General features: G+C 39.0%; 3 protein-coding genes across 3 annotated transcripts; 1 reads left to right on the top strand and 2 right to left on the bottom strand.

Moving 5' to 3' along the window:
• Positions 1-657: 657 nt before the first annotated feature.
• On the bottom strand, positions 658-32,386 carry LOC142177243 (uncharacterized). Its single transcript, XM_075245714.1, has 6 exons — positions 32,185-32,386; positions 13,979-14,094; positions 11,506-13,069; positions 10,472-11,001; positions 1,206-1,290; positions 658-845 (listed from the first exon to the last, which is right to left on the bottom strand). Exons 1-6 carry the CDS (start codon positions 32,384-32,386, stop codon positions 658-660), a joined length of 2,685 nt encoding a protein of 894 aa, XP_075101815.1.
• Positions 32,387-40,136: 7,750 nt separating this feature from the next.
• Positions 40,137-45,723, top strand: LOC107759499 (uncharacterized). The gene is made up of 2 exons (XM_016577458.2): positions 40,137-40,339; positions 44,316-45,723. The coding sequence occupies exon 2, from the start codon at positions 44,345-44,347 to the stop codon at positions 45,554-45,556; it is 1,212 nt and encodes a 403-aa protein (XP_016432944.1). The 5' UTR covers positions 40,137-40,339; positions 44,316-44,344; the 3' UTR covers positions 45,557-45,723.
• An 805-nt stretch (positions 45,724-46,528) lies between these two features.
• LOC107759498 (pentatricopeptide repeat-containing protein At5g10690) lies at positions 46,529-59,516 on the bottom strand. The gene is made up of 12 exons (XM_016577456.2): positions 59,136-59,516; positions 58,663-58,845; positions 58,401-58,533; positions 57,771-57,868; positions 57,499-57,660; positions 57,322-57,390; positions 56,824-56,959; positions 54,133-54,365; positions 51,628-51,705; positions 50,495-50,563; positions 49,934-50,110; positions 46,529-47,013 (listed from the first exon to the last, which is right to left on the bottom strand). Exons 1-12 carry the CDS (start codon positions 59,421-59,423, stop codon positions 46,738-46,740), a joined length of 1,902 nt encoding a protein of 633 aa, XP_016432942.1. The 5' UTR covers positions 59,424-59,516; the 3' UTR covers positions 46,529-46,737.
• Positions 59,517-72,089: the final 12,573 nt, after the last annotated feature.

Below are 72,089 nucleotides of genomic sequence, written 5' to 3' on the forward strand. Positions count from 1 at the left end.
TTGCTTTCGTCCTTCCTTCTTGGTATTCTTGGCTTGTGCTTTTGCTGAATCTTCTGGGATTTAATTTCCTTTTTGATAGCTTCTTGTCCTAGCATCTCCTCCTTTGATTTAGTATCACCAACTTTTCTTGGATCTCATTTCCTTCTGTTGGTGCCTTGATTCCTACAATCAAAGTAGATAGAAATTAATTTTGCACAATTGTCATCATTGAAATTTAGATGTAACATATCTTCTATTTTATCATTTTTTTTTTCTGTTTTGAAATTATTCCTTTCTTTCTTAATGCTTCTCCTTGTGCCAATGTTCTAGGTATTCTTCTTCTTGTTTGGCATGATGAGCCTTCATCTTTACTTTTTGGCAAAGTGACAACCATAAACGGATTTGATGAGTCTTTACCGGCTATTGTTTGAATCAGACTAGTTGTATCTCTATCCGATACAGTGGATTTCATTGCATTCATTGGAGAATGCACACCCTTCCCATCCATTTTATTTTGAGATTGAGATGGAGAACTCAATAAATGTGAATAATACCTTAGTTGAGAGACCACTTGAGTCTGAGATTGTGCTAACTCAAACTTTACTGCTTGGAGTCTTTGTTCTAATACATTAACCTGCTCCATTAGTCTTGCCTTTTCCTGTACTAAAGACTCATTTTTTAATCGAGTCTCTTGAAGGCTTCAGTCATTGAGGAGCAATGATCGCAGAAAATTATCTTATCTGTATCTTTTTGGATATTATATTGAGGAGTTTTTTCTGGGTTTTGTATGAGTTCTGGAGAAATATAATAATTTGGTCCTAATATACCTCTTGCATAGTCTAATGCTTCAGTGAAATCATTAAAACCTTTAAAAAAAAGTTTTTCTAAATCTTTTATGGAGTCTAAAACTTCTATCCAAGTCTGGAAAATAACATTGGTCTTACCATGTATTACTACATAATATTTGAAAAACATTTCTTGAATTTTGTCTGTAAAATATTGGCATAAAGCATTTAAAACTGCTATAAAATATTTAGTATCTTTTTAATTATATGCTATCCATAAATTGTTTACCAGGCATCTCTGTGGTCTATTTATTATACATTCTGCTAAAACTCTAAATGACATATTTGACGGTGGAAAGAATATTAAATTATATTTTCCAAAATATATTCTATCCATACTAGTCTGTTCTACTAATATTTTTGGCTTAAATAAAAGATTACCTAACATTGTCTGGGAATACGTGTCTGAGGGTGAGGCTTTGATGTCTTTTCCCTTGTCTTCAGTCTTGGGGTTGTTGGTCTCATGCTGTCAATGCAAAATATGTCTATTAGCTAACAGTAATTTTTAACCTACTTAACTGGTCTGCTAAGTTATTATCTTTTCCTTTAATATGTTCAAATATTATGTTATAGATTGATATAGTATCAACGAAATTTAACCATCTTCTTCTACTGCTATTCTTTTCATTTATCTTTTGGTAGAACTTTACTATAGTTTCACAGTCAGTTCTAATTAATATTTCTGGTTTGTTTAATATATAGAGTTTGAAACTATTTAGTCCATATATTACAACTAAAATTTCTGCATCTATACTGCTCATTAGGGGTGTTCATAAAAATTCGAAAAACCGAACCAAACCGAAAACCAAACCAAACTGACAAAAAAAAAAACCAATATTTTTAGGTTTGGTTTGGTTTTGGTTTTAAATTTTAAAAATCGATCAAATTTGGTTTGGTTTTGGTTTTAATAAAAAAAAACCGAACCAAACCGACTATAAAAGTAGCTATTTAAATTTATTATTACACCTATATATATGTATATTTTTATATAAAGTTTCTAAAATTTTATGGTACATATTAGTCATTTGTATTTTTAGTCTAGTTCTTTGCTATTGTAATAATCTAATTCTTTGCCTTCTAGTTTGATTGGTAGTTTTCTTTTATTAAGTACAAGAATTTATTTCATGTTAAAAATAATCGATTTTTACTTAAATTATTCATCACTATTTGAGTCAATTATCATCAATATATCTTGGTAAATGATAGATTTCTCAAAGAGCAATTGGTTTGATAGTGTTATATTGAAAATGTACTCGTCGGAATACGTGTTTGGTAGTGTAAGTCTCATATTTAAGAAAAAGCCGACAAAAAACCGAAAAAATCGAAAAACCGACAAAAATCGAATCGATAAAAAATCGAGTAAATTGGTTTGGTTTGGTTCCAATATTTAAAAAATCGACTTACTTAGTTTGGTTTCTTTTTAGGAAAAAACCGACCCAAACCGAACCATGAACACCCCTACTTTCTTTTTTTTTTTTTTTTTTATATTTACCGCTTTGATAAGCACATATTTTCTCTTCACTTTTATCACTGTATTTATTGGGTTGTGCTTTTAGTACTGCTCCCCATCTTTCAAAACTTCCATATGATTCTATAATTAGATAGTCTGTTTCTAAGGGCATGTTTAAATTAAGAATATTTTTTATTTTATCTTTAATTTTCTGAACTAATTTTATATCTTATGTATTAAAATATTTTTGTCCCGTAGAACCTGTCTTAGCATATAAAGGCTGTAATGAACCGACCGGTCGTTTCGATCTCTAGTACGTCGTTCGGCAGTTTGAGGCCTTGAGTAGCTTCACTTCAGGTATTATGACTTGTACGTGTGGTCGGAATTGAATTTCGGGAAGTTCATAGTTGATTCGGATGGAAAAATTCTAATTTCGGAAGCTTTAAGTTGGAAGAATTGACTAAGATTTGAATTTTGAGTAAACGGCCTCGGAATAGGGTTTTAAAAGTTTCAATATATTTGTATGATAATTTTGGACTTGGGCGTATGTTCGGGTTGAGTATCGGGTGGCCCGAGAGTATTTTGACGCTTGTTACGGAAGGTTGGCATTTTGAAGGTTTAAGAATTTCCTAAGTTTGGATTGAAGTGGATTTTGATGTTATCGATGTCCATTTGGTATTTCAAGCCTGGGAATAGTTCCGCATGGTGATTTTGGTCTTAGGAGCATGTACGGACATTGATTTGGAAGTTCGTAGCTCGTTTCGGCGTCTATTGGAGAAAGTTGGAAATTGGATGACTTTTTGGGAAGTTTGACCGGAAGTGAACTTTTTGATATCAAGATTGGATTCCGATTCCAGAAGTGGGATTTGGTCCGTAATGTCAATTATAACTTGTGTGCAAAATTTGAGGTCAATCGAACTTGATTTGGTAGGTTTCGCCATCGAAAGTAGAAGTTTAAAGTTCTAAAGTTCACTAAGCATGAATTGGGGTGAGATTCATGGTTTTAGCATTGTTTGATGTGATTCGAGGCCTCGATCAGGTTCGTGTTAGGTATTGGGACCGGTTGGTGTGATTGGACGAGGTCCCGGGGGCCTCGGGTGTTATTCGGACCAAGTTTGGATGTTTTGTTGCTGCTGTTGCTGGTTCTAGTGTTGTTCATCGTGAACGTGTAGGGGTAATCGCGTTCACGAGGAAGGATTTTTGGCTGCTGGATATTTGTGCTTCACGTTAGCGACTGAGGGCACACGTTCGCAAAGGTTCGACAGGCAAAGATACGCGTTCGCGATTGGGGCATTGCGTTCGCGAAAGGAAAAGTTGGCCTGGGGGAGATTGGTCTTCGTGTCTGCGATGAAGCAGACGCGCTCGCGATAGAGCAACTTGGTGAAGCATCGCGTTCGCGAGTCCAACCTCGCGTTCACGGAGAAGAGTTTGAGTCCTGAGTTTGTTGAGCTTCGCGAACGTGAGGGCAGTGCTGCGTTCGCGATGAAGGTCGCCTGGGCAGTGTATAAATTTGCCAAAACGGGTTTTGGCTTATTTTATCTCAAATCTTCCATAGGAGCCGAGCTTGGGGCGATTTTTGGATGAGCTTCTTCGTCACCCATCAATAGGTAAGTGATTCCTTCATATTGTGAGTTAAAATACATTAATTATTCATGGATAGGAACATGAAAATTGGTGGAAATTATAGGATTTTGAAGAAAACCTAAAATTTTGATATTTTTAGATTTTGACCACGAAATTGGACATGGAATTTGGAATAAGTTATATATTTTAGTTTATGGTGTTATGGGTAAAGTTTATCTTCGAAAATATTAGGAATCCGGGCACGTAGGCCCGAGGGTTGTCTTTATCGACTTTTCGAGCAGAGTTGGAAATTATTTAAATTGATTAATTATGGGTATTTGAATATATTTTGATTGGTTTGCACATTGTTTGAATAGTTTCGGATCGACGGGCATTGGTTTGATGTGTTAGAGAGGCTTTGGAGCCGGTTATGGAACTTCGGAGCGAGGTAAGCCTCCTGTCTAATCTTGTGAGGGGGAAACTAGCCCCTAGCTGATATTTATTATTATGTGCAACTAGTTGTGGGTGCTACGTGTGCACGAGATGACGAGAATCCGTACGTAGCTAAAGCATACTTATGTCCGGGTAGACTTAGGAACATATTTTGTAATATTTGAATTATTTGAACTCATGTTGCTGTCTTAATTAAATGAAGTTATAAATGAAATTGATTTAGAAATAAATATATGAATACTGTTGCGACCAAACACACTCACGCAAGTATACGCGGTCGTCAAGTAATAAAGTGACTAAAAGTCGGATGTCGAACCCACGAGGACTTATGATTAACTATTAACTAAATTAGACTATCCTAATTATCTAAACAAGAATTAAATCTAAAAATATTTTATTCTAAACTAATTAAATAAGAAAAATATAAATAATAAACTTTGAACAGAGAAAGAGCAGATTTTTAATGATATCAATGTAATGAAAACGATCTAGGGTTATGGGCTATCTAACAATCCTATTGTATTCTTCAATTGAATTGACCGACTAATTTATCTAGCTTATTGGTTGACAGGGTTAATGCTCATAAGAATCTGTCGAGTTCTTACTCGCCTATTCAAGCTAACCTAATGCCTATATGTCTATGGAGTTAGAATCAACAAGAACGCATTTATAATTCCTGTAAATCAACCAAGCAAGGCAATTAGGTATATGTCTATCCTAACTACGAATCTGTTCCCCGATTCCCGAGTTCAAGAACTTGCCCTACTCAATCCTATATGCAATATAGAATTCCCACTTTCGAGTTCAATTCTAGATTCGTAGATAATATTCAATTGGTGATCAAGCAATTAAATAATTAAGTGCAAGATTGAATAAATAACTAATATGATAAATCAAGAAGTCAAAATCAATATCCGAATAACAATAGTCATGAAAGAACCACAACCCTAGAACGTGAAGTTTAGCTCCACATAGACATGGTAGCCAAACAACAAATCATATAAAGAAACATAAAAATTACTAAGTTTGGTGGGAGAAAGATGAAACTCGATGAATTCCGGCCTCCACAACTTTTTCGTGCCTTTTTCCCCCTTCCCAATATGTTAGATAACCTAAAAGAGGCGCTTTTAGCTTATATATTGCGTACAAAAGTCGTGGGCCAAAGCTCTCCTATTCCTAGTCCAATTCGGCTTCAGGGATTGATGCTAAGGTAGATGCGACGCATCCACCTTGTCCTCCATTTCAATTTTTTTTCTGCGAAGGTGGATGCGACGCATCCACCTTGTCCTCTATTTCTCAGCTTTGCACGCGATGGTGGACGCGACGCATCCAGCCTTCTCTTCTACTTCCCAGTTTCGCACGCGATGGCGGACGCTATGGCCCAACTTCACTGCTAAGGTTGCATGCAGGATGATGTTTTCCTAGGTTGGATGCGACGCATCCAACCCTTCTTCCTCTGGCTAAACCACCTTTTCTTCATATTTTGCACTCCGAACACCTTAAATCGTCACACATAACTTAATTAGTCATCAAACCAATAATTACACCATGTTGGGTGTTTTAAAGATTAAATAACATCAAAAAGTGGTTAAAACATGGGCAAAGTAACATCAACACATATCGAAATATGCCAAACATCACTACCCCACACTTAAACCTTTGTTCGTCCTCGAACAAACCATCCTATAGTAGACGAAACAAAATTAAGCTCTTATCATTCAAAGCACACTGCACCTCTGACCGTGGTTATTTGCTACAATTAGGCTCTAGACTATGCATCACATACACTTCCCTTTACTTATGCCCTTCTTTAAACATATTCGAACAAAGACAACGTGCTCACAACAACCCTAACCTCAAAAACCGACTCAATGTCACAATGCACTCATGGCTTGAACAACCAACATCATAGAGAAGTCTAATAACGTTACCTATCCCTCGTGAAACCATGTGCCCTCACAACAAAAGCAGAGAGAGTAGAATCAATCCACACATTCGAATCTCATGCTCACAAAGAAAATCGCTCACTCTCACAAAAGAAGTCACATGCATGTAGTTGGTACCATAGGCTTGCCCTTAATGTAAATCTCTACTAATGTAAGCTCGCTCGATCTAAAATCAATTAGGACTTTTTCATGGTTGTAATGTGGGCTAAGGGACGGGTAGGATATATTTTAGGAATAGTGACTCAACCTCCTAAGCACTTTAACACATCATCAAATAACTTAAGCGCAAATTCTTCAACACCACTTCAATTCCACAAATAATATCACCCCAACAATATTTCCTCTTTCTTTAAGCACTACTTTAATTCATACCCACTAGCAAGAATAAGACAACAATTTATTCCTCTATATTTTTCTTTTTTTTTTCTTCGCTAGTGGCGTATTATTTTACAAAATAAGTGCACCCTTCTTTCTTTCATTGGTTCCACTCAAAAGTCACCCCACACTTAGTCCCTTCTTACTTCTTTTAGCGCTCATCTAACACTTAAAGTGCTTTAAGAGGTAAAAGGATCAAAACAATGTCAATTAAGAATAAAAAGGGTATAGGCTTGTAATGTGGGTACCAAATAAAAGGTCTACAGGCTCAAAAGGGTTAACTAGGGATAGATTCTATTTGTGATAAGCAATAAGCTCAAAAAGATCAAAGAAAGCCTAAAATCATTTTTCAAACCGAGCATCACCTAAAATTTCGCTTCAACTCACATACCGGGCAAGTTCTAGACACAAGTACACTACATGGACTACACAAAAACCTCACCACACATGGCACATGACTCGCTAAGGACGGTCACATTCCGACTCTCAAACAATGCAAGTATTCACGGAGCAACGAGATATTAAGCATTAAGCGCAAAGTGAACACAAGTCAAGAAAATGAGAAATAGGCGCCACAAAACATGCTATCCGTTTTAACAAGGCATCATCAATAATTTCAGAGTGAGAAGGGAAGATATTACATATGTAAAAGCTTAAATATGCCGGTATCAACCAAGTCAAGGTCACCTAGGTTCATCATTCTTCCTCCTTTTATTTCCTACATTCCTACTCTACTCTAAAAAGAAAACAAAATTACCCGGTTCAAACTACATCCCATGGAAAAGAACCGAGGCACAAAGAAAAACCACAGGGGATTATTACTATCTACAAAGATACTATATATATATATATATATATATATATATATATATATATATATATATATATATATATATATATATATATATATTTTTTTTTTTTTTTGTTTTTTTTTGTTTTTTTTTTTGAATAATGATAAACTGATAGATAAACTGATAGTTACTCCATATAGATGAATTTACTGCTATTTTATGCCATTAATCCAGTGAATATATTAGTACATTCATCCATACATCAAACATAAATCACCCCCACCCCACACTTAGGACTGTGCGTTGTCCCCAACGCACACAAACAAGGTAAAGTAGGGTGAGAAGAACTCCCTCAAGTCAAGGTGGAGGGCTCATCTGCAGTCTGTGGAGGAGCATCTGCATCCATAGCATTCCTATCATCAACAACTGGTGCGGATTCTGTATCAGGTGTTACAGCGACCTCAATAGGCCTGTTGAGTGGAGCCTCGGTGACTATGGGAGGAACAGGAGTGGATGGTCCGTCAGTGGATGATGCAATCAGCTGGGAGATGTCTGTACCTGCACATTGAACCAGAGCTCTGAGGAGTAATGATATCTCCTTCATCATCGTGGCCTGCTCGGTCTGAACTCGGCTTAGATCCGCACGAGTCTGTCTCAACTCATCCCTGGTGGCACTCAACTCGACACGAGTCGCTATCAGCTCAGCCCTGTTCTCTTGCATATCTGCTTGCATATGCTCAAATAATTGTTGGATGGTGAGCTTAGAAGACCTTCCCTTGTTCGGCTCTAGAACATGAGTGACATCATATGGTCCTGGAGCTTTAGCCTCAATGTCGTCATTCTCCTTGTCCCATAGTACTCCCCTCTCTGTTAAAAAAACCGTTAGGGTATTAGCAAAGAACAGCCTCCACTTGTAATTCATCCTGGTTCGCTGCATTTGATCATGCATGATGGCTCCGAAGTTGAGTGGTATCCCCTTTAATAAAGCATATAATATGAGTGCGCGGTAAAGAGGGACATCAGTTTTATGTTGGCATGGCAGCAGGCGGTTACAAATGAAATTTAGAGCCACACGTGCTAACGCACTCATGAATTCCTTTGCTATAGAGTGGTACTCCATACTCCCATGCTTCCATTCTGCATCCTTCCTGGTAGGGCATAGGACAGACTTAATGTGTGCATAATCTGGTGTTTTGCATATGGCGTCAAACCTGTCTGTGAGTGTGTGTGGCACCCTTAAGAAGTTATTCAGAGCTTCAGCTAACACATTAATATCTACCCCTCTTACTCGCACAATGTTTCCCCTTGCGTGACGCCAATTGGCGTAAAGCTCTCTAACAATGGTGAGGTTGGCTTTGCCATGACCTTTCAGAATGGGTCCCCATTTTTGCACCTCTCGAATTGACTTGAGAAACTCTGAGTACTTTGTCTTAAGTGGTCCGATATTTATCGGCTTTTCCGGAATATACTTCTTTGAAACCAGTATCTTCTTATAGGCTCGGAATGCCTTCTCATTAACAAAGTATTTCTCCCAATCAACTCGGTCTATGGGTTCACCCTCGTCTTCATCACTCATGTTGACCTGTAGGTGGTCATTGTCCGAATCGGAATCGGATTCAGATTCTGTAGTAATCTTCTCCTTCCCTTTATCAGTTGGAGCACTCATTCTCGAAGCTTTTCTTTGGTATGTCACAGGCTCTCGTATCTCTATTCCTTTGCTTGGTGTAATACCCTTCTTCACTGTCCTCCTGACCAATGTTTCCTCCTCCTCTTGCTCTGAATCATCACTTAACTGCCTAGGCAGCAGTTCCATTTCCTTCTCCGTCCGCTTCCTTTTTTCTGTGGATTTGGACCGCCCGCTGCCCTTCCGGTAGGCTTTTTGGGCGGTTGCTTGTTACCATCTTTGTCTTGTTGCTTGGATGGTTTACTCGCTGCTGTCATTTTACGAATCTAAGTACCTGCAATGCAAAGAATTCAACAATTAGCAGATGAAACAGCGAAGTTCAGCTTGAAAGCAATTGCAACAGCTTGCAGACTTCAATTTATTCGTAAAGTCATGCCATTCACTCTTCATGGAATTGTAGCTCATGACTTTCAGCAAGTATGTGATAACTCTCTTCAAAAATTCAATTTCACATAGCCCCTCACTCGACCCCACACTTATTCTCAAGCATACACCAATGTTGCTCGGTTACTCAGACTTCACCGACGTCTAAATTTTCCTCAGGGACAATTCGTCGAATATGTGGTATGCAACAAGTGTGCCTAGTTCATTCTATCAGTTGAGCAATGCAACTACCCTCCCAAAGTTGGACGAGATGAAGGGAATTATAGTTTATCATCTTGCAACCATTACAACTACCAAGAACGACAGCCCTAAAAATCTTGAAATTGCAAAACCTACTTGTTGCTACCATTGAAGGAGGGAGGAGAGACGAATTAGGAGAGAAGCCAACGGAAGAACGGAGAGGATGATGCGTACCTGTCGCGTTTGAGCTTATTGCGTTTGTATGCGTTACAATTTCGATGAGAGAATTCTGTTCTGCGTTCGTAGGCGTCGCCAAAAAGAGACGAGTGGATGCGTCGCAAGAAACATTTTTTTTCGAATAGGTTATCTTAAGATGTGTTAAAATATATATTACTTACCTGTGCGTGCGAGCTTTGACGCGACGCATCCCCTTGTCTTCCTTCAAAAATTTTCGGACGCGATACGGGCGCGATAGGCAGACTTCACTGCCTTGAGCAATTGGCCCGTCAAATTTTTTTTTTTTTTTTGCTAAGGGGGACGCGACGCATCCGCCTCGTTTTCTCATATCTGGGGAACTTTTTAGTTTTATTTTATTTTATTTTTTTTTTTTGAATAAGATCTATGTCCTACGAAAAGAAAGAAAAAAAAAATTTAAAAATAAAATAAAACTAAACTAACTAACTTGGGTGGCCTCCCAAGAAGCGCCTGATTTAACGTCGCGGCACGACGCAACATGTTCTTCATGCCTCCACTAAATCCATTGTGGTCTTGTGACGTGCAATGTCACCACCCCAATAGTGTTTTACTCTTTGGCCATTTACCAAGAATGTCGTATTGGACCCCTTATCACATAATTCTATCGCACCATGAGGTTTCACACTAACCACTTCAAACGGACCCGACCATCGAGATTTAAGCTTTCCTGGAAAAAGCTTTAGCCTTGAATTAAACAGTAGAATTTCTTGACCTGGTTCAAACTCACGATGTTGGATATGCTTATCATGCCATCTTTTGGTCTTCTCTTTATACAATTTGGCATTTTCATACGCATGCAATCGAAACTCATCAAGCTCGTTGAGTTGTAGCAATCTCTTCTCACCGGCCAAGTCCATCTCCATATTTAGCTTTTTAATCGCCCAATATGCTTTGTGTTCAAGCTCGACGGGCAGATGGCAGGCCTTCCCATAAACCAACCTGTACGGAGAAGTGCCTATTGGGGTCTTGTACGCAGTGCGATATGCCCATAATGCGTCATCCAGCTTCCCGGCCCAGTCCTTTCTATTCATACTTACTGTCTTCTCCAAAATCTGCTTGACCTCTCTGTTTGAAACTTCTACTTGACCACTCGTTTGGGGATGATAGGCAGTGGAAACTTTGTGCTTGACTCCGTATTTTGCAAGAATATTATTCAGCAGTTTGTTACAAAAGTGAGTTCCCCCGTCGCTTATCAACACTCTTGGGGTCCCAAAACGTGTGAAGATGTGCTTCTTTACAAAGCCTACCACAACCTTTGCGTCGTTAGTAGGAAGAGCTATGGCCTCTACCCACTTAGAAACATAGTCGACTGCCACCAAGATGTATCTGTGTCCGTTAGAATATGGGAATGGTCCCATAAAATCAATCCCCCAAACATCAAAAAGTTCTACCGCCAGTATATTTTGCAAGGGCATCTCGTGCTTCCTCGTGATAGTTCCAGTTCTTTGGCATCTATCACAATTTTTAACGAAGGCATGTGCATCCTTAAACAATTTTGGCCAATAAAAACCTGATTGTAGCACTTTTTGGGCGGTTCTATCCCCGCCGTGATGACCTCCATATGGTGACGCATGGCAGTCATGTAGTATAGCCTTCATCTCTTCCTCAGGAACACACCTTCTCACCAACTGATCTACACACTGCCTATATAGGAATGGCTCATCCCACACGTAGAACCTTACATCATGTAGGAATCTTCTTCTATTGTCAGCTGTCCATTCTAGTGGCGTTACCCCACTTGCGATAAAATTCACATAATCTGCATACCATGGGGCTTCACCTGAGGTGATTGCTAATATTTGCTCATCCGGAAATGTTTCTTTAATTGACCCTCCTTCAGCTACATGGTTCCGGCTCTCTAATCTGGACAAATGATCGGCCACTTGATTTTCTGTCCCTTTTCGATCTCGGATCTCTAAGTCAAATTCTTGCAAGAGGAGGACCCAACGAATCAGCCTCGGCTTGGCGTCTTTCTTTTTAAATAGGTATCTGATAGCTGAATGATCTGTGTAGACGATGACTTTGGTTCCCACTAGATAGGATCTGAACTTGTCAAACGCCCACACCACTGCAAGCAACTCCTTTTCAGTCACTGTATAATTCATCTGAGCTGGATTCATAGTTTTGCTTGCATAATAAATGGAGTGAAAGATTTTATCCCTCCTTTGCCCCAACACCGCTCCAATTGCTATGTCACTTGCATCGCACATCAACTCAAATGGTTGTGCCCAATCGGGGCCAATGATAATTGGTGCAGTCACCAATCTTCCCTTCAGCTCCTCAAATGCTTTCAGACATGCATTATCAAACTTGAAGGTAACGTCTTTCTCTAGAAGCCTGCACAAAGGGGAAGAAATTTTCGAAAAATCTTTAATGAAACGACGATAAAAACCTGCATGACCCAAGAAACTGCGAATGCCTTTGATGGATGTCGGCGGGGGCAATTTTTCGATCGTCTCCACCTTTGCTTTATCCACCTGTAGACCATCTTTTGAAACCTTGTGCCCCAAAACTATACCTTCACGTACCATGAAATGGCACTTTTCCCAGTTTAGCACCAAGTTCGTCTCTTCACACCTAGCTAGCACTTTATCAAGGTTCATCAAACAACTATCAAAAGAACATCCAAACACAGAAAAATCGTCCATGAATACTTCTACATATCTTTCAACCATGTCAGTGAAAATAGCCATCATACACCTTTGAAAAGTCGCAGGTGCATTACAAAGACCGAAGGGCATTCTCTTGAACGCATACGTGCCATAAGGACATGTAAATGTAGTTTTCTCTTGGTCTTCTGGGGCTATAGTAATCTGATTATACCCCGAATAACCGTCCAGGAAACAGTAGTATTCCTGGCCAGCTAATCTATCAAGCATTTGGTCAATAAAAGGAAGGGGAAAGTGGTCTTTCCGGGTGGCATTGTTCAGTTTTCTGTAATCTATGCAAATTCTCCATCCAGTTACAGTTCTTGTAGGAATTAAGTCATTATTTTCATTAACTACTACGGTTATCCCCCCTTTCTTCGGCACACATTGAACGGGGCTTACCCATTTACTATCAGAGATTGGAAATACAATACCTGCATCAAGCCACTTAATCACTTCTTTCCTTACCACTTCTTTCATGATTGGATATAGTCGGCGTTGGTGTTCTACACTTGGCTTGTGTCCGTCCTCCATGAGGATTTTGTGCATGCAGAAAGCTGGACTAATGCCTTTAATGTCAGACATTGTCCACCCAATTGCTCGCTTGTGCTCACGTAGCACCCTTAATAGCTTTTCTTCCTGTAATTTAGACAAGTGAGTAGAAATAATAACAGGTAAAGTGTCAGAACTTCCCAAATAAGCATATTGAAGGTGAGGGGGTAGGGGTTTAAGTTCCAAATTTGGAGCTTTTTCAATTGACGGCTTTGGTGGGGGGCCACTTGGCCTATTCAGGGGCTCAAACGGGATTATTCCTTGCATGTAACCACATGATGTATCTAGGATTCCCTTCATCTCCTCAACCTCATCATCCATCTCCAAGCTATCAAACATCATGATTGCTTTTTCTAAACAGTCGCCTAGATATACACTCGTGTCAAGAAGTTTCTCATCCACCTCCACCACAGATATCATAGAGAGCTCCTCATAGTGGCGGGGGAGTTGGATTGCTTTGTAGACATTGAAGACTGCCTCCTCGTTGTCCACTCTCATAATCATTTTCCCTTCTCTCACTTTAATTATTGCATCGCCAGTAGCCAAGAGAGGTCGTCCCAATATGATTGGAACTTGTTCATCAGCCTCGAAGTCTAGAATAATGAAGTCAGCTGGGAAGATGAATTTTCCAATTTGCAGCAGCACATCTTCAATCACTCCTTCGGGGTAGGCTATGGACCTATCAGCTAATTGCAACATCACGGTGGTTGGTCTCGGAGCTCCCAGACCTAATTGCTTAAACAAGGATAACGGCATCAGATTTATGCTTGCACCCAAATCACACAGAGCACGTCCCACGTTAATATTACCGATTTGTACTGGAATGGTGAAGCTGCCAGGGTCCTTAAGCTTTTGGGGAAGCTTGTTTTGGACCCTTGATGTGCACTCCTCAGTAAGTGCAACCGTCTCGAACTCAGTCAATTTCCTCTTATGAGCCACTATGTCTTTTATGTACTTAGCGTACTTTGGAATTTCACGAAGTACATCCACTAATGGAATATTTAATTGAACCTGACTCAACATGGAGAGAAATTTGTTGAACATGCGATCGTCATTCCTTTTCTGCAATCTTTGGGGGAAAGGTGGTGGTGGCCTTGTAACCTCTATTCGCTTTGAACTTGCATCATCTTCCTTTGACTCTTGTGTTGCCTTAGGTGTCAACTCCCCCCCAAGTATAGGTTTTTCTTTTATCTTCCTTGGCACTTCCTCTAGTTCCCTCCCGTTTCTAAGTGTAACTGCATTAATTTGAGGGTTCTTCTCTGTATCACTGGGAAGTGAGCCTGTAGGTCTAGTATTTTGGTTTGCTGCTAACTGCCCCATTTGCCTCTCAAGATTTCTGAAATCGGTCCTGAGCTGTTGATTGTCTAGTAACAACTTTTTCAGCAAGTCATTCGTACTTTCTTCCATTTGTTGGGGTGGCTTCTGAGGTTGAGTAAAATTCCCTTGAGGCCTATACTGATTCTGTTGACTTCCGCCCCATGAGAAGTTAGGATGATTCCTCCAGTTTGGGTTGTAAGTGTTCCCATATTGCGCATGTTGATTCATAGGACCTCTATTTTGTTGCCCCACATAGTATATAGATTCAGGATTCGTGGGGCACATGTCAATCATATGACTGTCTCCGCATAGTTCGCAACAAATAAACATCTGCTGTACATGTTGCATTTGTTGTGTTGTCATTCTATTCATCTGATTTGCCAATTTTGCTATATCGGCTCTCATGGCGGAAAAGTCATCAAGCTCAATCAAACCGGCGGCCTTCTGTTTAATTCCCCTTCGTGAATCCCCCTCTCCTTGCCAATTATGGTCATTAGCAGTGAAATTATTTAGCAAGAGTTGTATTTCACTATACGGTCTTGCCATGCAACTACCCCCACAAGCTGAGTCAAGATTCATCTTTGATGCTTCATCTAACCCATCAACAAAAGTGTGACCCAATACCTCATCAGTTTGACAATGATGCGGGCAGTCTCTGAGTAGCTTCTTGTATCTTTCCCAAGCTTGACGAAGTGTCTCGCCATCCCGTTGTTGGAACCCAAGAATTTGGCTCCTCAACGACTTTGTCTTCTTAGTTGGGAAAAACTTGATCAGGAATTTCCTTGCTAGATCATCCCAAGTGTGGATAGAGTTCGCGGGCTCCTTTTGCAACCATTCTTTAGCTTCCCCCAACAGTGAAAAAGGGAATAGTGTCAGCCTGACATAGTCCTTGGAGACGTTCGGATAATTGTAAGTGTCCGTGATTTCCAAGAAGTTCTAAATATGCCTCTGCGGGTCCTCATGAGATAGACCCACATATTGTCCTGTGGACTGAATCAGCTGTACCATGTACTGTTTGAGTTCAAAATGCCCAGTGATATCAGGCTTCACAATAGCCTGAGTCATATTCGCAAGATTGGGCCTTGCGGCTTCAATTACCGGACGCTCTTCATTGCCTGCCATATCTATTGGCTGTGGTTGGACTGCGATGTCCAAATCTCTTTCTATTCTCGTTCTAGCTTCGTGTTCCCTTCTCACTCTATGTAGTGTTCGTTCGATTTCTGGATCAAGAGGAATGAGGTTGTTTGCAATTCTACTCCTCTGCATTCGAGAGAAAACCCTGCGTTGACACAAACCAGGCAAACTGAAAATTAAAACTTGAAAACAAATATCTAATAAAAGCTTAACTTAGTCACGTAGCTAATTTCTAAGTCCCCGGCAACGGCGCCAAAAACTTGTTGCGACCAAACACACTCACGCAAGTATACGCGGTCGTCAAGTAATAAAGTGACTAAAAGTCGGATGTCGAACCCACGAGGACTTATGATTAACTATTAACTAAATTAGACTATCCTAATTATCTAAACAAGAATTAAATCTAAAAATATTTTATTCTAAACTAATTAAATATGAAAAATATAAATAATAAACTTTGAACAGAGAAAGAGCAGATTTTTAATGATATCAATGTAATGAAAACGATCTAGGGTTATGGGCTATCTAACAATCCTATTGTATTCTTCAATTGAATTGACCGACTAATTTATCTAGCTTATTGGTTGACAGGGTTAATGCTCATAAGAATCTGTCGAGTTCTTACTCGCCTATTCAAGCTAACCTAACGCCTATATGTCTATGGAGTTAGAATCAACAAGAACGCATTTATAATTCCTGTAAATCAACCAAGCAAGGCAATTAGGTATATGTCTATCCTAACTACGAATCTGTTCCCCGATGCCCGAGTTCAAGAACTTGCCCTACTCAATCCTATATGCAATATAGAATTCCCACTTTCGAGTTCAATTCTAGATTCGTAGATAATATTCAATTGGTGATCAAGCAATTAAATAATTAAGTGCAAGATTGAATAAATAACTAATATGATAAATCAAGAAGTCAAAATCAATATCCGAATAACAATAGTCATGAAAGAACCACAACCCTAGAACGTGAAGTTTAGCTCCACATAGACATGGTAGCCAAACAACAAATCATATAAAGAAACATAAAAATTACTAAGTTTGGTGGGAGAAAGATGAAACTCGATGAATTCCGGCCTCCACAACTTTTTCGTGCCTTTTTCCCCCTTCCCAATATGTTAGATAACCTAAAAGAGGCGCTTTTAGCTTATATATTGCGTACAAAAGTCGTGGGCCAAAGCTCTCCTATTCCTAGTCCAATTCGGCTTCAGGGATTGATGCTAAGGTGGATGCGACGCTTCCACCTTGTCCTCCATTTCAATTTTTTTCTGCGAAGGTGGATGCGACGCATCCACCTTGTCCTTTATTTCTCAGCTTTGCACGCGATGGTGGACGCGACGCATCCAGCCTTCTCTTCTACTTCCCAGTTTCGCACGCGATGGCGGACGCTATGGCCCAACTTCACTGCTAAGGTTGCATGCAGGATGATGTTTTCCTAGGTTGGATGCGACGTATCCAACCCTTCTTCCTCTGGCTAAACCACCTTTTCTTCATATTTTGCACTCCGAACACCTTAAATCGTCACACATAACTTAATTAGTCATCAAACCAATAATTATACCATGTTGGGTGTTTTAAAGATTAAATAACATCAAAAAGTGGTTAAAACATGGGCAAAGTAACATCAACACATATCGAAATATGCCAAACATCAAATACTAGGCCATGCCTTAACACTTTGAGTTGTGGGCGAGTTATTTGAGAAACGGTAAAGATTATATTCATTTTGTACCCATGTATGGTATTGTAAATACATGTCTCGTAATTTGGTAACTTCCTTCCTTTTCTTGTGGAGAGGGCCGAATGCCTCGGTAGTATATAGATGTATCTATGGATCGTGTCGCACGTCCCTCGGTAGTGTACACGTTATTCTGGATCGGGACGAATGACCTCGACGAAATCGTGCGTTATATCGCTAGTAGTGTGAATGTTCACGAGATAAACCTTCCACTGATGTCCGGCATTTTATGGTATTCCTTATTTATTTAGTATTGGCACTTGGCAATTTTTGAGCTATTAAGGTAGATTGCAAGATCGAGAAATTTATACGTTAAAAGAAATAATTGGAAAATTTTGAAATTTCAGATTTACTCCCATATTGTTGTGCACATCATATCTGTTATGAATTATCATGTTATTTATTTGGACCTCTAGTAAGTGTCGATGTCGATCCCTCATCACTACTTCTCCGAGGTTATGCTAGATACTTACTGGGTACGCATTGATTTACGTACTCATGCTGCACTTGTGCACTAAATGTGCAGGAACTAATAGGTTCATTAGATGATCATCTTGGCGCGTAGGCGCATCTGTTGAGGATACTTTATGTGAGCTGCAACCCAGGATACGCATTGCAGTCCACCGAGTCTCCATCGTACTAGTTATTTTATCCTGTCTTATTTATATTCTGGGCAGATGTTGTATTGTTGTTGTGCTTCATAGAAAATACTCATGCACTTGTGACACCGGGTTTTGGGGGTTCCTTCTTGTTATTAATTATTGTGGTTCATGTAAATATTTTCATTTACTCTATAAATTCAATTTTATACTGTTCAGTTAAGGAAAATTATGATTTCAAAATACTAAAATGAGAAATTAAATTGGTAAATTACCGTTGACTTGCCTGACGGCGGTGTTAGGCTCCATCACGACCTATAGTAGATTTTGGATCGTGACAGCTTGGTATCAGAGCGTTAGGTTCACTTAGGTCTCACGAGTCATGAGCAAGTCTAGTAGAGTCTTGCGGATCGGTACAGAAATGTTTGTACTTATCTTCGAGAGGCTACAGGCCTGTTAGGAGCACTTCCCTTCTTTATTTCCTCATCGTGCGGTTTGATTCCATTGAGGCTTGTGCCTTTAATTCCTTCCTACTCAATCTTATGCGACGCGAAGCGCTTCTTATCAATTGGGTGTCGAGGAGTTGTAGTGGTACTGCAGACATGGTGCAAGATGTTTCTCCCTGCGTATTCGGGCAGACTATTGTTATTGCCTTGCGGAATAATGTACTGTCGTTTCAGCCCAGTATATGTATTTCCTATGGTTTCGAGGCTATGTGCAGATCATTATGATGTTCAGGCATTGTTATCACACTGTGTTGGTGTAATGGTAAGGTGCTTGTTTATGTGTCGAGGTTGAGAATGATTTAAAAGGAGGATTTATCAGTAGATGATTTAGAGGTTCAATATTTAATTCCAGCCAAGGAAAGGCAAACTAAAGATGGATGTTTAGATTTTGGTTGATAGAGTAACGACGAGACTTGATATCTTCGAGCGTGTTGGAAATTTTCATTGTGATGCGGTGTCGTCATCCTTGTTTGAACGCATTATGGTTCATCGGTGTTATGGTCTCCTTTGATTTTTCCTTCGGAGCAGAGTGTTGCGAAATGGTGCCTGAGGGGCGGTTGTCAGAGATAGCGGTGTTAAGCGGTTCAGAATCGAATTGGTATTTCTAATGTTGATGGCTCGAGGGAGATGATCTTCGAAGAGCTATAGAGTCGGTAACAATCTATTGGTTCAGGTGCTACAGAGATAGATTTTGGTTTGATGCAACATTTGGGTAACAAAGTATGAGGGAGGACATGGCGGGAAGTGCTTCACGGTTGTTGAAGTACTAGAAAGTCAAGCATGAAAAGCAGAGATTGAGAAGTTGCTTAAAAGAGATGGTTTAACCGAATTGAGAGTGGCAGATTAGCCTATGGATTCCGTGGCATGATAGTCGCGTGCTTTGAGAGAGTTTAGAGTGATTTTGGGAATCGTGATGGAAGGTGATTTGGTCTACGAATTTTAGTTAGGATGGTGGTTGGTGTATAGAGAAAGATCGAATACGGCAAAAAAAAATTTACTTGAAATGAAGAGGGGTGTGATGTAACGACCCGGCCGGTCGTTTTGAGAGTTGTAGTCCCGTTCCCCCATTTACTGCTTCATTTGTGCTTTATAGCTATTATATGACTTATCGGGTTAGTTGGTTCGGGTCCGGAGAGATTTCAGAATGAATTGAGACACTTAGTCTCATAATGGAAAGCTTAAGTTGGAAAAGTTGACCGGATATTGACTTATGTGTAAACGACCCCGGATTTGAATTTTGATGTTTCCGTTAGATCCGTTGGGGGATTTTAGACTTAGGAGCGTGTCCGGATTGTGATTTGGAGGTACGTAATAGAATTAGGCCTGAAATGGCAAAAGTTGGAATTTTGTAATATTTGACTGGGGGTAGACTTTATGATATCAGAGTCGGATTGGATTTCCGGAAGTGGGAGTAGGTTCGTAGTGTCATTTATGACTTGTGTGCAAAGCTTTAGGTCAATCAGACGTGATTTGATAGGTTTTGGCATCGTTTGTAGAATTTGGAAATTTCAAAGTTCATTAGACTTGAATTGGGGTGTGATTCATGTTTTTGATGTTGTCTGAGGTGATTTAAAGACTCGACTAAGTTCGTATGATGTTTTAAGACTTGTTGGTATGTTTGGTTGATGTCCCGGGGGCCTCGGGTTGATTTCCGGTGGTTAACGGACCAAGGTTTGAAGTTGCTGAAGTTTGAAGGCTGCTGGTGTAGATGCGGATAGGGTAGCGCAGATGAGGAGTTTATGGTGAGGCAGCAGATGGCCAAAGGTGAGATGGTTTTCCCGCACTTGCGTGACCGCAAATACGGTAGTAGGACTGCAGAAGCGGAAGTGGACTGTGGACTGGACTCCGCAGAAGCGGACATTTCCTTGCAGAAACGAGCCCGCAGGAGCGGGATTTTGGTCCACAGGAGTGGAACCCTTCGCGGAAGTGGGTGACTTGGTCGCACCCGCGAAGCCGCAGATGCGGGTAAGTGGTCGCAGGTACGGAAAGCCTGAGCAGACACTATATAAGCGAGGGTTCCGAGATTTTCATCATTTCTAATGTTTTGAGCTCGGATTTTGGAGGTTTTTAAGAGGATTTTCAAGGGAATTCTTGAGGTAAGTTCCTTGTGTTCATCTTTCTTCAATAATTATGTTTCCCCATTGATTTTCCACCTAGTTGGTGTGTTTTTGAGGTGTAATTTGGGGGTTTGAGGCTAGGGATTTGGAGAGTTGAATTTGGGGATTTGAATAACCAATTGGTGTCGGATTTTGATGAATTTGGTATGACTAGACTCGGGAGTGAATGGGCTTTCGGATTTTGTAATTTTTTTCATATTTCGAGATGTGGGCCTAGGGGCCTGTTTAGAGCTAATTTCGGATGTTTGAGTTATAGCTTCGTAATTTCTTATAGAATTGATTCCTTTAGCCATATTGATTGTATTGTACTGCTTGTGGCTAGATTCGGATCATTTGGAGGTCGATTTTTTAGGCAAAGGCGTGTTGGAGTAGAGTTTTGCCCGAATTGAGGTTAACACTTCTAAATTTGGTTCTAAGGGTTCGAAACCTCGAATATATGTGTTATGTAATTGGTATTGAGGTGACGCACATGCCAAGTGATGGGCGTGCGGGTATGCACCGTGAAAATTATGACCTGGTCGATTCCACGGCACTGTCTAGTAGTTCTATCTTGTTGATATCTGTATTTTCATCATGTGATAAAGTAATTGAGCTGTCACTCATGCTAGATATCATATTTAGTCATTATGCCGGTACTGTTGGGACCCATAGTGGTCATTTCTTACTGTTGTCTTACTGATTTCATTGATATTCTGTACTCAGTTATATTCATTCATTTCATAGCATATCTCAGTCTCTCTTGTTATTTATTGATACATCATATCATTATTTTCGGGCTAGTATCATGACACTATGAGCCCGTGAGAGAGAAACTGGAGAGATTGATGACTGAGTGAGGTAGAGGGCCAGATTATGAGTGACATTTATAGGATCGGGCTGCACGCCGCAATAGTTATACTGATTATGATAACGCTTGGGCTGAAGGAGCCCCTTCGGAGTCTGCACACACCCCCAGTGAACGCGATTAATTATATTGAGGGATGGATCTTCCCTCGACATGGATATTGTCCGAAGCATTATATACCTGGGGATGGATATTCCCCACGGGCTGGATTGTCCCTACTCAGTACTTGGTGATTGATAGTCAGTGATGTATATATTCCGGGATGGATCTTCCCTGGGCCGTATGGGCAATATACAGTACTGAATGATTTAGCATTTGAGAGTGTGAGCACATGAGGTTGTCAGCATGGCGTGTCATATACAGCATGTGCATTGGCATGTAGAAGTACAAGAGTTATATTCTTCATATTATTCAAATTTGATCCATTTTACTGTTTTGAGATATCTAACAAACTTGAAAGCATGTCTACATTTCTGAACTGTTAATTCTATATTGAACTGTGCCGGTTGAGTTCGTCATTACTTTCAGTCCAAAGTTTGGATTTGATACTTATTGAGTTGGTTGTACTCACGCTACACCCTGCATCTCGTATGCAGATCCAGGTGCTTCCGGTTATAGCGGCTGCTGAGTGAGGAGTCAGGATCTCAGAGACTATCGAGGTAGTTGCATGGCATTCGCAGCTACCTCTCCTTCATTATCTTTATTTGTATTTCAGTTCTTATTCCTCAAACATTGTAGTAGGCTATATCCTGGTATAGATGCTCATGTACTCGGTGACACCCCAGTTTTGGGAGAGATTTGTATTGCGTTATGGTTTTATTTCGGTTTTAAAATGGTTTTTCTTAAATATTAACTACTTCCGTTTAATTTTTAAAGATTTTATTTGGTTGACCTGGTTAAGTAGTTGGCTTGCCTAGTTCCACGATAGGCATTATCACGACGGTTGGTTTTGGGTCGTGACATGTGAAGATTTGATGATCGTTCCAGATGTAATATGACTTGAGTTCGGAAGGTATTGTTGAACTTTCAGTTGATGTCAATAGGGAAGAAGCATACTTATACAGCTGGTGGGCGAGTATGAGCTCAGGAGAATTTTTTGATTTTGTGGTAGTTGTACCCAGTGCAGCGTCGTTGGAAGATGTCGGTAAGGAATTCCACAAGTGGATTATCTCATGTGAGCAGGTTAGCAGTTGCATGATATTGATGAAGCTTCTGCAAGGAATACTACTTGCTACCCGGTATGAGGTCGAATATGTAATTGTGACTGATGATTCGGAATGTTCATGAAAAGCTTAACAAAAGACTTCAAGAAATTTGGCGGGTTAACAGTACAGGATCATGGTAAATAAGAAGGAGGAATCGTTATGGGCTCTACATTATATGATGGTAGCTTAAAGCTAAGTTGGGGAGCCCCATCGTCTACGAGTGGATCACGTGGTTGTCTGCTTGTGCGGTTTCTGGTTATCAATGCGTTGGTGGATTACTTATGACTAAGAAAAGGAACCATCAGGGGTAATTCAGCAAAAAAACTTGATGAATGTGTGCTATACTTTACCTTATCGATTAAGGTGCAGGTTTCGGGAAGACCCAGAGTTTATATTTCTTGTGGATGTAATGTACAAGGAAAAGAATTCAGCCGGTCGCCTCTTTGAAGGGGTGTTCATGTGCTAGCAGAGCATTGAAGTTTGGTTATATTCGGGACCAGGTCGGAGTGGTTGACTCTCAACAACTGTTCAAGTGGATTCCAGAATTAAATTGCAGTGCCTAAGAATTTCGGGCTTGTTGTATGGTTAAGGATCGAGTTTTCATAGTGGATTATGAATGGGACTTGGAATGTTCTACGTTATCATCGGGTATACGATGCAGTATTAGAGGAAGGGAAGAGATAGCTTCGGTTTCGCAGAAGGTCTTGCAGAACGGGTGTGCCAGTTAAAGATGCTATTGTGCGCGTAAGGAGGTATGAGATGATTCATGGGTATTGAGACGATGTGGTCTCGCGATTCGAGTCACTCGGGATGAGTTCAGATTGAGTTCATTATGTTGTGAATGGAGCTATTATATTTCTAAGCCAGGTCAAGAGTACATTGAGAGAAGTTGGGTCGGTTAATAATGGTTGAGTCGGCATGATTGTGGCAATGATCAGTTCCTTCGGCGAGTGAATTCATACATGTAGTTTGTGGTTGTACGTGCGGACTTAATATCCACTATGACCTGATTGATTTGGGAAGTATTTGATTTCCATTGGGAAGGGGAGCCTTAGCGTAACTAGTAAAGTTGTTGCTATGTAACCAGGAGGTCACAGGTTCAAGCCGTGGAAATAACCTTTTGCAGAAATGCAGGGTAAGGCTGCGTACAATAGACCCTTGTGGTACAGCCCTTCCCCGGACCCCGTGCATAGCAGGAGCTTAGTGCACCGGGCTGCCCATTTTGTTTTGTTATGTAAATGGATTCCGGAAGAGTTATGACAGTTTAGATCACAACTTGAGGTTGTATTTTCTGTGGTTTGGGAATTCAGTTGCGTGTTGCATTGGTTCTTCTGAAATGAGTTAAGTGAAAAGTTTCTAGCCAATGAAGTAGTTATTCCACTAGTAATTCAAGGGTTATGGTAAATGCGTGTATTGTCGCGTAGCAGCATGATAGGTGCAGTGAGCGGCATGGGAATTGGAAGTTGAGGATCAAGGTTGCAGTTCGGTATTGATAAGAATGTCACGAGCTCGGATAAGCAGGGAAGAATTCAGATGTTTAGAGTAAGCTGGCGTTATCTTAATGTCGCCTGAGAATGGTGTTATGTGGAAGAGGCATTGTGTATTGAGTTGCGGATTGTGAATTACTTTATAGATTAGAATGGTTGGTGGTATGGATATGCAGACCTTGCTAACTGGTGCGAAAGGTCATGTGAGAGTATCCCACTGGGAGATCTGTATCAGTGTGACATGTTAGTCACTTGATTGTTAAGGATTGAAATCAAGTATGAAGATTATGGTACTATCATTAATGCGAGAGTTTATGCCTGAGAGGCATTCTATTCCTTGGGTTGTGGACTGTGTGAGTTCGTCCCGGATTGGGCGGCTATTCTTATGTGTCATGAATAGGTCCATTGTGGATCTTTGGAAAGTTAAAGGTCCATTAGTGGGCCTAATGTGAGTGTGTGCTCTACGTCAGGTCAGATGTGTTCATTCGTCATAAGCATTGCTTACGGAGGATTCGTCAGGCATTGGATATTATGCCTGTCGTCGGCTATTCCATATAAATCTCTATTATGCCATGTGGGTTGTGAGGCGGCTTGATTATTCGCACGCGTGTTGAGGTCCCATGTAGCTCGTGGTTTTATGTGAGCAGGTGGCTCTCAAGATGCAGGTCATCATTGCACCTTAGTTGTGCTTGGGTTTCATAACATATGGTGCTATCCTTCTCCCCAAGATTTGGTATTATGCACTTGGCGTGCTCGTGGTCGATATTCGGGTTTTTCGTAATTTTAAGCGTTACGGCTTGGTATGTGTGTTTTCATCGTGATTTTTATGTGTGGATCGGGTGGCACGCAGCCACGGGCATGTTATGTGGATCGGGTTGCATGCCGTAACAACGAGATGTTGAGCATATCTCCTTACACTTATTTTGTGTGTCTTGTTTTTCACACCTGAGGTGGGTTCACGACATCTATTCGGCCGTTTTATTCGTTACGCATGCTGGGTAGTCCTTCCCCAGAGATTATTCTTCATTATGTATCACATTCGAATTATATCTTGTTGGCGCATTGTGGGCGACATATAAGATTTTTGGCAGTGTCTGAGATGGCTTATTGCCTGAGAAGCTTGTACGGGGTGAGACGAGATTATTGGACCTGAAATAAGCGCAACCAGATTTATATAAGGTACATTAAAGAGAAAATATCGTTATTCAGTTCAGAATAAGGTAATGGTTTTTGTCAGGAGGAGAGACTCCATGAATTATTGATTCGGTAGGTGGTTATGAGTTTCTACACGTCTTTTTCATTGTGGCAGTATTGTGAGATTTGGAAAAGGATTATATACGTCATGAGATGTATTGCGGACATCAGATTCGTGAAATTACAGCTATTGTGGTCGGAGGATGTTATTATGGGCAACCGACTTATGTGGTGCATGGTGTGATTTCGGCATAGGTGTATGATCATGTTTTGGTATAATTCATGGCGATTGGTACGGTGTTCGTGTGTTAGAATGAGGTCTTGTAAAGAAATTCAGAAGTTGGAACTTGGTTCTAAAGCTTGTTAGCTAAGGTTATAGGGAGGATTTTCAGTCCAGCTCGAACTAATGTGTTCAACTAGAATGTGGTGGAACGGGTAGGTGCACGAGGTGTTAAACAGTGATTTTGGACAACTCTGCAGCAGTTCTTAGCACGTTCGAAGACGAATGCATGTTTAAGTAGGGGAGAATATAACGACCTGACCGGTCGTTTCGAGCTCTAGTACGTCGTTCGGCGGTTTGAGGCCTTGAGTAGCTTAGCTTCAGGTATTATGACTTGTACGTGCGGTCGGAATTGAATTTCGGAAAGTTCAGAGTTGATTCAGATGGAAAAATTCTAATTTCGGAAGCTTTAAGTTGGAAGAAATGACAAAGGTTTGACTTTTGAGTAAACGACCTCAGAATCGGGATTTGAAGGCTCCAATAGGTTCGTATGATGATTTCGAACTTGGGCATATGTTCGGGTTGAGTATCAGGTGGTCCGGGGGTTTCGGTGCTTATTACGGAAGGTTGGAATTTTGAAGGTTTAAGAATTTCCTATGGAATATCTTTGCATTACAAAGAATATTTCTGGCCAGAAGTGCATTGTAAAAAATTTACCAACTTTATCTTCTGGCTTATACTATTCAAAGATTAGTATAGTTGAAGCACACTTCGTAAACCCGAAGTTTACTGATTCAAATATTTTTGTGCCATCCTGGATCAATAATGTTGAGACGAATTACTGAAAATTTGAGTGGGCATCCATTAAAGAACCTGAAGATTCTTACAAATAATGAATTTTCTTGTGATGCTTGTTATCAGGGCAAAATGATCACTAGACCATTACCAATGAAGGTTGGCACTGAATCCCCTGCCTTTTTAGAACGTATACATGGGGGTATATGTGGACCTATTCACCCACCAAGTGGGCTGTTTAGATATTTTATGGTCCTAATAGATGCATCTTCAAGATGGTCTTATGTGTGCCTACTATCATCTCGCAACTTGGCATTTGCAAAGCTATTAGCCCAAATAATTCGACTAAGGGCACAATTCCCATATTATCCTATAAAGGCTATTCGCCTTGATAATTCTGGAGAATTCTCATATCAAACTTTTGATAATTACTGTCTATCAGTTGGGATAAAAGTTGAACATCCTGTAGCTTATGTTCATACTCAAAATGGCCTTGCAGAGTCATTTATTAAACGCCTCCAATTGATAGCAAGACCACTACTTATGAAAATAATCTTGCCCACTACTGTTTGGGGCATGCTATCTTGCATGCAGAATTACTTATCCATCTCAGACCGACATATTATAATAAATATTCTCCGTCACAATTAGTTTTTGGTCATGAACCAAATATTTCCCATCTACGAATTTTTGGATGTGTTGTATATGTGCCAGTAGCAGCACCACAACACAGTAAGATGGGCCCGCAGAGAAGGTTAGGAATATATGTTGGGTTTGAATCACCCTCTATTATTCCCTATCTTGAACCATTGACGGGAGATTTATTTACTGCTCAATTTGCAGATTGTCGGCTTGATAAAATAAATTTCCCACAATTAGGGGGAAAGAAAAAGGAAATCAAAAGAGAAATTATGTGAAAAGTTTCATCATTATCCCATTTTAATCCACATACCCCTATATGTAATCAGGAGGTCCAGAAGATCATCCATTTACAAAATATAGCAAATCAAATGCCAGACGCGTTTACTGATTTGAAAAGGATAACTAAGTCACATATCCTTGCAGAGAATGTGCCTATCTGCATTGATGTCCCAGCAGGACCATCTACTAGCATCAGATCTAGTGAACCTAAAGCACGCCTGAAGCGTGGTAGGCCTTTAGGTTCTAAAGATCGAAATCCTCAAAAAAGAAAATCGACAAATGATCAAAATGATACTATAGAGGGATCCCCTGAAGAGACCCAAGATCTGATTAGTTCTGAGATTCCTAAAGAAATCAATGAACCCGAGACTCAAGTAAGTAAGAAGCTTTTAATAAGTTCTACTGGTGAAGGGATTAATTTAAATCGATCTGAAATAGCGGTGGATAATATTTTTGCATATAATCTTGTACTTAACATTATGCAAAATAGTGAGGATCTTGAACCCCGATCTGTCGAAGAGTGTCGACAAAGATCTGATTGGCCAAATTGGTAAGAGGCAATTTAATCAGAATTGAACGCAGTTGCTAAAAGAGAGGTCTTTGGACCAGTAGTCCAAACACCTGCTGGTATAAAACCAATTGGTCTTAAATGGGTTTTTATACGAAAAAGGAATGATAAAAATGAAATTGAAAGATTCAAAGCTCACATTGTCGCACAAGGATTCTCACAACGACCTGGAGTCGATTTTGATGAAACATATTCACATGTTATGGATGCCATAACATTTCGATATCTCATCAGTTTAGCACTACATGAAAAGCTTGAAATACATCTAATGGATGTAGTTACAGCTTATCTGTACGGTTCACTTGATAATGAATTTTATATGAAAATCCCTGAAGGATTTAAAATGCCTGAAGCAAATTCAAAATCTCGAAAATTATATTCAATCAGATTACAAAGATCTTTGTACAGTTTAAAGCAATATGGGCGTATGTGGTATAATCGCCTTAGTGAATATTTATTGAAAGAGGGTTACATAAATAATGTTATTTGTCCATGTATTTTTATAAAGAAAATGGCATCAGAATTTGTTATACTTGTTGTTTATGTTGATGAAATAAATCTTGTTGGAACTCCAGAAGAGCTCCAAAAGGCAATTGAATATCTTAAGAAAGAATTTGAGATGAAAGATCTTGGAAAGACAACTTTGTCTTGGTCTGCAAAGTGAACATTTAGCAGACGAGATCTTTATCCATCAATCTGCCTATACAGAAAGGGTCTTAAAACGCCTTTACATAGACAAAGTGCACCCATTGAGTACACCAATGGTTGTTCAATCACTTGAAGTGAATAAGGATTTGTTTCGACTTCCAGAAGAGGATGAGGAGCTCCTTGGTCCTGAAATACTTTATCTTAGTGCAATTGATGTACTTATGTATCTTGTTAATGCTGCAAGGCCTAACATAACCTTTTTTGTTAATTTACTAGCAAGATATAGCTCTTTTCCAATACGGAGACATTGGAACGAGATTAAGCATATATTGCTATATTTAAAAAGAGAACACTTGATATTGGTTTATTTTATTCTAACAAAGGTAGTGCAGATCTTGCTGGTTATGCAGATGCAGGTTATTTATTTGATCCACATAAAGTTCGATCTCATACCGGGTACATGTTTACATGTGGAGGTATTATCATATCATGGCGCTCCACAAAGTAATCTATTGTTGCTACTTCTTCAAATCATGCTGAGGTAATAGTTATTCATGAAGCAAGTAGGGAATGCGTATGGTTGAGATCAATGATTCATTGTATTCAAGGAAAATGTGGTATGGAATGTGATAAAAATCCATAATTTTATACGAAGACAATGTTGCATGCATAGCCCAATTAAAGGAAAGATTTATAAAAGGAGATAGAACGAAGCACATTTCACCAAAACTATTTTACATACATGATCTTCAGAAAAATGGTGACATTAATGTGCAACAAATCCGTTTAAGTGACAATCTGGAAGATTTATTCACTAAATCTTTGCCAACTTTAACTTTTGAGAAGACGGTATACAAGATTGGAATGCGGAGACTCAAATATTTGAAACAAGATTTTTATCAGGGGAAGTAAAATACGCGCTATACTCTTTTTTCCTTACTAAGGTTTTTCCCACATGGTTTTCCTTATAAGGTTTTTAATGAGACAACTAGTTATGCGTATTACTAAATATGTGTACTCTTTTTCCTTCACTAGAAGTTTTTTCTCACATAGTTTTTCCTAGTAAGGTTTTAATGAGGTACATTATTTTTTAAATGAATATCCAAGGAGGAATGTTATAAATATATTATATTATGAATGTAAATAAGCTTCCTAAAGAAGCTTATCTATATGAGACTCCGCCGTAAATATATTTATCTATTTAGTACTCTATTGAAAATAAGCCTCCTAAAGAAGCTTATCCTCTCGGTACTCTGTTATGGATAAACATCACCCCCGGTAGAAGATTATCTATATCGGGTACAATGAGCTTATCATTCCGGTACTCCGTTATGGATAAATATTACCCCCGGTAGAAGATTATCTATATCTGGTACAGTAGCAGCTTACAGAAGTAGCTTACACAACAGCTTGCAGAAGCAGCTTACACAGCAGCTTGTAGAAGCGGCTTACACATCAGCTTCCTTTCTTCTATAAATAGAGGAGATTTCAGTTCATTATGTACATAAATTTAAATTTTGAATAATATATCAGTTTCTCTCTATACTTGTCTTTACTTTACAATCTTTATTTCATAACACACAACAATTTGTCACTATCTATTTTTCATATAAATCCCTAAACAAAATAATTCATCCTTCGGAATGTCAAAGATTTATTGAAGACAAACATAAGCCAAAATTTAAGAGACAATAAAGAAGAAAATTTTCTCAGCATTAATAAGGGAACAACTGTTCACCATGCACAGCTGGCCAACTGTGACTCAACTCTTTTCTATCAGTTCCTCGAACAATTTATTCTTTGGCATATATATATATATATATATATATATATATATATATATATATATATATATATATATATATATATATATAAAAGTTATATTCGATATAATGTGTCTCAAGAATCATATAACAAAGTCGAGCAATAACTGACCCATAAATAACAAAAAAATCCTTCAAAGCAATTATTATGAAAACATAAGGGAGAAAGAAAGCTATATAACCAGATGCCCATATCATTCCAGATATTCAAAAGCTGAAAAAGAAAAAAAAACTTCAAACAAAAACCTATCAAGAGAGAAACCCACCAAACAAATGTAGATACCAAAATTTTCATAAAGCTTGCTCATCTATTAATGGAAAAGACGGACTAAATAAACACATGGAATCCCAATAAAACTGATGAGAATCAATCAGAAAAACATCAAAATAATACAACAGGACGAAAACTCAAATTAGGAAAAGCACTGACAATGGGAATAACATCGGTCAAAGATGATTAACGTTCCCCAATTTGTTCCTCTATCATAAAAAACACTTTCTTTTTACCAGCAACAGTTAAGTAAGATTATTTATGCTGAAATACCAATTGATATGTGGGCCGTTGGATGAACCTATTTGGTTGAAGGAAAGTCAAAGATGGATGGATGTTCCGTCAACGATACACTATTAATCTCGTTCCCCGAAAATCATGTTTATCGTCAGACGAGGAAGATCTTTTCCTGCTTTCTAGGATTTCACATTATCCCTATTGCGGCCATAATTATTTTTAGCCTGGTCACTTAAGAATTCTCTAAGATGGCCGTTTTTTAGCTATGTCGCGACCTCCTCGCGCAAATGCCGGTAGTCCCCAGTCTGGTGGTCGTTGGTCACGTGGTATTCGCACCACAAATTAGGGTCCCTGTGGATGGGATCGGATCTCATTGGTTTCGGGAACTATGCTTCCTTAATGTTCCTCATAGCCGACACTAGTTCCACTACATTAACATTGAAGTCGTATTCGGATAGCCTGGGGTAGGAGGAATCTCGGGAATCTGATATCTCCTTGTCCTGCAATGATCTATTACTCCGGCCGTGATCAGCTCTCCTGTCGGTAGCGAACCTATCCACCGACCGAAAACCTCTATCGCGTCCTTCAGCCCTTTTATAGGGAAAACTCGTCCTCTAGAAAATCGTCGTTCTGTGTTGAAGTCATCCTTTGATTTTTCCTTATTCTTCTCCTAGTCCCTACCCTTGGTTGTTGCCGGGAAATCGAGCTGGTCATCCTTAATTCTTATCTTCGACTCTTACCGGTTGTGAACCTCCGCCCATATTGTAGCCTCGAACGTGAGCAGACTTTCTTTCAGTTTTTGGGAAGTATTGTAGCTCCTCGGATTCAACTCTTTAGTAAATGCTTCAGCTGCCCATTTGTCTGGTACGACTGGTAGTAACATCCTTTCTTTCTGGAATCTGGTCACGAACTCCCGTAGCAATTCAGACTCTCGTTGTGAAATTCTAAATATGTCGGCCTTTCATGCATGTACCTTTCTGGCCCCGACATGTGCCTTGATAAAAGAATCCGCGAGCATCTCAAAGGTATCTATTGAGTGCTCGGGGTAATAGCCAATACCATGTCAGGAACCCTTTCGAGAGGGTCTCCCCGAATTTCTTCAGTAAGACTGACTCAATCTCGTGCAGAGCTAAATCAGTACCCTTCACCGTTGTAGTAAATGTGCTTATGTTTTCCTGAGAATCTGAAGTCCGATCATACTTTGGCACGTCTGGAATCTTGAACCGCTTTGAGATTAATTCTGGTGTCGCGCTTGGTTTGAGCGGCAACTTGGTGTATCTTTTTGAGTCCGTACCTTTCAACACTAGTGTTGTACCCTCATAAACCGTATGAGTTCGGTTTTAAAAGGATCATTCCCCCCCGGCCCTATCGAAGACAACTTCGCCTCTCGGGGTATTGTTGTCAACCCTTTGTGTTGTTTGGTTTGTGGGAGCATGGGGAGGAACTGGACCTCGTCCATTCGCATTGTTGGAAGCACTTGACAACGCTTGTCTCAACTCCATCATGACCTGATCCTGTCGTGAGAGGTGGCCCATAATAGCCTTTTGTTGCTCCCTCGGGATCCTTACTGTTTCAGCAACGTGCTCGTCTTCAGCATCATCAGGAGTTGTTTCTCGAACATGTTCTGGATATTGCCCGCCATGGACCGACATGGCCTCATCCCCCTCGTTGAGGGTATCACTGATCGAATCTTCGTGCTGAGGCTGATTTCCTTGGGCCTCAACGTTGTGTGCGATGTTGACATCGTTATCTGCTGTTTTTTATGATTTTTGCTAAGAAACAAAATCAAACATGTCAGTAATAGATGCAACGACCAACTCAATTAGACAAATGTCTAAGCCCCATGGTGGGCTCCAAACTGTTTGGCCATAAAATGGTACAGTTGAATTTATACGTGGTTTATAGACATGTGAATCGATTTGATCCTAAAATAATAAATAAACTAAATAAGAATGTAAGACGTAGCGTTGTAATAGAGATAAGACATCAGAAATCTTGATTCCGGGAGCAGAGCTTCCGGGAGAAGTAGTAACGATACTAATAAGCAAGAAGATAAAATATTATTGAGTTTTGAACAATATAAGCTTGTCAGAAAATTCGTGTCCCTTACAATGGTTGTTGAACTCACTATTTATAGTTGCTCCTAGGGAGCAAGGTCCTAGGATCAATCCCTTCTTAAATGACAATTATAGGGGGCCATTGAAGAATGTGTAATGGCAGGCTACGAATGTCATATTCTCTGTAACGGGCTACGTACTTAATGCTATAGAATATTTTTCATTGAGTGTTATTGGGTGTCAGGCATTTATTTTATCTTTATGAGCAACATCCCATTCGGGAACAAATGAGATTGCTTCCCTCGGACTTGATTGTCATTTGCCTCGCTTTCTATCTGCCTTCGGATCCACGTGTCACTTTATTATGTGAGCATTTAATATGAACATATTTTAGGCGGTGCTCATCAACAATAGTACCTTTTAAGGTGTGACACATTCCAGTTGCTCGGCAACTTTACTCCATCTTGAATTTCCAATTCGTATGACCCTTTTTTCGGTGAAAGCTGAAACCTGGGAGGGGCCTTTCCACGTCGGACCTAGCTTTCCTGCGTTGAGCTCCCGGGTGTTATGAGTTACTTTCTTTAAAACCAAGTCTCCTACTTTGAAGTAACGGAGGTTGGCTCTTCGATTGTAATATCTCTCCATTCTCTATTTTTGGGCTGCTATTCTTATATGCGCCAAGCCCCTGCGTTCGTCGAGCAGCTCCAATTTAACTAATAATGCTTCGTTGTTTGGCTCTTCATCCACCCGAAAGTATCTCAGGGTAGGCTCTCCTACTTCCATCGGGATCAAGGCTTCTACTCTGTATACGAGAGATAAAGGAGTCTCCTCTGTGCTAGATTTAGTCGTTGTTTGATATGCCCATAGTACTCCTGGTAGCTCTTCGGGCTATTTTCCTTTGGCTGCTTCCAATCTCTTTTTGAGATTTTTGATAATCATTTTTTTTGTTGATTCTGCTTGACCATTTACGCTTGGGTGATAAGGTGATGATGTGATTATTTTGATTTTCAAGTCTTTAAGAAATTTTGTGACCTTTGCACCTAAAAATTATGGCTCGTTATCGCAGGCTATCTCTTTTGGTATCCCGAATCTGTAAATTATATTCTCCCACAAGAAATCTACCACTTCGTGCTCACCGATTTTTTGGTAAGGACCTGCTTCAACCCACTTAGAAAAATAGTCAGTTAAAATTAAAAGAAATCTTACCTTACCAGGGCCCGACAGTAGCGTGCTGACTATATTCATTCCCCACTTCATGAATAAATAGGGTGACAGAACCGAGCGTAGTAGCTCTACCATGATGTACTAACGGTGCGTGACGTTGACATTTATCGCATTTCTGAACATAAAAGTTTGCGTCTTGTTCCGTTTGGGGCCAGTAGTATCCTGCCCTAATTAGCTTTAAAACTAAGGAATCCGTGCCCGAGTGATTTTTGCATATCCTTTCGTGAACTTCTCTCATGACATAGTTAGCTTTAGAAGATCCCAAACATCGGGCCAACGGGCCTTGGAAAGATCTTCTATACAATTGACCTCCCTTGAAGCTGTATCGAGCTGCTTTAATGCACAGCACCTGAGATGCCTTGGGATCTTCAGGCAGTTTTTCGTGCTCGAGATAGTCAATGATCTCATTTATCAAGTCCCAGACCAAATTGGTCGCGTTTACTTCGTAATAGTCGTCTGCGTCAGATACAGAATGTATAAGCTGCACGATCGTACCGGATTCTGATCCCTTCATTTATGTGAACGATCCCAGATTGGCTAGTGCATGTGCCTCCTCATTTTCTTCCCTCAGGATGTGGGTAATTGACCATTTCCTGAACTGTGCGAGCAGAGCCTGGACTTTTACTACATATTATTGCATGCATTTCTCTTTGGCTTTGAAGATCCTGTAGACCTGATTTACTACCAATTAGGAATCGCATTTGATTTGTATGACCTCGGAGTGCAGTCCCCGGGCCAGCTCGAGTCCTGTAATCAAATCTCCATACTCTGTTTCATTGTTAGTCAGAGGAATAGTTCTTATGGCCTGCCTTAGGATTTCCCCCGAAGGCGTGATTAGCACTATGCCGAGCCTAGACCCTTTCACATTAGAAACTCCATCCGTGAACAAGGTCCAAACTCCTTATGTCGATTCTGACACCATCACTACTTCTTTGGTAGCCAAAGGTAACAGTCCTGGACTGAAATTGACCACAAAGTTGGCCAACACTTGTGACTTAGTCACAGTCCTAGGTTTATACTCTATGTCAAATTCACACATTTTGACTGCCCACTTGGCCAGCCTACTTGAAAGTTAAGGTTTATGAAGAATATTCTGCAGGGGAAAGGTTGTCACCACGGCTATCGGGTGACATTGGAAATAAGGCCTAAGCTTTCGAACGACGACTACGAGAGTTAAGGCCAATTTTTCCAGATGTGGGTAGCAAGCTTCTGCTCCTGTTAGAATTTTACTAATATAATAGATAGGAGATTGTGTACCTTCATCTTTACGGACTAAAATGGCACTTACCGCTACCTCCAAAACCGCTAAGTAAATCAGCAACAGTTCGCTTCCTCTGGTTTCAACAATAATAGAGAGCTTGACAAATACCTTTTCAAATCCTTTAGAGCATTCTAGCATTCCGGAGTCCATTTGAGGTTATTCTTCTTTTTAAGGAGTGAAAAGAAGTGATGACATTTTTCAGAAGATCGGGAAATGAATCTGCTTAAAGCGGCCAGTCTTTCTGTCAATCTTTGAACCTCTTTAATGCTTGATAGCTGGTCAGGGATGTCTTCAATAGCTTTAATTTTATCATGGTTGACTCAATCCCCCTTTGCAATACCAAGAATCCCAAGAACTTACCGGAGCTGACTCCGAATACACATTTTTCGGGGTTAAGCTTCATGTTGTGCTTCCTTAGGATGTCAAAGGTTTCTTACAGGTGTTTAAGATGATCACCTGCGTTCAAAGACTTAACTAGCATATCATATATGTAAACTACTATGGTTTTCCCTATTTGTTTCTCAAACATTTTGTTTACAAGCTGCTGATAAGTGGCTCCAGTGTTCTTTAGCCCGAAAGGCATCACATTATAGCAATATGTGTTGAAGTTCGTTATGAACGAAGTTTTTTCCTAATCCTCTGGGTTCATCGTGATTTGGTTGCACCAGGAGTAAGCATCAAGAAAACTCATTAACTCGTGTCCGACCATCGTATCAATCATTTGATCAATGTTTGACAATAGGAACGAGTCTTTTGGGAACGCCTTATTTAGATCCTTATAGTCCACGCACATGAAAAATTTATTATTCTTCTTTGGAACTACTACTACGTTATCTAGCAAGTCAGGATACTTTACCTCTCAGATTGAACTGATATCAAGTAAACGTGTTACCTCTTCTTTGACGAATTTATTTCTGACCTCGGCAATAGGGCATTTTTTTGCCTCACCGAAGGGATGTTAGGATCCAAGCTTAGTTTGTGCACGACCACTTATGGAAGAATACCTATCATATCCGCATACGACCACGCAAAATAATCAATGTTAAATTTAAGAAATTCTATGAATCCTAACATGATCTCGGGGTTCAATCATGCCCCCCAGTGGAACTTACTTTCTAAGAACTTTTCAAATAACGCAGCTTGCTCAAGTTCTTCCATTGTGGACTTAGTTGTGTCCATTTCTTCGGGTACCTAGAAATATCTTGGTACCTGATAGGATTCCGACGACTCCTCCCCCTGGTTGAATTCACTCGGTTCGGGAACAGGCGTCGGTTCTAGTAATTTCTATTATGCATGCTCTTTCTCTTTGCTACTGAAAACTGGGATTGCGTTCATCTCCCTTGTTGTCGGTTGGTCTCCTCTTATTTGTTTAATTCCTTCGGGAGTTGGGAATTTCAATAATTGATGATATGTTAACACAACCTTCATTTCGTGCAACCATGGTCTCCCAGTGATAATATTATATCCCATATCGTCGTTAACTACTTCAAAAAAGGTCGTCTTCATTACCTCAGCATTCGTGGGCAACAGTATATCTCCTCGGGTCGTCATGCTTGCCAAATTGAACCCGACGAGGAGTTTTATGGGTGGGATGATACTTCCGGATAGCTTGGCTTGCTCCAGCACTCTCCACTAGATAATATTGGCCGAACTTCCTGGGTCCACCAAAACACATTTAATTTTAAAATCTAAAACATTAAGAGAGATTACCAAGGCATCGTTGTGCGATAGCAGTAGACCATCTGCATCCTCCTCCGTGAAAGTAATGGAGTCCTCAGCGACTCCCCGGAGTCTCTTACTGTGGGTTACTGACACCTTCGTCTTTTTTTGCCGAAAATCTCACCCCATTAATCTTGTTTCCCCCAAAAATCATGTTTATCATCAAGCGAGGAGGATTTTCTCCTGCTTTCGAGGATTTTGCATTATCACGATTACGACCATAGTTATTTTTAGCCTGGTTGCTTAAGAAATCTCTAATACGGCCATTGTTTAACAATGTTGCGACCTCCTCGCGCAAATGTCGGCAGTCCCCGGTCCAGTGGTCGTTGGTCACATGGTATTCACACCACAAATTTAGGGTCCCTATGAATGGGATCAGATCTCATTGGTTTTGGGAACCGTGCTTCCTTGATGTTCCTCATAGCCAACACTAGTTCCACTACTCTGGCGTTAAAGTTGTATTCGGATAGCCTGGGGTAGGAGGAATCTCGGGAACCCGATATCTCCTTGTCCTGCAATGATCTATTACTCTGGCCGCGATCAGCTCTCCCGTCGGTAGCGAACCTATCCGGCAACCGGAAACCTCTGCCGCGTCCTTTGGTTCTTTCATATGGAAAAGACCGTCCTCTAGAAGACCATCGTTCTGTGTCAAAATCATCCTTTGATTTCTCCTTATTCTTCTCCAGGTCCCGACCCTTGGTTATTGCCGAGAAACCGAGCTGGTCATCCTCAATTCTTATCTTCGACTCGTACCGGTTGTGAACCTTCGCCCATGTTGTAGCCTAGAACGTGAGCAGACTTTCTTTCAGTTTTCGGGAAGTGTCGGAGCTCCTCGGATTCAACTCTTTAGTAAATGCTTCAGCTTCCCATTCATCTGGTACGGCTGGTAGCAACATCCTTTCATCTGGAATCTGGTCACGAACTCCCGTAATAATTTGGACTCTCCTTGTGAAATTCTAAATATGTCGGCCTTTCGGGCCTATACCTTTCTGGCCCCGGCATGGGCCCTGATAAAAGAATCTGAGAGCATCTCGAAGGAATCTATTGAGTGCCCAGGTAAAAGCGAATACAATGTCAGGACCCCTTTCGTGAGGGTCTCCCCAAATTTCTTCAGTAAGACTGACTCAATCTCATGCGGAGCTAAATTGTTCCCCTTCACCGCCGTTGTATAGGTGGTGATGTGTTCCTTAGGATCTGAAGTCCCATCATACTTCGGCACGCCTGGCATCTTGAACCGCTTCGGGATCAATTCTGGTGTTGCGCTTGGTTTGAACGGCAACTTGGTGTATCTCTTTAAGTCTGGTCCTTTCAACACTGGTGGTGTACCCGGAATTTTATTCATTCGGGTATTTATTTCCCTCATAAACCGCATGAGTTCAGTTTTAAAAGGATCATTCTCATTGTTGTTTTCGGATCCGCTATCGTTCCCCCGGCCCTGTCAAAGCCGAATTCGCCTCTCGGGGTGTTGTTGTCAACCCTCTGTGTTGTTTGGTTTGCGGGAGAATCGGGAGGAACTGGACCTTGTCCATTCGTGTTGTTGGAATCACCTAACAACGCTTGCCTTAACTCCATCATGACTTGATCCTGTCGTGAGAGGTAGCTCATAATAGCCTTTTGTTGCTCCCTCAGGATCCTTACTGTTTCAGTAACGTGCTTGTCTTCAGCATCATCAGGAGTTGTTTCTCGAACATGTTGTGGATATTGCCCGCCATGGACCGGCGTGGCCTCATCCCCCTCGCTGTGGGTATCACTGATCGAATCTTCGTGATGAGGCTGATTTCCTTAGGCCTCAACATTGTGTGTGATGCTGACATCGTTATCTGCCATTTTTTATGATTTTTGCTAAGAACAAAAAATCAAACAGGTTAGTAATAGATGCAAGGACCAACTCAATTAGACAACTTTATAAGCCCCACGGTGGGCTCTAAACTGTTTGGCCGTAAAACGATAAAGTTAAATTTATACGTAATTTATAGACAAGTGAATTGATCCCAAAATAATAAATAAATTAAATAAGAATGTAAGACTTAGCATTGAAATAGAGATAAGACAGCAGAAATCTTGGTTCCGGGAGCAGAGCTTCCGGGGGCAGTAGTAACGATACTAATAAGCAAGAAGATAAAATATTATTGATTTTTGAATAGTATATAGCATAAGCTTGTCAGAAAGTTCATGTCCCTTATAATGCTTATTGAACTCACTATTTATAGTTGTTCCTAGGGAACAAGGTCCTAGGATCAAGTTCCTCTTAAATGACAATTATGGGGGGCAATTGAAGAAGGTGTAACTGCAGGTTATGAATGCCATATTCTCTGTAACGGGCTACGTACTTAATGCTATAAAATATTTTTCATTGAATGTTACCAGGTGTCAGGCATTTATTTTGTCTTTATGAGCAATATCCTCTTTGGGAACAAATGCGAGATTGCTGCCCTCGGACTTGATTGCCATTTGCGTCGCTTTCCATCTGCCTTCGACTCAACATGTCGCTTTATTATACGAGCATTTAATATGAATATATTTTACACTATACAATTGCATCTCCTATACGAAAATACAATTGAGCAAAAGGTTAAATATTCTGCTCAAAAAGAATTTCAGAAAAAAATCACAATTCAAAAAGTTTTACCACTCATATGTTATTTAAAAAAACAATAGATGATTAAAAAAATTAACGGAAACAAACAAAGAAGAAAAAAAGATTAGCGGGCATTAAAATTTTGACTTTTCAATTATTAGTATATTCGTAGTAATTCACACAATTAGTTACTTAGTGTGAAAAATAGTTCTGTCTGTTAAAGTGTGTATAGTTAAGTGACAAGAAATAGTTTCTAATTTTATTATTATAATAAGTAATTAATTTTTTTAATATGAACAAAATATAATTTTATAATTTTACTTTAGTATAAACAAAGTTTAGTAATTATACATGAAATTAAACTTCTAATTTGCTAAGATTGTTTACTTAGGCATTAAGTTATGATATATGAAGCGAGGAGAGCATTATTCCATGTTGTGCTGCCCATAACATGAGAGGCTTCTTTTTGAAATGGTCAAACTAAAACAATTACGTACTAAATATTTTGTCTCTTAACTGAACTGATAATCACATCTTTGTGTTTTATGTGTTTTCTCCACAGCATTTGGATGTCCATAATTTACGCACGGAATATAACAACAAAAATTCCAAAAATTCTGTAACTTTTTTTCAAATCAATATTTTTATGTCTTTTTCTTCCTTCTTTTAAGCTCCTTTGCTCCCAAATACCTGATTTGTTTTCTTCCCTAACAATCAACTATCTCTAATGATGAAGGATTTTCATAATCTCCTTTCATTAAAAAAGGTGCGTTTTCCTCTATATCTTTCAGTTTCTCCTTTCCTCTCTCTAGCTCTACTTTTTTTTTTATATATAGAATTTATGCATTTTGTTTCAAGAGATTTATGATATTATATTGCTTTAGACATGAATCCTAAGTTATATCATCTTTTACATTCTTTAATTCATACAAATTTTCTTGAAAGTTATAACCTAAAGGATTTTTAAAAAAAATTGATACTATATCTTTATATTTTTCTTTTACGGGGTGGATAGTGGAGGGGATGGCTAACCACCATTTGGAAACAGCTAGCGTTTTCAGAAAATTACTCACTTCATCAGTAGTAGTAGTAGTAGTAGATGAATAAAAAGAAAATGGTTTAATTAGGATAAGAAAAAGGAATATCAAAACTAAAAAAGAACAACCAAAAACAAAAACAAAACAAAAAAAAGGAAAAAAAAAGGAAGAGAAGGCGTCAGAATTAGGAGGTGTCTTTTTTAAGGTCAAACTGCATAAAAAGAATGTTGTTTTCCATTTTGTAGGAATATAGCTGAGATTCTTAAAAATCTTTTCGTCATCAATTATTGATATTTGATTTAAAGTGTATTTCCAGCGTATTGAAATTAATATCTATATTTGTAATGTGCACATTGACGGGAAGTTTGGTCAGAGAAGTAGTTGTCCTCTTTTGTAAATTTGGTTCGAACTAAAGAAGATACGTACAAAGTTTCTTCTCAAGAGTGACCACTATGAATTGGAAAAAAAAAAAAAAGAATGACAAAGAATTTAATTTGATAAGGTGGTTTTTTATTCCTTTGAGTAGGGAACTCCTTAGAGTCAACATGCAATTTTATGGATTATGAGATGTTTTCTTTCCAAAACAATTTTTGTTTAGTGGGATCTTTTTTTCTTTAGGGTTTCAAATTTAAATAGCAGGAAGAATTAATGTTTTGGTCATAAGGGATTTTATTCCCATTCAAGAGATATTGAAACTTGAAAGTATTACTTCCTAACCCTTGATAGATGGAACTCTATATTTTATTAATATCATTATTTATTTTCATTAATTTAACTTTTATTATCATCAATTTCATCATTGAGTTAGAAATTGGCTTGGCTTTGTTTCCAATTTATCTCTCCTATTCTTAGTATCATTGCTTGAGCTGCTTAGGAGATATATGTAGTATACACAATAGTTGGCAAATATTGGAAGAAAACCACTGGCCATTAAACTAAAGAATACCTATTCAGCTTTCTTGCTTAAAACGAGCGTAGGGCCATATACATTTTGCTATCTTTACTAAAAATAAGTTTGTAATGACCCATTTGACCCCTTCTCTTTACTTCTACTTTCTCACGTATTTATTTGCACATAATTAAAGTTCAACTCATTAATGTAGGCAGCAATGTATACAATCTCTTCCTTAAGAAAAGTTGTTATTATCTAATACATAATTGGTGCTTTATTGAGATTAAAAAGTAATTAAAGAAATTTGATAAGTTTAGAATGCACTTATAAGTTGAAACGTGATACTTTATTGTGAAAATGACACCATGTAAGCCACCTTTAAGCATATTGTTTAAAATATATTCATAATTTATAATATATTTAAATATTAGCCGATTCATTCAAACGTCACGACATCGTCTCCTAAAGTTCGAAAATTGTGTTTAGAAATTCGAATTTTATGTCATGAATTCTAAATTAGCAGCTCAAAAAATTAGGATACTTAATCTTGAAGTTTGGGTGAATTGACTAATCTTTAAATATATTATAAATTATGAATATATTTTAAATAACATACTTAAAGTGGATGCCGGTGCACTTCGCTCTACTTTATTTGTTGCTTGGCCGTAAGAAGGCCATACTCAATATATCATGATAGTGTAATTGTGCTTTACGGGTGACTGACAGGAACGATCCCATAAGGGTCTGGTCTTTAAATATTATTCTCATTTTTGAATGTATTTAAAAAATAACCTTTGGACCCGTGCACATAGTTATTGCTCTTCACACAGAGATTTTTTCGGGTTGGTAAAATTTATACTATATTTACTTTACCTATATTGTTATTGTTCACGAACTCTTTTTGTATGGGTTCAATTATTCACAAAACTCTACTAGATTTGCGTAACTTTGTGTGATCTGCAATCGACCTATCTGTTAAATTATTCATCAAAGTCTACTCGGTTGAAATAATTTCATGCTTGTTCAGTTGTTCACCAAACTCTACCAGATTGGTGTGACTTTATCTTATCTGCATTTGACCTATCTGTTAAATCTCATCAAAGTGTGCTTGATTGACATATTTTTTTTGTGGTGTTCAACAAAATATTTTCAGAATTTGCAATTCCTATTTTGATCAAACTATCCTAAATTTGCTCAAAGTGATCTCAAATTTAAAACAAAACATCTAAATACAAACACAAACTATCCCCAATTATTAATTTAGTATATAAAAAAAATAAATCAAGAAGACCCACTTTGTTTCTTTAAATACTTTCTAAGGACCAATGTAGAGTTTTGAGATTTTTAAAGTAAATCATTAAATCAGTATTTGAACTAAAAATTTAAATATAAATTATCAATATTCAAACAATTTTAACAATAATTTATCATTAACTTTTAGTTTTCATCCCCAAATAAGAATTTTAAGCTTCCAAAGTTGAAGAATTATGTGATTGTTGGTGAGGAAGAAAGATGAAGAAGAAGGAGCTGAAAGGGAAAATATGTTGCTTGGCACACAAGGAAAAGAGAGAAAATCCATTTATTAAATATAGTCAATTACGAGGACATTCATCTAAGACCACTCCCATAAGAGACACACCAGGTTAGATAGGATTAGGAATGAGGTTATTCGCGACAAGGTGGGTGTGCCCCTATTGAGGACAAGATGCGAGAAGTGAGGCTTAGGTGGTTTGGACATGTGAGGAGGAGGAGCACAGATGCCCCGGTGAGGAGGTGTGAGAGGTTGACATTGGAGGACCTACGGAGAGGTAGAGGTAAGCCAAAAAAGAAGTGGGGTGAGGTGATTAGGCAAGATACGACGCATCTTCAGCTGACCGAGGACATGACCCTTGATAGGAAGATGTGGAGGCCGAGGATTAGGGTAATAGGGTAGGTGGTCTAGATTGTTCAAACCAGTAGTATTGGTATACACTCTCGCATTCTATTGGTAGTAGGTTTCTATGACTAACCGTTGTTTTCTTTCATTGTTGGTCATCTTACTATCTTGTTGTTTCTATTATGCTTTTGTATGGTTTTTTTGGTTATGTCTTTTCTTGTCTATATTTTCATTAATGTGGTGCTTATACTTTCCTCGAGCCGAGGGTCTATTGGAAATAACTTCTCTATCCTCACAAGGTAGGGGTAAAATATGCGTACACATTACTCCCCATACCCTACGGTGTAGGATAATATTGGGTATGTTATTGTTGTTATTGTTGTACCCTATTGATGTAGTTTAATTTGTGATACCATATTAATTATCTATTTTTATGTGGTTTTGACTCTTCTTCTAATTTACCCTAATGACATACTATTATAACCATAGAAATACCTTAAAATATTTAAGACCACGAGTATTAAGGGTACTTTTGATATGTTTGAAAAATCTTTCTTTACTATTTGTTAAACTTCATATCCTGTCAGATACTTCCATATAAATGAAATGGAGGAAGTAATGTTTGACTTTTTTTTAACGAACCGATTTTCGGAACGCACTTGCTACTTGACTAATACGGATTTGCGCCATAGAAAACTCCCAATGGGGGGTTTTAGCGCTCTCTACGAGAGAGGACTTCATTCCTAAGGATCGAATTTGGGATCTCCGGTTAAAGTTGGATGAACATTTACCATCCCCACACTCCTTGGTGGTTAAAATAATGCTTATAGTAGAAGTTTTCCTGCACTATATAAATGACCTAATAGTATAAATATCTCGTGCAATGCTAGTGCATATGAGTTAAATTCTTTCTAAAAATTCTACTCTCAAACTACAGGTGTAAAATCTTTCCAAAAGAAAAGAACAATGGCAACAAGGACAAGGGACACTGCTCCTCCTGGAAAGGAGAAGAGAGGGACATCTCCATCTCCAAAGAGAAGCACCACCAACACATCAAAGACAACTTCTCCTGTCCGAAAACAAGCTGATCCAACAACTACCTTAAACAAGAACATTCCCAGTTACCTCAAACCAACAATTGCTCGATCCAAGAAGTCTGCATCCTCAACTGACCTTCACAACATTCAAATTAATAATAATAAATCTTCTCTTCTAACTCGAAGAAGATCATTCGATAATAAGCCTCCCCTGCCTTCTTCCTCACCAAAAACTCGAATTTCCCCTAATCCTAGGGAGAGAATTCCTCGTTCATCGTCATCTTTATCAGCCAAGACTTCTACTTCCCAGAAACCCCTTTTGGATAAATTCTCAAAAACTAGTAAGGATGCCATTGGAAAACAACGTGGTGCTGGCCAAAATTCTAGGCCAGTCCCCCAAAAAATGACAACCACGACCATCAGGAAGCATGATAGCACTAATGGTTCAAGTACAAAAACATCAGTAGTAACAAATTCACAGGTTGAACAGTCAGAGCCAGAAGAAGATCATCAAGAATTAACAATCCATGAAACCGAAAAGGAAATGAATGTAAGTGATGGCGAAATGGCTGCTAATTCTGATGCAGGGGAGAATGATTCGGGCGTGGATGATCATGAAGAGACTAATGGAAATGTAAACAATGCGGAATTGGAGGAAATCAAAGCTGCAGCTGAATCGTCATCCATAGTTGAGGAAAATCAAGAACTCAAGATTGAAGAACCAGAAGAAAATCCACAGGTTGAAGAACCAGAAGAAATCAGCAATGAGCCTAATGAAACTGATTCAGAGAAGGAAAAAGAAGAAGTTATAAATGTATCATCTCAAGAATTGAAAGTGGAAGATGAAGGAAGAAATCAAGAAAAGGAAGCTGCCATAATAGAAGAAACAGAAGCAGTACAACAACAAGAACTATGTCTCAATCCCAAGCAAGTTGCAGTAACTGAGGCAGTGCCGGAGAAAAATACGACAGTGGAATCATCAAAACCTCAACATCAAGTGGTGCAAGGCAAGAATAAGGAATCAGTGGTTTCAAATAATGTGATCGAAGAGACTGCAAGCAAACTAAGGAAGCAAAGGAAGAACAAAGTAAGAGCATTGGCTGGTGCCTTTGAAACTGTCATCTCCCTGCAAGATAAATGAGTATTTCTCTTAGTATTAAGTTTGTGAACCAGCCCCTTGTTGTACTATGCTTATAGTTTTCCAAAACAACTTTAAGTGGGAATTGTATTATTTTCATAAATGATGTGAAAAGTTGATTATTGTTATGCTACTTTCCTAATCTATATACATGGAGTGTGTTACTATTACTTTTTGACGCTATATGCTCTCAAACGTATTGTATACAATTAAGCGATCGTTTATCTCCCTACTAAATCATGCATTGATTATTGTAGATGTTTGGTTATCATTTTTATTTCCATGTTAATGATAAACTTCTTGTATAATCAATAAAAATGCCCTTTCTACTTGTTGGTTTACGTGATTGCAAGAACCGATTTGATGTGGCCAATAAAAGTGGAAGCGTGGAACCATCTGTGGGAAATGCTATGCAAAAATCTTGCGTGATCTTTGCTGTTGACGATGTGGTCGACTCTAGCCTCCAGTACAAGGAGGCCTAAGTCACGTGAGAACAACAATAACATATCCAGTATAATTCCACAAATGGTTTGGGAAAAATAAAGTGTACAGTAGATCTTATCCCTACCTTGTGCAGGGTAAAGATGTTATTTCCTATAAACCGTCGGTTCTAAGTCACGTAAGGACCTTATTCATATTTAATTGTGTCATCATTTTATCTAAAAAGCCTAAATTGTTCAAAAAGATAGATTTATTTAATTAATTGTCATGAAACACTCCCTCTAACCCAAAAAAAAAAAAAAAAAAAAAACTCCCTTACGTGCGACCTGTTCCTTTTGGGTCAATTACGTGATACCTTCTTGTTAATAGGTAAAGGTAAGACTTAAATTCTGCATATTTTGATATCATATTAAAATTTTGTGATCATTTAATTGTTAATGATGTGATGGGGAATCTTTCGTTTTCCATTAATCCTAGTCCAGTCAAGGTTCATCCATGCCCACATACGGGAATACATTTACTTATATAATCATGTTTTAACAACTACAAAGTTCGCATATACGTGAATATTTCTGTCACCAACATTACATATTGTTGAGCTAATCAAACCATTCAAAGTCGATAGTATTGCAATCTAGCTGTGATAAGTGACAGAAGAAGAACTCAGCGGCCAATAAGAAATGATAGCCTATTCTACAATGGAAGAAGAATATGCTCATGACAAGTTCCTTTGTTGAGGTATACTATCTACATATTTCAATAGGTTCTCTACAAGCAGAAGAATTTTGAACAGCTAGCTCTGATGAGGTTGGAGCAAGCTTATATAGCTGTTCAGATGTAAAAACTCCGACAGCCCTTACACTGGAGCTGTAAAACATTCCCCGCACATTTTCGTATTTTGCAACAATAACCATTTTGTACCTCTTCTCTAGCATTAGATCAATAACACGACCGATGGATGTTGAGGTTGTTACAGAAGGAGGTGGACTTCTCATCATTTCTGAAAGTGGCGCATCCAGCTGCAATATTAGGCATCAGAAAGCATTAGAAGTAACTCCACACCTAGGCTTATCAGTGGTCTACTAGACAACCAAATTAACTACTCAATAAGGGAATCAAAGCATGAACTTAGGATATTGGTTTCTGTTTTAAGATAACTTCTTTTATATCCCACAATGAACTCAAGAAATTTTTCTGAGACCAAAGTTCAAAGTCAATTTCACGCAAATGGTAAACAGCAGAAAGGATGAGAAATAGTCCACGCAGCCCGACATTAGTGAAGGCGTGGAGATGAGAAAACGCGAACCACTTAGCAGCTAAGTTGCTCGGACTCGGGTGCGGTTGTCTGATATGGGTGCGGATCTAGAGGTCGGATCCTTCATGATCTAAAATTTAAGATTCGGGAATACGGATCCAAGTATGGATACAGGTGCGGGGATTCGGTAAAAAATAATTCAAATATCTACAAAAAGAGTTATAGAAATATATCTAAAGTATGAGACATTATGTGAAAAACTTATAAGGTATTCTGAGAAGGAAAAAATATTGATCAAGAGGAGAATCCGAGAATGAGACAAAAGAAAAAGGACTGAGATAGAAATTTCTATATACAAAGTATTCCATTTTCTTCAATTTTACCTAACTTTTGTTTTGATTTCAAAAATCATTGTCTCTGTCCCGAATTTTTCCTTCGATTTTGGTCAAAGTACCCAAAATCGGTTGACCACATCCGGTACACACTCACACCCACGTCGTGTCGACACGGGTGCGGCACCGAAAGTGAAGAGTCCGAGCAACTTAGCTTAGCAGAGTCTTTGCTCTAGTATTGCTGTCTTTCTACTTAAGTTCTAATAGTCTAATGTTCATCGGCGGCTTTCCTTCCTCCCTTCGATTTCATCAAAACATACTACCACTCTTATCATCTTCACAATGCTCAGTCTAAGGCATCATCAAGGATACCTATGGACATGACTATTAACAGGTTCTCAAGCAACTTGACAGAGGACAAGAAGTCCTCAACTGTATCTTTCACTCTTTTTCTCTTTCAGTTATATCTAACCCATTATTGAGCCCTGATACTCTGAATGATTAGCACTCAACTTTGTGTTCCTTTCAGTCTTTCAACACAAACCCCCTAATTCCTCCTCTAACTTAGGGATGTAAATGTGGCGGGCAGAGCGAGGCAGGGCAAGCCTTAACCCACACTGCCCTGGCCCGTTTAGCATATTTCCCTGCCTCGCCCCAGCCCGCTAAGCTGTGTCCTTCCCCGTTTAATGTTTCAATTATTAACCAAGTGTCCAGAGATTGACAAGTATGGCGTAGAAGGCAACTGGTTGGGAAGCTGTTTCTTGGGCTCTATAGCTCAAAAACTCAGTCAATTAAGCTCTTTATTACTTTCCGAAAATATGTGATCATGATGCTCTCCATACCCTCAAACAATGCACACATACTTGGCTTGTCTGATTGGCGTTAGGTAGGTACTAGGCAATCACAGGAACACAGTCCAAAGGCCTAGCTCTCTGTATACATCTATTCCAACTTCCATGTACATAATATAGTCCCACTAACGCCCCAACTACCACCAGACAACAAGTTGCTCCTTTCCATTTATTCCACAATTTACAAGAATCTTTTCCCCAAAAAGCATAAAAGATCTTTTTCACAAGTTTATTCTTGGCACTACCTTGGGTTGCCTTTTGTCTTTAAATTCAATGCCTTTTGTCTTTAAATTCAAAACTATCTTCCAGACTTGTTTGTTTCCTAAAATCCTCCATCATTCCTAGAACTGTGGTCTCGCGCACTAATGATGCTTCTGCATACCTTCTTCACATTGAACCAGCTGCACCTCGTTGAAGACCTTTACATGAAGCAGTAGGTATCTGTTCTTACATGTCACAATCTTAAGCAGCTTTCTTCGTCTCATCCACTACTGAACTCTCGTATTCCTAGTCTTCTGGAGTTTTTCTATAAAGTTTTTATAACCTATGCAGAAGCAGATAACTCCACCCTATGAGAAGGTAGGGTGATCAATGCTCAAAATGAAGACCAATACTTCCCACCTTAGTCAATTTAATTTTTTTCAAACTACCAGGATAAGAACAACCAGTCATACCTTCAAGGAGGTTGACTTTTTCCATCAGGAATGGTCATAAATTTCCTCTCCATGAAGTTGGAAAAGATGAAAGGGTGAAAAATACAGAATTAATAAGAGATGCTTCTGTTTTCCTGCTTAGTTACTTGGGATTAAAAATGATAAATGTTCCTTGGCTTGTGTATTATTATCCAGTGAAAAGCTCTCGTTCTTTTGCGAAGCCTAATTCTCTATGACATGGATGCCATTGACTGGATGGAGATGTTTAGGAAGGGCACGCTGAAGCAGTAATTGAATCCCTTACAACATCTTGAAAAAATGTCCTACGACTTGCTGATTGAGACAGCTGTAATATTTAAGTTTACAGTCTTCGCACAAGTGAAGTTTATGGATGGCCGAGTTCATATAAGCAGCCTGTCTTTTTCTTGCTTGGCACTGCCCCACCCCCCTCTTTAGTGTAATTCAAGACAAAAACCTAATAGACCCAATAATATTTGAAACTATCACACCAATATTCAGCCCACAGGCCCACAGCGATCAATCACTCACCATTAAAGCTCTATATTTTCAAGGATGTATGAACTTTTTATCACACATGAAGAGTGGTAGTGATCAGATTGCCAGATCAGGGATAAAATTCACAAACTGCTAATAGATGAGCAGTCTCCGCAAGCACCTAAAACATACAGTGTCGACGTAACCGAATGCTAAAGATATTTAAGAAAGTGGAGATTGTAACTGTACAAGAGTGTGTAATGTTTCAGAAGCACATGAAGACAAAGTAGAGAATAATGTCATGCGGTGAACCAAGATAGCCAAATAGATCATACAGGTCATAGATAAAGTACCTCATTGCAGTCTTCACGATGCAGTATGCCAACACAACTTCCCCAATCATCTACAACTGGAACAATCGAATCCTTAAAGAAACGCATGACCACTTGCTTCAGTTTCAGGGTTGCTTGCAGTGGCCTTGCTTCAGAAAAAGGCACCATGATATGCTCGATAGTATCACGTACTGACACCTAGACCAGAAAAAGAAGAAATTAATGTATCAATAGTTTATATACATATAAGCTAAACAAAACCAAAAAATTACTACCAACAGACTGAAGATGGCCAACTTATATTATCTTTAGAGCAATCTATAGCACAAACTCAACTTCTACTGCATTTACCTAATTCTCTACACAAATTCTTCAGTTTGAATTTGAGACTTAAGGGGGAGTGTATCAGCTCAGTTTCAGAGGAGAAACGCAAATATTACAGATATCACAATGATGGGTGCTTGAAATAGAAAAGGTAATGAAAGCTCATCTCTACCATAAGTACAGATACAGTGGTTGCCTGGCAAAGAAAGGAATTGGTTGACATTAATGTATCTGCGAGTGCAAAATGGGATTACATACCTGTGGCAATATGCAAGGGCTAAATATAGAAACACTGGAACCAAGTAATGCCTCAATCCGCAGAGCAACCTGCAACAGTATTAAACTGTAATATGGGTAGGTGATGTAAAAGATAAGAAAACAGATATCAATATGAAGTCCAAGAATCAGCACAAATACCATGTGAAACATCAACAGAAGGAAAAGCAACACTCTTACCCTTGTTTTATGTAAATTACTCTAATGGATTCTAAGTTACTGCATAAGGTTTAAAGACTACAAAAAACTCTTCTCTCATTCAATTCATTAATCTCTATACCTAGGAATGAGAGGAGAATTAATTGCGATGAACCCCACTTTCATACTGGCCCAAGACATAGAATAGTTAGAGGATCTAGACACCGGAGAATGGAAAAACTCATGTTTTGGGACATATTGAAGGGCAGAAGTCTCCAACATAAGAAGAAACCAAAAACCAAAGAGTTAGACTCATTGGAAGACAACATAGTCTCTCTGACGAGGAATACTGCAAGAAATGATAAGGAATCAGGAGTACATTCCTGAATCTTCCACAAAAATTGGATACTCAGAGATATGATAGCATCAAACAGCTTCAGATCAATGACAGTTTGCTTATATATGATTGGAAGATTGGGATAAGCATTGCTCAGTTCTATCAATTTCACAAAGAGCAAGAGAAACAATTACCAAATGATGGATATTTCTTCATAACAAGCCTAAGGAAGGATATTTCTTGCTTAACAAGCCTTGATTTTGTTCTCTAAAGACGAAGTGGTGACAGTCAAAAGGATTTCCAAGGGAATAAAGTTCCAGCTGCGGACAGATTTACGGTGGGTTTTTTATTTTTACTTTCTTTTTTTCCATGTGGATAGGTGTCAAGGATGACATGTAGAATACGATCTACCACTTTATAGCATGGATGAACTCTCGGTGCAACTTATAGAGCCCTTATTTTGGAAAGGTTGGCACTAACATGTGCCCCATGAAGTTGAAAAACGCTAAGCTTAAGCATAAACTAAATCTTGCATATAATAAAGGAGCAAAGTAATTGGGTTATAAAAATTAAAAAAAGAGCCAAGTAATTGTATTATTTGGAGCTCAAATAGATGAAATCATCAGAGACTACAGCTTACCATTCCACCTCGACTAGCCCATGGTATTTTCTTCCATTTCGCAATAATACCTTTCATGTACTGTAGGGCCAAATCCAACTGAGAAAGGATAATTGAGCAACAATTAGCATAGGTATTTATGTCCATAAATCATATACAACATGGCGAACCAAGACTTGAGAAGTGCGCTTTTGAAACATATTTAAACTTTAAAGATAAGATATAACAAGTCCAATAGCTGAATGATTTCACAAAAACATGTAAATTAAATTGACACAAGGTTGTTGTGTCTCAAATGGGTCGAAATGCAGTGTTGCAGACCTAGAATAATTGTATAAAACTGATCATCTTTCAAGGAAAAAGAATAGGTCATGTGAAGGGGCGTGCTGCAGACCTAAATAAGATATATAAAACTGATAATCTTTTAATGGTTTAACCGGTTAGATGAGACAGTTCACATAATTCAACCAAAAACAAATGGCTTAAGAAGTAGGAGCACGGTGTTTTCATTGCTAGTTTTGAGCAATCAACTTCATTCAATGAAAAACCAGAATGTGTAACAGAGGAAAAACAACGATAACTTCATGTTGGAACAATTAAAACAGCTCTGCGAAACACTTCATATAGCGACTGCTTGTTGTTACCACTCATATTTTTGAAACAAAAAAAAGAATATTTAATGATTAAGAGAATAGCCAGATAATAGAATCCAATATCTGCTCAGCTTATGTAGAAAATGTCTAGATGATGATCAAACAAATGCTAAAACTGATTTTATCCTAGAAAGAAAAAAGAGAAATAAATCATTGTTTTTCTAGTTACTTTCTCAAACTATCTTGAAAGTTGGGACAACAAAGGTATTACCACTATCTTAACAAGAACTTGCTTTAACCCAGGAAACCCAAAGGCCAAAGAGATGAAAGAAACTTAAACCATTGAGGTAGTCCTAGTAGTAGATGCTAGATAGATTAGCCGGTCACCGTGGCATAAGATCCTAATCTGCTTGTACGCGGATAGAGATGATGGTCTTCCACTGATGTCTCCAAGCCAACCATAATAGAAAAGATAGGTGAAACAGCCAAATAGATTTGTTCTCGATCTACCTTCACACCTCGCAATGCAAACATCTCTTTTCTCTCGAAACACAAACCCAATCTTAGAAAATTGAAGTGTGTTTGGGAAATTGAGAACATCTTATTACCACCTTAGCTGTAGAAGCACCTATTTTTATGCTAAGCATACAAGGAATTTGAAGTAGTGGGACTCTAGGTCAATCCAGCCAACTCACACTCCTATTTACCCTAACGTGCCAACAAGCAAGCAGGTTAGGTGCTATGCCTTAACGTAGTAGGACCTCAAAGTGCATTCTTCCATCCATGTGCATGACTCTTACTTTCATTTCCCCTTCCTATGTAGGAGCACATCTAGTTCTCAAGGATGAGTTGTAGATGAGTCGATTCCAGTGAAAGGTACTTTTCATGAACTTGTTATGGTCCTAATTTCTCATAGGACCTCAGCTCTCTGCTAGGAAGTTGAACAATTTTTTTTCTGTAGCTGCGATCTTGGCAGTTGAGCCTTAAAGAAATCAATATTAAAAATAAAGATCATTATAGTTGTAGTGGTCCACGGATCGGCGGCGGTTGAACTTGTCAGGGGGTTTGCTGTAAAACTTGCCTTAGGCAAAACCTATATCGGAATGAGAGAGGAAAGTTAAGGGTCATATAACGGTTAATTTAGGATTCAACCATTGAGCCTTTTGGGGTAAAATCCAAGGGGACAAAATCGCGAGGCCTAAAGCCTTGAGGTGGCCTACAGCGCCGGACCAAAGCGGGCAATACCTTAGCAGTTGGGTTTGGGCCATGACATGTGGTATCAGAGCTGGTATCTACCCTAGTATGATGGTGGACAAACCTCAGCGAGGATGCTGGCCGTGAGTCCCTAAGAGGGGTTGAATATAAGCACACAGACCGCTAGTGGTTGAACTCGAAAAGGTGTTCACTATGAAACTTGCCTACACTGGAATGGGGGGAAAAGTTAGTGACCATATAAAGGCGAGTTCAGGATTTAATTGTCGGGACGTCTTTTGGATTAAAAATCCCAAGGGTACAAAACCGTGAGGCTCAAAAGCCTTGAGGTGGCTAGAGGGGTCGGGTCAAATCAAACAATACCTTGGCAGTTGGGCTTGGGCGGTGACAATAATATCAAAGAAAAAGTTCTCATATAATTCATCTTGGACTTGTTGCAACTGTGAACTGTCCTGTCTCTACTGGGAGGGGATATCCTCATTTCACCTGCAGAGCATTCAATATCTCCAACTTCGCGTTGCTTTTACTTTATAAAATAAAGTCGTCCACAGCACTAAGCATAACCTCTTCTTTACATAAATCAAGAACAATGTCTATGAAATAGTGTACCATTGCAAGATGATTTCCGTGGAAAGTGGTACATATATAACAATCCAGAGTTCCAGACTTAAGCTGGTGTATAAGAACTTCAAAATCAAGAAAAGTTGTATGCAGAAAGTACCTGCGCATTGTTCAATGCTGCCTCCATTAGGAGATGATCAGCTTCTTCATGAACTTTAGAGGTGACTGTTCCAGATGAATCCAGCCACATGCGTCCATGCAGCTTTTTAACCATTTCATACTCTCCTCTGACAGCAAAAGCCCGCATTAGAGCAAGGAAGAGATGAGGCTTTGGCCTCAAGGTAGAACCTTCACCAGCTCTCTTTACTAGTTCCCCATACACAGTCAGAGCGCCTATCATATTGGGTACAAATTTTCAATATGCAAAGTGACAATGGAGGTAACAGAAAAACCATCAACATAATTGTACCTTTTTCTTGAGAGTGCTCAGCAAAATATAACTTACATACTCCTTTTCTTTAATTAGTTAAATTTTACACACTATAAGCTACTTTGAAACAGACTAAACAACAAGAGGGCTAGATTTTTGCATTTAAGCAAGAATCTCAACAAATTGGAGATCTTCAACTTCTTAGGAGATGGTATAATGCATATTCATACTACAGGAAACACACTACATTAAGAGATTAATTCACCTCATCGAGTGATTTTGTGCATCTTTGTTTAGCAGTCTAAACACATAAAACAATAAATACTGATAAAGGTCACTAGTCTAGAAATATAGGAATTTTGGAATATTTTACACGGATCTGGCAAATATTCATTTGCATGAACCCATAATACCAATAACAATAAACACCTAAGTGATTACTAATTCTTTCAAAATGAATAACACTCATATCTATACATGATAATAGATGATAGACTGCATCAATTTGCAGCATGAGAGGTATTACCAGAGTTACCCACTATCCTCACGATTTTTTCCATCTTATAAGGCACTTCTATGGACTAACATGCTCCTCATCCTCATGAAGGTGTTAATTACACTTCAGTTGCCTTATTAATGTGGACATTCCCAAGATATCAGCCTGCCAATAAACAAAATGGGGCCGATGCTATTGATACCTCCTTCTGTATATAGTACTGGTTGATCTGTGACAGCCAGGAGTAGGAACAAGTCACTTACTATGCCTGATATAATGTTGTGGGAAAGGTGATACTTTCCATTTCTGTCCAGATCCCAGTTGGGCTAAAGGCTTGTTCTTTAAAGTACAACCCTGAAGCAGACGGAAGCCTCACTTACATAAAACCTTTAAACTTGTCACGAAGTTGTACTAGTGGAAAGAAGCTTGCCAACAACACTTACCAATGTTTTCTGCACTCTAGCAAGTTTTTCATACTTGTCAAAACCTTAACGCAGTTGCTTTTACTCGATTACTGAATGAACTAAAAATGTGAAATCTCCTGCTGACCTCACCAAATAAACGGTTGATATTTTGTCTAGCTGTATTTCTTTAGTGACATACGAAGTTTACATTTTTTATGGAACATACGAACTTGTCTAACCTTTCTTCTGAAGGTTCTTAAGATCCGGTTTACTGATTTGCCAGCAAACAGTAATTGAAAAACCTTGCTTCTTAAACTGAAAGCTCGTCATTTAACCAGATTACTTTTCCATACTGATACACAAATCTGAAAGCCAAACCACTAAACCTCTGAGGGTCTGAATTTTTAGAAACTTCGAAACTTAAACACGGTCTGCTTGTAGGAAACTCAAATAGAAAAGACAACTTTGAACAGGTGCCATTTTTTAAGGACTTATTCTTTTATGAAACCGTTTTTTAAAGACATAAAACATATACCAGGGAAGAAGCGAACTCAAATAATGGACATCTCCCAACAGATTAGTGAATATGCTTGGCCAGTAAGGCAGTGACAAGAGGAGGTAAATTGATAAAAGTCACAACGCAAGGTACTCTTGTTTCTTTTATCAGTTGGACTTTTACATTTTTTTCCTTATTTATTTTTCACTTGCCATAGAGACAAATGTACTTTTGATGACAACTTAAGAGGTACTCACTGTATCCTATTTCAATTGAGCTACTTAAAATCCAAAAAGTCAAACAAATTTCTGAACTTCCACCAACTTTTCAATTAGTCCTTGAAAATTTCCTAATGAGAACTTGTGGTAATAGAACGTTGTACATGATTTCTATAAAAACTACTACCCCTCAATCCCAACAAAGTTGAGGTTGGCTATACGAATTTCGGTAACCATTCACTTTATTCACGTCCAAATCATTGCAATACAACTTTGGTTATAAATAATTTCAGGAAAATTAGGGGATTTCGAAAAAGGATGTTCACTTAATCTCACACTTATCCCTGTATTGGCACACAGTCCCCGGTAAGTTTATATGTCAATCCAAATCTATAAATTTTGTTTCAACAAGACATACCAATCAACATCTAAAGTTGATATCCAAACTGATTAGTTTGGTCTTTGTGACCTGAATCATTTTATCAAATTGTGAGTGGAGGAACTCAAAGCAAGCAGATACACTTGCACATAGAAAGGAGAATTCACAAGATATACGGTATATTTCTCATGGAAGCAATTTGTCTCAATTTCCACGACTGTAAGACCTTTTTCAGTAGATACTATGGTTTTTACTTTCAACGCAGATACTAAGATTCAATATTTACAATTATGTGTTAAATGTTACTTCAATTTCGCCAGTGATAGCCACCTCATGCTTATTATCATTTGGAATTGGCATGAGTTATTTAAGTATACTTTCATAACCATGAGTTATAGAAGTTTCAGTAATATCTGCATAGAGCATACCTTTTATTGTTCCACAATTCAAGAAAGCATCGATGATTGCTGTGTAAGCAACTCGATCAATATGCAAGTTGTTGGATGATTTCATTTCTATGACAATCCTTTGAACCGAAAGAAGATCCTGAGCATGACCAAAACCCTACCAAAAAAAAAACAGAAATTCTAAACACTGACAATAAATGACAGCAGAAAACCTAATTTCATCAATATTAAATGTAAGAGTATACATAGGTTTCCGGCAGAGCATCAATTTAGCTTTTACGTTAAAACAATATACTTATATGGTGAAAGAATTACTACATTGTGAATCTAATTATAAAAAAAAAGGTAGTATATGTGAAGACATTTAACTTCGTAAGAATAAAAAAGAACTAAGATCAATAGCAACACATCTCAGATTCTAACTATTGTTCGCTTTATCTGACACCTATTTATCTCATTTCTATAGTAGGAGTTCCAAAGGAATGATTTTTAACTGTAGAAAGTATCATGCACACAGACCTTTAGCAACGTAGTATAGGTGATTACATCAGGGAAAACGTCATCATCATCAACAGTTTGTGCTCTGACCTGCACCAGTCAGAAGTATACTTTTTCAGGTAAACAATAATCATGCGCCACATCATTTGAGCAAATAATGAGGCTCTAAACTGGCCCTTCGAGTATCAGAGATGAAACCTTCATGTCCTCAAAGAACTGCATTGCAACATCCAACTTTCCAGTCTCCACACATGCAAGGATTAGTTTATTATATGCGAGCTTATCCAGGTTCAGTCCATGTCTTAGTATTTCATCATGCAAACTTAACGCTGCCTCAGGACAACCTGTGCTTATGTACCCCTGAAATTTTGGCAATGGCTCTGAGAAATAACATAAATTTTTTACAAAGAATAATAAAAACAGAGAGATCCAACAAATCGGGAAGTTAAACTAGTGGGTAGGCAGAAGACCTTCATCAATAAGTTGTAGACCAAGACGGATGGATATCCGCCCTCGTGAAGTACATAACCATATCGTGCAAGAAGACCATTAGCACGGCGTAGATCCCCTGCACTAGAAACGCAGAAGTAAAGGAGGTATATTCAGAAAGCCAAGACATTAATCTTGACAAAAACAACTATATCCAATAATAAAGCACCACCTGACATTTTGTGTGGAAGCATTCAAAAGAAATGGAAGGGAAATAAAAAAGAGTAGTTAGCAGAGAAAGTAAGAAAAAATGAAGAAAAAAAAGTGTTTTTTCTCTTGTTTTATTTTCTTCCACAAACTCATCAGCCATCCCTTTCTTTAAAAAGCTACCACATGATACATGATTCTACAACAAGGCTAGTGGTAAAAAAAACTAGGTCGCGCTATTGCCATCGTTATCAGAAAATATCAATAAAAAGGCACATAGCTTTGTTAAATGATTACGCTCTGATGCAGTACTATATTGTATGTATTCATGTCTGACTATATATATATTTTGCATGTAAAATGGATTAGTCCTACAGCCTGAAAATTTTGCGCCAGCAATAAAGATCTTGGAGAAACAGTAAAAGCGTGTAATGAATTTCCATTTACTCCAAGAAAAAACTTACCTGCTTCAATTAGAGAATTCAGCAGACCACTAACAAGGGGTGACGAGAGGTATGGACTTCCAACAGCAGTACCTTGTTCAATAGCTTCAAGTAATTCAAATGCTTGATCAATTCTTCGGGCATCACCCAAACCCTTCCAAGGAAAATAGTAAGCATGCTTAGACGTATTCAATTCTTCAATTGCCACTATTCCCGACTGTGACCTATTCATCGATATAATTTTTTATGTAATATTATAGGGAATTCACTGAGCACCAAATACCTTTAGAAGTGTAGCATAAGTGATATTATCAACACCACAACCTTCTGGGCCTGACATTTCATCAAAGACCCTTAAAGCTGATTCTATATCAGCACAATGAACACAAGCCTGCATCACTGCATTCATCACAATGGTGTTCAACTGCCCATGTCGTTTTTTCGCAATCTCAATTTCCTCAAAAATCTAGAGACAAATGAATAATTTTGAAAGTTAAAAGAAAATGAAATGTTCCAAAGTTAACAGTTCAATTTAGTTGTACATTACTGCATCATTTTACATTCTCTTGGTCACCATATATTGTTTTATCCAATTTAAGTATATCTCCTAAGCTTCGTCCTAGCATTCTTTGTTGTTAACACAGGAAATCTAACTCATACGAGCTCTTAGAGTCCTACTAGAAGTTAAAAAGCAGTTGTTCAATAAAAGCAATGAGAGCAGAAATTGAGTAAAATAAACCCTATATTGAATTGTACCTGGTGGAGTTGTCTACGGCGAGTGAGGTCAACGATGCGGGAAGTGAGGGGTTTAAGATTAGGTTCAGAACGGAAGCGTCTTTTGAATCTGCCTAAATAATACCTTCTCGACTGACGGCGAGACACTGGCAAGCAACAAGACGACGACGATAAAGCTGGTATATGAAAAGAGTAATTTTGTTTCCAGCTACATCTTCTTGTAGGAAACAGCACATGAATATTGTGAGCAGGTAAGGCGTGAAACTGATGCATCTTTGCACACATTTGGTTCGTAGAAAGACTAACCATTGCTCCACATTTGAATTGAAGTTTGAGTTGGCTTCTAAGAGCCAGCACACCAGTGGCCAGTGGATAATGTGGAATACAGAATTGGACAATTGGCGGGTAATTAAATGGAAGATTCTGTGTGTTTTATCGCCAACATATAAATACCATTTCTTTCTTTTTGGTTTCTTCTGTTTTTATTTTAATTTTTTTTAACAATTGCACTTTTTGGGGGAAAACTCTATTTTTGACAAGTATTTTCTTTTGTATGTGAATTTTACCCCACTCGATGCTTAACTCTAATTTTGCATGGATATTATTAAAGTAGGATTACTATTTGCTAAGAGTACCAATTTTGTGTTTTTATTGTTTGTGGAAAATGTAATACATTGGAAAACAAATAGTAGATCATTTGTCTATATTTGTTTGGTATTTAATTAGACTTTCCTAGATTAAAGGGTGCCAATTTATATCCGGGAGGTTCAACAAACTTGGTGGCCTAAAGCCAAAAATATTAAAAGGTCCTTAAACTTCTTTCATAAAACACATAAACTAACGAGACCAACAAAAAATCCATATGACTTTGGTCTAGTTGTTAGGACGCATCGTATCGTGTGCAGGTTAAGCGCTCGTCACGATTTTAAATTTTTTGAAGATAAAAGTATGGTATTTAAGTGAAAAAGGATAGATGAATGGGTCCACTATATACCTACTTTCGAACTTTGCACGACTTGCCCTCGAAGATATCTTAGTTTAAAAATATGAGAGACAAAATAACTTACTTTGTAATGTATAGATCAATTAAATATGACAAAAATAAATAACTAATTCAAAGAAACTGAGTTGAAGTTGAAAATTAAAATCGTCATGAACATATAAAAGAAGAGTGTAAATAGAGGAAGAAAACTAGAATTGATAAGAAGCTAAATACACTAGGAGTATTTAATCTAATGAGAGAGAATTAATCATTATTTACTCACTCGCCTGTCAACCTCAACCAAATAAAAAAGCCGCCCCTGCCTTCACAAAACAATTACACTATATAGCTAAGTTAAAATACTTTTTTTATTTATATATACTATATATTGAATTTTCTTAGCTTTTTTTATGTATTTATCTTTTTATATTTTTACACCCTTGAGCGAAATTCATCGTTGCGCCACTATGCACATGAGAGTGTAGTTCTGTTGATAAACTTCAATATCAAATGTTACCAATAAAGTTTACTCGTTGATTGAAAGAAGTGACATAAATTAAAGATTTGAGATAATTGTAGAAATTTATTTTATCAAAATCCATCACTTCGATTAAGTCCTTTCCTCTTTCCTGAAATATAATAATTATTTCTTTAGGAGACGTCAAATGAAGTTTTAATATATACTTTCTAATTCGGCTTGAGAAATCAGAGTTTACTAGTTTTTTTTTTTGCAACTGGATATATATATATATATATATATATATATATATATATATATATACACACACATCAACTGACAATAGACTAGTATTACGGGACCGTTTTCTGGGGTTCCGTGAGGACAGCAAGATAGCCTGACTACTACTCTTGCTTCAGTCCTAACAAATAAATAAGTACAATATCGTGCTTGAACCAAGACAATCACACAAACTCAAAGGTTGGAAGATAACGAAATGAAAGACAGACAAAGATTGGAGGCCAAGGCCAATTTTCGGGTTTACTTTATATACAAAAGAAGGAAATACAAGTATAGAGATCTGCCCTCTAACAAGGCATATACATGTCTATATATACAATGAATATCCACAGGCAGCTAGGCTGGCTGTGGACCCGTCCAGCTATGGTGCACTGCTTTGTGCTTGCATCATGTGATCTCCATGAATGTGTTGGCAGTCCATGTGCCAATGGTCTTGTCTAGCTGCTGTGCCCCAGTTCTTGCTGGAAGATAGTTGCCTCCATGTTCGCCCAGACAGGCTGTGGTCCTACCCAACTGTGCAGCACATGCCTTTGCTGGCAGTGAGTTACTTCCATGATTGTCCTAGCAGGTTGTGGTCCCGCCCAGTTGTGTTATATGTGACTTTGCTGGCAGAGGGTGGCCTCCATGAGAGCCCGGACAGGATTGTTACCTCCATGTGCAAAGACCTTCTGGTCTTTGGCAGCCAAGTTTGGCTCGTTTTGCAACACTTTAGGAGGATAATTTGGTCGGAAAATATGCGGGGCGGTACACACTATCCCACTTGAAATGGCGACGACCGCGACGCCACAACGGTTTAAGTAATCGTGAACTTGATCTTTGAACGGCCAAAGAGCCTCATATTTTTCCCACGATGCCTCCTCTGGTGGTTGGCCCTTCCAACTGACAAGAAATTGGGCACTTGAATTGCCCCAATCTATTCCTCGTACCATCCAATGGTTGATTATGGCCTCGACGACCGAAGGGGTTACAAAAACATTTGGTCGGCTGGATTGCCTGCTCCATATCACCCTTGTCTCCACAAGGTGCCTCTGACGGACTGACATGCCCCGACCCAAGCACATTTTCAGGTTGCTTCCTTGAATCCTCCAACTCTGGAGGTGCCATGTACGGACCCATGGCAGGCGGCTTCGCCCATAGTATGAAGTCCTTATTCTCCTTAAGGACTGGCTGATCACATGGAGTCAAGGCTTCGTCCACCTTGACCTCCTTAGTCTCTGTCCTGATTGCCAAAACCGTTGCTCCCTCTTCCTTGAAGCCTTTCACGATTTGAATCGCGGACAACTGACTAACAACTTGCGGCACCCGAACTGTCGGTACCACACATGGACCCTTTGGGTCATAAAATGTAGATCTGGTTGAGATATGGGTAGATGAAGGCCTTCACTTCATCCCAATAGTTCAGCCCCAATACCAGATCAAACACATCCAGGGAAGCGACAAAGAAGCTCACATTTCCCTGCCAAGCTCCTAAGTTGAGCTGAACATTGCGGATAACTCCTTTCACGTTGGGGTGTTTGGCATTCACCGTCTTCAGCACGGAATTGCTAAGACCAAACGCAAGGCCAAGTGACTTAGCCTTTGCTTCAGACACAAAGTTGTGTGTCGTGCCGGTGTCTACCATGATACAGACAGATTATCCGTTCAATCTTGCATCCACGAATAGGGATCCTGGCTCTCTCGATCGGGGCTCCTTGACAATCACATCGTCGCCTAACGAGTGAACCAGTTTGGCAATGTCATGCTTCCCTTGGGCAGCTTGCTTCAAAGCAGGATTTTTGGCTACTACCACGCCCAGTATCATGTTGCCAAGATGAGCTAATCTCGGCGGTTGTTGCACTTCTGCTTCGGCTTGTTCATCATCTTGGACTCTCTCTTTGATTAGCCTCCGCTCGGCTGCAATTAAGGCACCGAGTTTCTTCAACGAAGGGCAATCCTTGTAATCATGACTAGTGTCCTTGCAGATGTAACAACCATTGCGGGGACCAACTTCCTTCTTCTTTTGGTTATACCAGCCGCACCAATGAGATGCCTTGTTGCCTCCTTCTCTGAAATCGTGGTCCGGGACAGCAACTTGCTTGCCCTTGTCTCGATGTCCATGGTCTCCACTAGGTTGGAAGTTGGTGTCCCTTGCCTTTGTGGCTTCTGTCCTATAATCATTTAAGGACTCATCCACCGCGATAGCTTCATCGACGTCTTGGACTTGACATCGCTGCAATTCCTGTTTGGCCCAGTTTTGAAGGCCATCTATGAAAGTGAATAGCAAGTCATCGCTTGTCATGTTCGGAATCTGCAGGATGAGTTTAGTGAATTCCTTCACATACTCACTAATGGAAGTTGTTTGCCTGATCTCTCTCAACTTCCTACGTGCCTCATTGATAATGTTTTGGGGGTAGAACTGGCTCTTCAGTTCGAACTTGAACTGTTCCCAGCTCTTGATGGAATAAGTTCCCTTCTCCATATCTGCTTTCTTCCTCCTCCACCAAAGCATAGCGGTGTCGGCAAGATACATCGTTGCTGCCCGAATCTTGGCAGCCTCATCAACGATGCTAATGTGCTCAAAGTAATCTTCCATCTTCCAAATGAAGTTCTCTACATCTTGAGCATTTCGTTCGCCCCTAAACTCCTTTGGTTTTGGGCCCTCGATTTTGGTTTCACTTACTGTTACATGTCCAGTGCCACCGGCTAACCTTGCTGCCTGTAGTTGTTGCTTTAGGGCTTCAATTTCCTCATGCAACTCCGATATAACCTTGTTAACAAACACCGGAGGAACTGCCAAAAAATTCAGTCCTTTCAAAAACTCCCTTTCTTGCTCCTTCCTTGGCTAGGAGGTCCGCTACCTGGTTATGCTCCCTGAAGTTATGCATGAGTACCTGGATTCCCCAGTTGCTCCATCAATGACCTGCAGTAAAAAAATAATAGTGTTATAATGAAGGTTTCCCTCTTTTATCATATTAGTAACTTGTTCAGAGTTAGTGTTGATCTCTAAGGGTATGAGTTTCTGCTCAAGAGCTATTTTTAGACCCTGCCAAAGTGCATGTAGTTCTGCCCCAACATTGATGGTATGTGGGTGACCCTTTATGTAGCCTAACACCCAATCTCCTCTGTTGTTTCTGAATACCCCACCAACTCGCCTTACTCATGTTTTTGAATATGCAACTCCGTCAATGTTGAGTTTATAGGAGCCACATGGTGGGGGTTGCCATTTGACATATATTGTAGTTGTGCTTTTGTTGTCACTGTGCTTCACTGCTACATGATAGTATTCTGTAGCTCTAGCAATGGTTTGGTCAATAGGGATGTAGTTTCTCTTTTTTTAAAGACATTGTTGTTCCTAGTGAGCCATATTCTCCAAAAGCAGAAAGGCATGAGAGATTTCTAGTCAATTGTGTATTGAAAGGCCTGTTTTTAACCTTATTTCATGTTTGTTCCCAATTATGCATAGAGAAGGAGAGGTGGGGGGGGGGTAGCATTCATAGTTAGTACATTCTTGACAGACTCAACCAGAATGTTTTTGCATTAATGCATTCAAAGAAAATGTGATTGACGTCTTCCACCTCAGAGTTACAGAAATGGCATATGGGACTGACATTTAAGCCAATATTATGTAGGTGTTTTCTTGTTGGCAGTCTGTTGTGTTGCATTAACCAGGTGAATATTTTGATTTTATTTGGGACTTTGAGTCTCCAAATCCAACTAAAGTAGTCATTCTAGTCATTAATGTGTTCCAACTTAGAGTGAATGGGGCTATAGGCTATTTTTGTGCTGAAAATCCCATTACCAATGAGGTTCCAAATAAGCTTGTCATCAGTTTTAGTAGTAATATGGATGAAAGTGGATTGGATAACCTTGGTTATGTCTTTGGGGGAAGGGGTAGTGTATGGCATTGAAGTTTCAGTCCCCATTGGAATATATGGAGTGAATTTTCTAAGGTCAAATCATTATTATGCCAGGGTCCATGAAGAATGAAGCTTAGTGGTTGCATATTTGGGATCCAATTATCAGTTAGGAAATTGACTTTGTTCCCTTTATGGACAACCCATCTAGAGGCTTTAGTGCATACCTTCCATCCCTCTTGAATGCATTTCCATGTCTTAGTTTTAGCTTTGGCCCTTCTCTGTCTGCCACTACAGTTTTACCCCATTAAGACCATGGCTGTAACGATCCGACCTGTCATTTTGAGTTCTAGTGCATTATTCAGCGGTTTGAGGCCTTGAGTAGCTTCACTTCAGGTATTATGACGTATACGTGTGGTCGAAATGGAATTTTGGGAAGTTCGGAGTAGATTTAGAAAGAAAGAAAATTTTAATTTCGGAAGCTTTAAGTTGGAAGAATTGACTAAGGTGTGACTTTTGAGTAAATGACCTCGAAATCAGGATTTAAAGGTTCCAATAGGTTCGTATGATAATTTTGGACCTGGGTGTATGTTCGGGTCGAGAATCGGGTGGCTCGGAAATATTTCGGTGCTTATCACGGAAGGTTGACATTTTGAAGGTTTAAGAATTTCCTAAGTTTGGGGTTGGAGTAAATTTTGACGTTATCGATATCCGTTTGGGATTCCGAGCATGTCCAAATGTTGATTTGGAGGTCCGTAGGTCATTCCGACATCAATTGGCGAAAGTGGGAAATTTGGATGATTTTCGGGAAGTTTGACCGGGAGGGAACTTTTTGATATCGGGGTCGGATTTTGATTCTAGAAGTAGGAGTAGGTCAGTAATGTCAATTATGACTTGTATGAAAAATTTGAGGTCAATCGGATTTGATTTGATATGATTCGGATGCGTTCATCAAAGTTTGGAAGTCAAAGAAGGATTTCGATAGACGATTCGTAGTTTTGATGTAGTTTGGCATGATTTGAGACCTCGACTAAGTTCGTAATGTGTTCTGGAATGTGTTGGTATAGTTGGCTAAGGTCCCTAGGGCCTCGAGTGGATTCCAGAGGGTTAACGGATCGAGTTTGAATTTGAGGAAAGCTGAGGCAGCTGGTGTCTGGTGCAATCGCACCTGCGAGAAAAGGGCGGCAGGTGCGAGACCGCAGAAGAGGCCCAGGGGTCGCAAATGCGTAAAGGAGTGAGGGTAGATGGATTCACACGTACAAGGAAATTGCCGCACCTGCGGGCTCGCAAATGCGGGCGGAGGAGCGCAGAAGCGGGAGCTGGGCTGAGGGGGAAGGCCGCAGAAGCGACAGTTTGTGCGCAGAAGCGCATTTTGGCACGCAAAAGCGGAGATGGCCCAGGTGAGGGACGTTTGCAGAAGCGACTTTTTACTCGCAAAAGTGAGGCTGCAGATGCGGCAATTCTATCCGCAAGAGCGAAAACTGGGCAGAACATAAGGGATCGAACTTGGTCATTTTATCATTTTCGTTTGGGATTTTTGGAGCTCGATTCTTGGGCGATTTTGAGGATTTTCTTCATGTAACACAAGGTAAGTAATTTCTCACTTGTTATGAGCTAAATGTAAGGTTTATCTGTGGAATTAAGGAAGAAAGATTTTGGAAAATTATGGGATTTTGGTAGAAAACCTAGAATGGGTATTTTTAGATTTTACCACGAAACTGGACATAGAATTTGGGATAAGTTATATATTTGAGTTTGTGGTGTTATGGGTAATATTTATCTTTGAAAATTTTTAGAATTCGGGCACGTGGGCCCGAGGGTTAATTTTATCGACTTTTCGAGCAAAATTGAGAATTGTTTAAATTGATTAATTCTGGGTATTAGAGTATATTTTGATTGGTTTGCATATTGTTTGACTAGTTTTGGACCGACGAGCACTATTTTAAGGTGTTGAGAGGCCTTGGAGCCAGTTATGGGACTTCAGAGCGAGGTATATCTCCTGTCTAACTCTGTGAGGGAAAACCTACCCCCTAGGTGATAATTATTATTATGTGCAACTAGTTGTGGGTGCTACATACGCACGAGGTTAAGAGAGTCCGTACGTAGCTAAGCATGTTATGTCCGGGTAGACTTAGGATCTTATCATGTGATATTTAAATTATTTGAACTCATTCTGCTGGCTTAAATAATTAAAGTTATAATTGAATTTAAATTAGAAATAAACTTGTATAATAGGCCAAGCCTTGATACTTTGAATTTTGGGCAAGTTAATTGAGGAATGGTAACGATTATATTCATTTTATGCTCCTATGTTGTATTATAAACATGTGTCTCATAAATTGGTGAACTTCTTTACTTTTCTTGTGGAGCGGGTCGAATGCCTCAGCAGTATATAGGTTCATCTATGGTTCGTGCCTCTCGACCCTCGGCCGTGTATACATTATTCTGAATCGGGCCAAACGACCTCGGCATAATCGTGCGTTATATCGCTGATAGTCCGAACATTCACGAGATTTTCTTTCTGTTGAGGCCCGACATAATATATGGTGTTCCTTATTTATTTTATAATGGTACTTGATAACTTCTGAGCTATTAAGGCAGGATACAAGATTGAGAAACTTATACTTTAAAAGAAATAATTAGAAGGTTATGCACCTTACAAATTTATCTTGTTATTGACGTACGTTGTATATAAGTTTAAGTTTTATTATATTGCTTTATTTGACCTATAGTAAGTGTCGATGTCGACCCCTCGTCACTAATCCTCCGGGGTTAGGCTAGATACTTACTGGGTACGCGTTGATTTACGTACTTATGTTGCACTTCTGCACTAAATGTGCAGGATCTGACAGGTTCATTTGGTGATCATCCTGGCGCGTATGCGCACCTATTGAGGAGACTTTAGGTGAGCTGCATTCCACGCTACGCATCGCAGTCTACCGAGTCTCCGTTGTACTATTTATTTTATTATATCTTATTATATTCGAGACAGACGTTGTATTAATATTGTACTCCTTAGAAATTTCTCATGCACTTGTGACACCGAATTTTGGGAGTTTCTGCTGGTTGATCGTTATTATAGATCACGTAGTTATAATCATTTTTTCCCTGCAAATTCTATTTTATATTGTTTAAGTAATGGAGATTATGATCTCGAGAGTAATAAATGAGTAAATAAATTGATGAATTAACGTTGGCTTGCCTGACGGCGGCGTTAGACGCCATCACGACCTATAGTAGATTTTGGATTGTGACAGTGGCTCAACTGTGTCAGTGTTTTGATATAATCTACAGGCCAGGCTGGCCTTGTTTTTCATTTGGTCTTGTTATAAGCCAAGGTCCCACATGTATTTTTTTGGATTAGTGATAGTATCCCATTTGACTAAGTGAATTTTTCTTTTTTCTATTGTGGTGCCCCATATAAAGTTCCTTTGGATTCTGTCAATTTGATTTGTGACATGGGATGACAGTTTTATGTACTGCATCACATGATTGGAGATACTTCCTAAGCTTGCCTTTGCCAAGGTGGTACGCCCAGCCATGTTTAATAATTTTATTTTCTATCTAGCCAGCTTAGTGTTCATGTTATTAATGATGAATTGAAAGTCTCTATTAGTAGGCCATTTGTGGAAGATGGGGAACCCCAGGTACTTCCCAAAGTCAGTGCTTTCCTAATTCCCAATCTGGAGCTATAGTGATTGGCCCCGTCCTCTTTGCAGTTGGCAGAGAAAATAACTTTAGATTTATGGAAGTTAACATTCTGCCTTAAAGCAACATTGAAAACCTATAGAGAGACCAAGATAGTATCACAATTTTTCCTATTGACTCTAGCAAAGAAAAGGTGTGAAACTTTTGGGCACCCCTACTAATGCTAATGGGGAGCCAATCCTTGTTTAGAACAACCTGGTCAATAGTTCTGGAAAGCCTCTCCATGCATATAATGAAGAGATAGGGAGAGATGGGGTCTCCTTGTCTGATTCCTCTAGAAGGGAAGAAAGGCTCAATTTGGTTCCTAGGTTCCTATTGACCAGGATAGAGATGGAACTAGAGGAGATACCAGAGATGATCAATTTGAACATATTAGGTGGGAAGTTAAAGAACAGTAGGGAATCCCTAATGAAGGACCACTCAAGTCTGTCAAAGACTTTTTTCAGGTCTATCTTCAGGATCGTGTTGGCATTCTTTCCTTTCATCTTTTGAAAATGAGTAATGTATTCTTGGACAATAATGGAATTATCAGCAGCTCTTCTATTTGAGAGAAAGCTAGCCTGAGTGGGGCCAATGATATTGTGTAGGAAAGGCTCGATCCTGTTCACAATGATTTTAGTGACAAGCTTGTACATTATGTTACACAACCCAATTGGTCTAAAGTTTTTTAACAATATTGCATTGGGGCACTTAAGGATTAAGCATAAGAGTGTTTTGTTAACTTCAGGGGTATTGTGGATGTTGAGAAGACCTTGTGGCAGAAGTTAGTGACCTGAGTAGAAAGGTTGTGCCTGTATTTTTGATAGAAAAAAGGGTGGAGTCCATCAGGCCTTGGAGCTTTAAAGGTCTTGAAACAGTCAATGGGTTTCTTGATTTCAGAAGATCGAAATAGGAGAGCTAACGATATCTTAACCCTGCTAGATAGGACCATTGATGATTCAATATTGTAAGAGGTTTGCCCAAAAAAAGAAGCATGGAATGTGGTAAAGAGGTTACTAAAGTACTTCCTGATTGTTACATTTATGTGATGGGGATCCTTAATCTGGTTGCCTACTTCATCAGTTAGACACATGATCCAATTTCTCCTTCTTCTGTTGATGGTGGTTGTGTGAAAAAATCTAGTGTTGGCATTCCCCTCACACAACCAATTGATTCTGGATATCAGCTTCCAAAAGTCCTTTTCATTCTTAGGGATAGCTGAGAACTCAGTTTAGAGTTTGGTTTCTAAATCCTGGAGATATTTACTGAAAGGATATGCATTAGACTTTTGGATTCCATTGAGTCTAGCAAGGATGTGTTTTTTCTTGTGGAAAATGTTTCCAAACACTTGCTTATTCTAGTTAGTCACATTATACTTAAACAGCCTAGTGCATGTGCATCCTAAAAGGTCATTAGTTAGTTAAAAGTTTTTATACACAATGGATGAGAATTCTGGGTAGCTACACCACATTGACTCAAATCTAAAGGGTCTCTTACGCTCATTTTGCTACTAACTAATAATGGTAAGAAGAAGAGGGTAGTGGCCAGAGTGGGTCCTAGGAAGGTGTGTTACTGTAGATTCAGAATACAATTCATCCAGTCCTATGTAGCAAAACACTTATCTAGCCTCTCTAGGATGAGGTCTTGTCTGTTAGTGTACCGCTTGTTAGACCAAGTGTATTTTGAACCCTTAAACCCTAGGCCCACAAGCCTACACTGGTTCAGACATTTCCAAATTCTGTTACTTCTGTTATTATATATTGTTGTTACACCAAACTTATCTCTAGCTTTTAGAACTTCATTAAAATCACCTCCTACAAGCCAGATACCCTTATAAATAGAGGCCATGTCCTCAAGGAATTGCCACAGACTAATTCTACTAGAAACATGATTAATAGCATAAATTGCAGAAAAAAGCCACTTATAGTCGTTAAGGGTTATCTTTATCATGACATGGACTCCCTGAGATGTGGTGCAAACTTCCTCCAACTTCACTACTCAGAGAGTGCAATTTTTTGAGAAGGCACTCGATTACCTCTACTGTGTGAGGTGTAGTCGGAGGATTTTTCATAGTGGGTGGAGTGTGAAATTGGGGCATTGTCAGGTTGGAGCTCCGTAGAGAGAGGCTGACCCACTTTAGATATGACTTGGGCAGTCAGGGCATCCTTTTCCAAAAAGGGGTGCCTTCTGACTTTGGGAGATTACACGATTTGGGGGGGGGGGAGGGACAGTGGTATAGTTTGGGGTGGGGTCCATATCACTTCCCTCCTTGTGGTGGGTATCTTTTGTGTACCCCGTCTAAATGAGCACAAAATTTTAAAAAAATATGACATAAATATTAGTATATAAAATATATATTTATAGCTAATATTTAATATTAAAACACTAAGTTCAGTAAAAAGTATCCCGACAAATAAATTAGAGTTATCCTTTAAGTTTAAAATTTAAAATTGGGAGGAAGAAAGCACAAAAATTAAACAATACCAAGTTAAGAACATAAAAAAGAGTTGATAAATAGAAGCAAAAGCACTAATAAGTAATAACAGAGTTTGAATCAGAATCAATGGTTAAGATTTCAGCAACCCTAACAAATATATCAAACTTCTGATACGACAAATTAAAAATAAACAGAAAACAGAATTCAAAGCAAGACTCTTTCTAAATTAAAGCAGCGATTAATAATAAATAATGAATGCACTACAAGGTAAAAATTGACTCATAAAGCAATAATATCCTTAACAGGCGGAAAAACTAAATCCTAGTGTCATAAAAAATTGGCATTACCAACGTCTCTAACACCCTTAGTTAGGAATATTCATTAGTAATAAATTTCCTATTTATTCTCCTATATTTTTTCGTTTTGAGTCCACCAAAAATTTGACTTGTGTTTAATAGGGTTATTAAATATTTCCTACTTATTCTCCTTTTAATTCCTTTTTTCTTTTTTTTAATTTCTCTGCATTCGATCTTCTCGAACTTCAAAAGTCCCGTTGACTTGATTTACCACGAGGATGGAATCACATTTAGCCTCTCCGACCTTGGCTCCCAAGCTTCTAACTAGTTCGAAACCTGCAATTACGGCCTCATACTCGGCCTCATTGTTAGTCAATTTTGTAGTTATGATAGATTGCCTAACTATATTACTTGTGGGTGATTTTAGTACGATGCCCAATCCGGACCCCTTCGCGTTCGAGGCACCGTCCGTAAAGAAGGTCCAGACTCCCGAAGAGGTACCCGATTTTATTAGTAATTCCTTTTCAATCTCGGGTACGAAGGCCGGCGTAAAGTCAGCCATAAAGTCCGCTAAGATTTGAGATTTGATAGCAGTTCGAGGTCGATACTCGATGTTGTACCCGCAGATCTCTATGGCCCATTTGGCCAATCGACCTGAAAGCTCAAGTTTGTGCAAAATATTCTGAAGAGGATAAGTTGTTACAACATGTATCGGATGTCACTGGAAATATGGTTTTAGTTTCCTAGAGGTACTTATTAAAGCAAGCTCTAATTTTTCTATGTGTGGATATCTAGTTTTGGCCTCGCCTAAAGTCTGACTGATATAATAAATAGGGAATTGCGTACCTCGTTCTTCTCGAATCAGGACTTCACTTACCGTTATCTTCGAGACAGCTAAATATAGATAAAGCCGTTTGTCTGCCTTTGGGGTATAAAGCAACTGCGGGATCGATTGAAGAAGTAGTTTTTTCACTTATTCTCTA

Source organism: Nicotiana tabacum, chromosome 23 (genome assembly GCF_000715075.1).
Source record: "Nicotiana tabacum cultivar K326 chromosome 23, ASM71507v2, whole genome shotgun sequence".
NCBI lineage: Eukaryota > Viridiplantae > Streptophyta > Magnoliopsida > Solanales > Solanaceae > Nicotiana > Nicotiana tabacum.

Bases quoted from the DNA above. Each gene is read 5' to 3' on its own strand.
- LOC142177243 (XM_075245714.1), bottom strand. From the start codon at position 32,386: ATGTCGGTCCATGGCGGGCAATATCCAGAACATGTTCGAGAAACAACT. The intron at 14,095-32,184 runs GTCCAGTTCCTC...ATATTCCATTAG, and splicing joins CAACAATGCGAATGGACGAG to TGGATGTACTTCGTGAAATT. The intron at 11,002-11,505 runs AGATGAAGGCTA...CCTATCATCCCC, and splicing joins AAGGTGTGTTCCTGAGGAAG to AAACGAGTGGTCAAGTAGAA.
- LOC107759499 (XM_016577458.2), top strand. From the start codon at position 44,345: ATGGCAACAAGGACAAGGGACACTGCTCCTCCTGGAAAGGAGAAGAGA.
- LOC107759498 (XM_016577456.2), bottom strand. From the start codon at position 59,423: ATGGTTAGTCTTTCTACGAACCAAATGTGTGCAAAGATGCATCAGTTT. The intron at 57,661-57,770 runs GTCTTCTGCCTA...CCAAAATTTCAG, and splicing joins TCTACAACTTATTGATGAAG to GGGTACATAAGCACAGGTTG. The intron at 50,111-50,494 runs GTATGTAATCCC...TTTCTGGTCTAG, and splicing joins GCCCTTGCATATTGCCACAG to GTGTCAGTACGTGATACTAT.